Raw genomic sequence first — 67,912 nt, 5'->3', positions numbered from 1 at the left:
GAAGACAGTGGGGATGAATATGACCTTCATCATGAGCCGCTACAGGTTCCCACATCTCCTACAGTACCTGAGGAGAGGAATGCTGAACCAGCGAGAGAGTGGGAACACAGGCCCCCAACAGTGAAACAGACAGTTGCAGTGCCAGTCCCTGATACGCTACCAGCACAGCCTTAGTTGATAACCATGGCAATGAATGCAAAGAAGACAACCTTACTGAAGTAGAAATTCATATCACTCCATATTCGCCAAGGCCATATTACTCATCCTTGACCCATCATCCTCTACTCTTTTCACTGCCTCACCATATGACACATTCTGTTCCACTCTGGCAACCTCAACCGGTCTCTCTTGCACCGGACACTTCTGATCCCCAAAAACATGGCACCCCCACAATTGCCACAGTTTTGTCATGACTATTCTGTGAGGATCCAAATAGGTCAGATCAGCTTGGCAATGGATTTTATTTTATTTTACCTTTATTTAACTAGGCAAGTCAGTGAAGAACAAATTTAGTGGGTTAACTGCCTTGTTCAGGGGCAGAACAGCAGATTTGTACCTTGTCAGCTTGGGGATTTGAACTTGCAACCTTTCGGTTACTAGTCTAACACTCTAACCACTAGTCTACCCTGCGATGACTTCGTGTAGTACATCTTTTGATTAGCGATGCACGGTTGATGCACGGAATGTGCCTTTGTTTCACATACGTTTTCTGCTGAAACTCTAACAAGTTCTAAAGCGAATACTGGAACAATATTTCTAACATAGAACATGTGAAATGGTCAGCGGCGATCTAAAGATTAATAATGTCATTTTGGTTGTTATTTTGTGATGCCATTAAACATGTTAAAGGAAATACTGTAACTTGAAAAGTATATACACTTCATGTACGAAGTATCCATCCTCTACGTTGTGTACAAAATGTGACAAATGATGTTTTTGTTACAAGAGGGATGTGATCTTAGAAACTAAGAGGTAATTGTTTCTATAACTTTGTACAAGTGAGTAGTCACTGCTCCTTGAGTGAGGTCAGAGAGCCTGTCTGCCTCACAAACCGTCCATTTTGAATGAACTGTATAAAATGGTGTGTTAAGAATTAACATATCAGACCAGAGAGGCGTTGAGCTGCAGCTCACGTTCAATGTGGTTTGAACAATGAAATCTCAACACGAGTTAGAGACGATACTCATCTCCCGTAAAATGACTGCCGATATTCACATCTCCAAAAATCATAGCTGTCCTAAGTAAAGTATCTAGAAAAGTGAACTTAAGTGGGACCATTCTACAACTCTTCTCAAAATCACAGGAGTACGCTACTCTCATCACTCAATCCTGTGTGGCTCAGTCGGTAGAGCATGGCACTTGCAACGCCAAGCGTCGTGGGTTCGATTCCCGCTAGGGCCACCCATATGTAAAAAGTAGTGGCCCCAGCCAACTTGTAAGTCGCTTTGGACAAAAGCGTCTGCTAAATGGGATATATATATATATAACAATCGACATGGCTGGCAAGCCTATCTTCAAAGAGGCAACTTTAGGAGCGAATGGAAGGGAAATCAACTCTGCAGTTCTGTTTAGGACTACACGAAAAACCAAGGCATTTACACGTAAATACATTCATGATTATTTACTCCAAAACAGGTGAGTAGTTTCTAAATGTACCAAAGTATTATGTCTCTGTCCTTCTCTCCCTGTCCCTCCCCATCCCTTTTGTAACAAGCCGCCATATTGTGTCAGTCAGCTAGGGACCTGTTTCTAATGTATTCAGTGTGTATGTTTATCTGGTGCTACCATTTAGTTAGCTGGTACATAAATAATTAAACCAATTTGTGCAGTACTGAATCATAAGTACGGCTGGGGTTTTAGCATATGCAGGAGGTTATGATTGTTCAGAATGATGATATGATATACAAGGTTATGATTATACGTTGATTTATGAATGTAATAGGTTAAGACCTTTAGTTTAATCCAGGAGATTTAAGGAACCACTCTCGTGGTGCCTCAATTCCTAATGAGTTAATTGTTACATGATTAATTTAATTGGTAACAATTAAACAGTTTGTTGATTAGATAAATAACAGTCATCAGATTAATGAAAGTAAAGTCACAACAGTTCTACATTGCGCAACTAGTCACACCTCATCTTTTTGAAAAAAAGGAACATTGGCTATCTAACTGGGAGTCTCGTGAGTGAAAACATCCGAAGCTCATCAAAGGTAAAAGATTTAATTTGATCGCTTTTCTGATTTCGGTGACCAAGTTACCTGCTGCTAGCTGGACAAAATGCTATGCTAGGCTATCGATAAACTTACACAAATGCTTGTCTAGCTTTGGCTGTAAAGCATATTTTCAAAATCTGAGATGACAGGGTGATTAACAAAAGGCTAAGCTGTGTCTCAATATATTTCATTTGTGATTTTCATGAATAGGAATATTTCTAGGAATATTTATGTCCGTTGCGTTATGCTAATTAGTGTCAGTCGATGATTACGCTCCCTCATGCGGGATGGGGAGTCAGAGGTTTTTAAAATGTGGGTCTCTGCACCACTTTCCCTGAATGACGGGTCGCCACAGAGCGTGATCATAATTATTTTAGTGATCCATGGTAGACGTCCTTCCAAACAACAATGCCCCCAACCAGCTGAACCGTATTTGCACTTGACTGTTTATGGATGTGAAAGTGAAATTGACATTTCCAAAAAAGTTTAGCGGGATGCTGCTTTGCGATCTATTGCCTAGGCCAGGGCTTTCCAACCCAGTTCTTGTCGTAGAGCTACCATGCTGTAGGTTCACTCCAACCCTGATCTAGAGCATTTAATTCAATTATTAGCTGGTTGATAAACAATCGGATTAGTTACAACTGGGGTTGGAGCGAAAAACCACAGGAAGGCAGGTCAACAGGAACAAGGTTGGAGAGCCCTGACATCAACAGCCAGCCAGGGTTTCATTAAATAAACTATAGGCACAATACTTTTATTGCACACTGAGGGCTAATTAAACTGATGCATTTGGCGATGTTAAACTTAAATTTACTGGCACTATGAAGAATAGAGTAGCCATACTAACTTATGAGGCTTTGCTAAACAAGACATTGCTAGATACACCAATATAAACCCTATGCGCACGGTTCTGTTTGTCTGCCCCGATCCTCTATCTTAGCTATAAAAAAAATGTAAAAACCCTAGTGTGTGTTTGGTTTAAGGTCTGTTGCATGAAGAATAGCTCAGCCTATTAATCAAAAAACCCAACTTTAGTGAACTTGCGCGAGACACTGCATACAACACCCATTCTGCCAACACACACATCCCTGGGTCGCTCACATATTCAGTTCGCTACAGCTAGCAACTTGAACGAGCTGCAACAAACACTCAAACTGGACAGTTTTAGTTCAATCTCTTCATTCAAAGACTCAATCATGGACACTCTTACAGACATTTTTAGCTGCTTTGTGTGGTGTATTGTTATCTTTACCTTCTTGACCTTTGTGCTGTTGACTGTGCCCAATCATGTTTGTACCATGTTTTGTGCTGCTACCATGTTGTCATGTGTTGCTGCCTTGCGTCTCTCTTTATGTAGTGTTGCCTCTCTTGTTGTGATGCGTGTTTTGTCCTATATTTATATTGTATTTATTTTTATCCCAGGTCCCGTCCCCGCAGGAGGCCTTTTGCCAGGCCGTCAGTGTACATAAGAATTTGTTCTTACCTGACTTGCCTAGTTAAATAAAGGTTACATTTTTTTTGTCAAGAAATTGCTAAATACTGCATTGGGATACATCTTTTGATTAGCGATGCACAGTTGTGACTTTCTACCTGTTGGCCGACACACCTACCTATGCCTGGCTGTGCCCCCCTCCCATCGTTCTCTCTCCCTCGCTAGCTCGCTCTTGAAGTAGACTATAGCAAATAGTTTCCTCCTTTGGAAAAATAATGAATCTTAAGAGTCGATTAACCTTGACACCCAGAAATGGGAGTCGATGGGCAAGGAGAGGTGCCCAAAAGTCGTGATAGAAAGAGGCTAACAACTGTTTCGTCGAAGTTACACTATAGTGGCATGAACATATAATGAAATTGCCATCATTATCATGTCGTCGCTAACCATAGCTAGCTACCATAGTGATCCCTCGAGAGTAGCTAATTTCTGAGCATCATTCAAGTTTGCTAGCTAGCAAGGCGGCTGTGCAAGAAATTATATAATTATGCTAGCTAATTGTTTCAATGCACCATCCCAGTGTGAAATTACAAGACAAAATGTGTTTGTAGATCGACTGTGGTGAATGAAACTACAGCAACCAATGTGATAACGGCTGAGGTAATTTGCTGTTCTCCAAATAGCATTTTAGAGTTAAAAAAATTGGTGTCAGGGAAAATTACACCCATTCATATAACTGACTTGTCTAGTTAAATAAAGGTTAAGAACAAATTCTTATTTACAATGACCGCCTACCCCGGCCAAACCCAAACCAAAATTTTGCGCCGCCCTATGGGACTCCCGATCACGGCCAGTTGTGATACAGCCCGGGATTGAACCAGGGTTTGTAGTGACACCTCAAGCACCGAAATGCAGTGCCTTAGACCTCTGCGCCACTTGGGAGCCCAGAGTGTTGTTGTTGTCCCAAAAAAAAAAAATGTGAGCCATTCCACAAATGGCGTGCCTTCTGGTTAGTGTAATTTTGTAAAAAAATAATAACTATACACTTCAGCTAATTGTAGCATTGCCATAAAGAGCACATGTTCAACTTCGTAACAAACACGTTTTCCTCATCTCAAGCTGTTAAATTAAGAAAAATGATTACAAAAGTGACTAAAAGTGACAAAGTGCCTGTAACAGGGTTAATGATGTATTCTTAAAATCAACAATAACTCACCCTTGTGACAGTTGAACTGTAACTGATCGATAAACACATATTTCCATATTGTTTGTAGCTAACTCATGTACAGCACTTGTGATAGCCACACATTCAGGGTCTGTTCTACAGCCTACTTGAAATGTAGATCAGTAAAGTAGAGTCTGTAGTGAAGATCACTTGGGGGCAGGCTCTCTACTGGCCCATTCTCTTCAGCCATCATCTTTCACTTTGACATCATTGTCTTCGTCATCATCATCATCATCGTCGTCGTCTTCCCCCTCAGGCAGTGGGATATTCCTGTCACGGCAGATATTATGCAGGATGGCACAGATGATAATAAATCCTGCTCACCCTCTCCGGCTTCAACTGGATGTCTGCTTGCAGAATGGGAAATCTCCTCATTTGGCTGATGCCCCTCCTCATTACATCTCACGTTTTCTTAAGTTCCCTGAAAATAACCACCACAACATCTGTATCACTAAGATAGGCCAAATTGATCATAGATACAAGACAGAGAAGGGGATACTGACAATTGGAAAACCGCACTGTTTTATTTCTCCTCGGTTGGTTATGTCCTAAGTAATCCTATTCACAAATTTGCTATGACAACCAACTTACTTAATTTAAAGTTAAACTCAATGAAGAGGTTGATTTTAAACATGTATAATACAATATCTTACCTGTTGTAGTTCAACTGTGGGCCAGGCAGTGGATGGAAGTAAGATGTGAGCAGCCATTGTCTGCAGGGGTATCCACTGTCCCCCAACAAGTTATATCCAGCAAGCGCAAGAAGCCCCTCAATCTGTTTGAGGCCACCCTCACTCAGTATCTCCTGAGCAACACTCTCCGGCACAACATAGAGAACCTTGCAGTGTGCATCGAACACCACGTGGGTGTCGATTAAAATAATTGGGTCTCCAGGGAAATTCTTGAACTCCTTGTTGTATGTTGTACTTAATACTGAGCTGCTTCTAAAAGTTGTGCCAATGACTCCAGCAACACTGGGGAAGCCAGCTATTGCCTTAAACGTAGCTTGGTTGTGTTGGAGCTGGCTGGCATCTTGCGGGAAGGCAACGAATTGGCCTACTAGTTGAGGATCAGAGAGGGCATTGATAGTTTGTGTTATCACCATTCTGACATGAGCTACAGAACAGCTTGACAGTCCCAAAGCATCTTGCCTGTGGCCAAGTAACCCAGGCTTATTAGTAATTTAACTTCAGGAGAAATGGCTTGACATTGATGTTTTGACGACGTGAGAGAGTCTCTGACTAACTCCAATACAAACGTAATTCTTGCCTGATCAAGCATGTATCTTCCCAGCAACTCCTTGTCATCACACATTAATAAAGCATCTTTGTTTGTCACAGTATGATGGGTTTCCTGATTAAAATGTCCTCCTAGAACATGCCCTGGCCAATAATGACGATTCCTCATATGCCTTACCAGGTCTGCCTTTGCACTGTAGCATTTGTCACAGTCTTTGCATTTATATGGCTTTTCCCCGTGTGAACAGTCATATGGATTCTCAGATTAGTATTGTGTGCGAAGCATTTGCCACAGACATGGCAACAATATTTTTTTTGCCTCCACAACTCCGCTTTAACCCTGACGATGTTTCTCCCTTCTCAACCCAAGCATTTTCTCTTGTTCTCGTCTCATCAGCAGAGCACTCTGAATTTACTGCAGAGAAGGGCTGAGAGACACTGTAGTTCTCTTCATTCACTTCTGTTTCCATCTGCTCAGTTGTGTTGGTAGGTAGAGTCACTCAGTCTGTTCTTTACATTTTGACTTTGGTAAAGGTGTGAGGGTTGAGTTGAGATGGGTCCTGATCAGTCACTTTTAATATAGGGAGGGTTGAATATGAACTCTTTTATATCAGACTCCAGCCCTTGAAGTTCGTCTCCGCCCTGACTGACCCAGAACTCCTCTTTAATCTGTGTGTGATCTTTCGGACTGGTCCGGAGGTCTTCTTCCTCTTTAATCTGTGTTGGCTCAGGGTCCTGTTCATTTTTAATCTGTGTGGGATCTGGGTCTTGGCCTAAACTGGGGCTCCCCTCTTGCTGACTCTGCACAGGAGAAACCACTTCTTGTAGAAAGAATAGAAGAAAACATTCAATGTGTTTTCAAATTCAATCATAGTTTTGTTCAGATAATTTTGCTAAGATTTCTATTCCTCAAAAAAGCTAATAATTAACAGCCAACTAACAACATAACTGTTTGTTTAGCAGTGGCTTTGGCTGGCTAAATTTGACATATTTACAACAAGCGTTGGGCAAACATTCTAGCCAATCTAGATGGCTAGATGGAGATGTAAGTAAATTAGTTTCCTGCCTAGTTACAAACCTGTTCCAAGTAACTTTATCTCGGGTTCCAAAACCAGATCTTGCAGCCTTTGTAGACGTTCAAACTCCTCCTTTGAACCGGATAGTTCTTCCTGGTACACTGCTAACGATTTTTTTAATGCCCCAGATATTTCCACAGCGGCCGCTGATAATCGGTCGGTAAGAAACGTGTTAAATAGTTGTAATTTTAACATTGTGAAGGGAATCCTAGTCCAGTCAATATTCCACCATCCTTTGCAAATTGGGAAGAGGGGTTCTTCTTCAGTGGTTTTAAAATGGCGGTTGACAACCAACTTTAGTGTTGCATTACCGCCACCAGCTGGACTGGAGTGTGGACCAAAGACGTAAATTCCTCAAAACTGTCTTGCTTTTTTAAATGTATAAAAAAAAAAATTATATTACCAATGTAGAAAGGTCTGTATACATACAATAAGTAAACAAATAAAATTATAATACAAAGACCTGAAAAAAAACACATTGATTGTTTTAACAGCTTTCTTATTAGAAGAATTTAGAATGGTCTTTTTTTTAACCTTTATTTAACTAGGCAAGTCAGTTAAGAACAAATTCTTATTTTCAATAACAGTGGGTTAACTGCCTGTTCAGGGGCAGAACGACAGATTTGTACCTTGTCAGCTCTGTGATTTGAACTTGCAACCAACGCTCTAACCACTAGGCTACCCTGCCGCCCCGTATTAATGTACTGCTCGAATTCCTTATAGAAAACACAGAAGAGTGTTTGTTTATTCGTGAATTTACATTTATGAAATTAAATTTTGCAATTAGCACAATTAGATTTGAGGTAAAATTGTTTTTCTTTATCTTTATTATGGTTAAGGAAACCGAGCTTCACATTCTCCCATAAGAAAAAAAAGTAATCAAGAATATTAACAACTGTGAATATCTTTCCATAATTGTTTTACATGTAGACAATGCCAAAATAAATGTGAAACCGTTTCTGGATGCTCAACACAAAGTAGAATCAATGTTAATGTATATTTTTTAGTTTCTTCAGGTAATGATTCGCAGAGTAATACGTATGGATCACTCTGAAAGAGACCTCTTTGACCTTGTCAACAACCAAGTATTTGTGTGGTAATAACCAGATGTATTTCCAACAGATATTAGTGACCAATGTATTCCAGTAACTTGTGACATAAGGAATGGATACAATATCCCTTTGAAATAAAGCACATATAGATCTGTTGTTTTGAGGGAGCAAGGAGAAACATATTTTCCCTATTGGAGAGTCAACTGTATTAATAAGTGAGGGTAGGTCAAGAAGGTGAGGTCTGGTTACACCTCTAAATAACATGAGAGAATACCATCATGGTTGCCATTTTTACGTCTCTGCTTTCACTACGAAGGAAGTTTGCGGTAGTTTCACGAGCCAATGCTAACTAGCATTAATGCAATGACTGGAAGTCTACAGGAACAGTTAGTACGCTAGCTGTTCCTGTTCATCTGACTCTGGGGAAGTATATAAATGGCTACATTGCCAAAATCTCAAATTATAATTAGAAAATTGAGGAAATTACAGTAATTGGAGCTAATTGCAGGGTTTTTTTCTGTATAGAAAATTCATAGGCGGGCCATCTAAGTAGAGCTCTGCTACCCGACCCGAGCTCGGCATTTTACATTAGGTTAGAGCCGGGTAGGGCCTGTTCTTCCATCAATAGATAGGGTACAGGCAGGGCTCGGGTATCTCTAAATTGAGGGTACAGGCAGGGCTCGGGTATCTCTAAATTGGTATCTCTACTGCTGCGCAGTAGTCATATCTGACTGAGATCATAACATTGTGTTTGAACATTGTGCTTCAACATAATCAAATATAAAACAGGAAGGATTATTTCACAGAATATAATACTGTACCTTAAGTTTAGAGCGATGAAAAGTAGCTAACAGCTATATGCTCGCTCATGTCCCTTCATTGAGCAGAGCAGCCCAGCTGAGCCGTTGCTATTGATGCATGCAGAGGAGCATGCATCAATAGTGCTAATGTAACGGATGTGAAATAGCTAGCTAGTTAGCGGTGGTGCACGATAAATAGCGTTTCAATCGGTGACGTCACTTGCTCTGAGACCTTGAAGTAGTGGTTCCCCTTGCTCTGCAAGGGTATGGGCGAGGGGACGGTCTAAAGTTATACTGTTACACTAATTTCAGTGTAATTTCAGTTCACTAATTTTCAGTTTCAGTTCAACCGGAAGCATGGAGAAAAAATATTGAACTACTGTATATACAGTGCCAGTCAAAGGTTTGGACACACCTACTCATTCCAGGGTTTTTATGAAAATAATATATATATTCTACATTGTAGAATAATAGTGAAGACATAAAAACTATGAAATAAAACATATATTTGAGATTCTTCAAAGTAGCCATCCTTTGCCTCTGCACTCTCTTGGTATTCTCTCAATCAACTTCATGAAGTAGTCACCTGGAATGGATTTAAATTAACAGGTGTGCGTTGTAAAACGTTAGTTTGTGGGATTTCTTTTCTTCTTAATGCAATCAGTTGTGTTGTGAAAGGGTAGGGGGGTATACAGACGATAGCCCTATTTGGTAAAAGACCAAGTCCATATTATGGCAAGAACAGCTCAAATAAGCAAAGAGAAACAACAGTCCATCATTACTTTAAAACATGAAGGACAGGCAATCTGGAAAATTTCAAGAACATTGAAAGTTTCTTCAAATGCAGTTGCAAAAACCATCAAGCGCTATGATGAAACTGGCTCTCATGAGGACCACCACAGGAAAGGAAGACCAAGAGTTTGCTCTACAGCAGAAAATAAGTTTATTAGAGTTAACTGCACCTCAGATTGCAGCCCAAAATAAATGCTTCACAGAGTTCAAGTAAGAGACATATCTCAACATCAACTGTTCAGAGGAGACTGTGTGAATCAGGGCTTCATGGTTGAATTGCTGCAAAGAAACCACTACTAAAGGACACCAATAATAAAAAGAGACTTCCTTGGGCCAAGAAACACGAGCAATGGACATTAGACCAGTGGAAATCTGTCCTTTGGTCTGATGAATCCAAAGTTTAGATTTTTAATTCCAACCGCCGTGTCTTTGTGAGAAACAGAGTAGGTGAACGGAAGATCTCTGCATGTGTGGTTCCCACCATGAAGCATGGAGGAGGATGTGTGATGGTGGGGAGGTGCTTTGCTGGTGACACTGTCAGTGAATTATTTAGAATTCAAGGCACACTTAACCAGCATGGCTACCACAGCATTCTGCAGCGATACCCCATCCCATCTGGTTTGTGCTTAGTGGGATTATCATTTGTTTTTCAACAGGACAATGACCCAAAACACACATCCACATGTAACATGGCTGAAATAGGCATTCTTAGTTGTATGAGTTTTGTCATAATTAAGCAGTCATGTTATGTATGTATAGTTGTGAAGCCATCTTCTGTATTATTTGAGTAACTGCATCCTGTGTGTATCTATATATGTGTGCATGATCACGCCACATCCAGCTATAGAGTTGTTAACCTTTGATGGTTGTATGTATCGTGATCCATGCTGCACCCAGAGTTTTCACTTTTAAAGTTATATCTAATGTATGTTAGGCTGAAAACCATATTGTTTTATAATCATTATCGATTGGTGATAGTGTTAGAGTTGTGCCATGTATTTATAATTTCAATTCAATTCCTCAATCAATTCCTCCTTTGGCTGCCTCTCCTTCCAGTTCTCTGCTGCCAATGACTGGAACGAACTTCAAAAATCTCTGAAACTGGTGGCAGTGCGCGCTAACCAAGGTAGCCAGGTGCACGGTGTTTCCTCCGACATATTGGTGCGGCTGGCTTCCGGGTTGGATGCGCGCTGTGTTAAGAAGCAGTGCGGCTTGGTTGGTTTGTGTATCGGAGGACGCATGACTTTCAACCTTCGTCTCTCCCGAGCCCGTACGGGAGTTGTAGCAATGAGACAAGATAGTAGCTACTACAACAATTGGATACCACGAAAAAGGGGTAAAAAAAAATCTCTGAAACTGGAAACACTTATCTCCCTCACTAGCTTTAAGCACCAGCTGCCAGAGCAGCTCACAGATTACTGCACCAGATTATAGCCCATCTATGCACAGTCTTCCACTGCAAATCTACCATTCCAGTGTTGTACTTGCTATATTGTATTTACTTCGCCACCTGCCTTTACCTCCCTTATCTCACCTCATTTGCTCACATTGTATATAGACTTATTTTTCTATTGTATTATTTATTGACTGTATGTTTGTTTTACTCCATGTGTAACTCTGTGTTGTTGTATGTGTCGAGCTGCTTTGCTTTATCTTGGCCAGGTTGCAATTGTAAATGAGAACTTGTTCTCAACTTTCCTACATGGTTAAATAAAGGTGAAATAAAAATTAAATTAAAAAAATGTATAATTTTATGGACATTTACTAAATTTGTACGTTGCGTTATGCTAAAGGGTAGCTAACATTCGCATTTTACTTTCTCTGCTAATGAGGCTAGTCACCGCCTGAAGTCACCTCCTTTCTGTTTCACGTCACTCAGATTGCATGGTGGGTTTGCAGTTGTTCTGAAGTGTATGTGGTGTTGTGTATGTATTTGCAGAATAAACAGCATTGTGTCCTTTGTCGATGAGCCAAATAAAAGCATTTACACAGGCTGGGTAAGAGCTATTTGACCAAGAAGGAGAGTGCTGCATCAGATGATCTGGCCTCAACAATGACCCAATCTCAACCCCATTGAGAAAGTGTGGGATGAGTTAGACCACAGAGGGAAAGAAAAGCAGCCAACAAGTGCTCAGCATATGTGGGAACTCCTTCAAGACTGTTGGATTCCTCGTGAAGCTGGTTGAGAGAATGCCAAAAGTGTGCAAAGCTGTCATCAAGGCAAATGGTGGCTACTTTGAAGAATCTCAAATATAAAATATATTTTGATTTGTTTAACACTTTGTTGGTTACAACATGATTCCATGTGTGTTATTGTCACGTTCTGACCTTTATTCCTTTGTTTTGTCTTTATTTAGTATGGTCAGGGCGTGAGTTGGGGTGGGCAGTCTATGTTAGTTTTTCTATATTTTCTATTTCTGTGTTTGGCCTGATATGGTTCTCAATCAGAGGCAGCTGTCTATTGTTGTCCCTGTTTGAGAACCATATTTAGGTAGCCTGTTTTCCTTTGTGTTTTGTGGGTGGTTATTTTCAGTCTTTGTGTGTCTGCACCAGATAGAACTGTTTCGGTTGTCACTTTGTTGTTTTGTATTTTTGAAGTGTTCAGTTTCTTATGAAAAAAATAAACACTAACCACGCTGGGCTTTGGTCCTCTCCTTCTTCCACCCAAGACAACCGTTACAGTTATTTCATAGTTTTGATGACTTCACTATTATTCTACAATGTATAAAATAGTTCAAATGAAAAATCCTTGAATGAGTAGGTGTGCCCAAACTTTTGACTGGTACTGTATATTTTTTAATTGTACCATCTTTGAGAACTAACAAAAGCTCGACAAATTCCCAAAACCAGGCATTCGGGGCACATTTACATATATTTTGTTATAACGTTTGAGCAGAGGAACACAATTATTGGTAATGAGATTAAAAACAGCTAATTCTCAGCTCAATGGAAAAATGTGTAGAATTGCAGAAAATGTGCTATTCAACAGCAACATTTTCTATACTCCGCCAAAATACCTTTCTAGCTAATAGACTATGTTAAGAGTTTTACACTTCCTCTTCCAATGTACTGTGGGAAGGTCAAAATTATGAAACTGTCTACCAAATCGATTATTTTTCAAATGCTAATTACTTCCACTTGCCATTATCATTCACCTGACAAGACAATACGTGATTTTTTTTCTGCTAACATATGATGGGGGTCTCTGGGTCGCCGGCTTGCCTGGGTGGGGGTCCCTGGGCAAGAGAAATTTAAAAAGCCCTTTTCTAGTCTGCTTAGAGGCTTTGCCTTTTCCTCTGTGGTGAAAGTAAGGAAATGTCTCTGCTGCCAATGAGAGAGTTAGCTAGCTACAACAGAGTTATATAATTACCAGTTTAACCTAAGATTTGTATTCCCCTTTCATCTGTACGGGTTAGCTAGCATATGAACTGAACTGCTCGACATTTACTCAATGAAAATGTCAAATATAGTTATTTTTACTGAGAAATTAACAGTGGCGTTGAGATACGCTATACCGTATTTGGGGCAGTGGAAAAAAATATAACGGAGGTAGAGGAAGACATTTTCTGAACAGAGAGTAAATGTCAACAAAGGCGGCTGGACTTGTATTTCAAACCCGTGATAAAATTACATAAAACAGGTTTGTTGCAATCTCTCATGCGTGGTGTGTGTGTTTGCGAGAGAGTGTGTGAGAGAGAGAGACTTTATTGGGTATAGCTCTCTCCCTAATGGCTATGATTGTTATTGAGCATAAGTCTTAGCCTCGGACCACAAGATCAACCCAGTATCTAAATATTTTATCATTTGAGTACATCGTATGTCAGCCTATTTCCCTGATATTGTTCTCTACATCACCCCAGACCCACATAAATTAACTCTCCACATCCCTGAAGCAGTTTCCCCCTGAGCAGACACACTGTGCACACCACATCATTTCAACATGGATAATTGGGTCATATTTAGTTGAGACGTTGATCAATGAGATTACAACCTATGTTCACCCACTCAAAAAGACAGCCAAAAGTTAGTTGAATTTCCAACGTGTTATCACTATGCTTTCAACCATCTAAAAGCACAACATTTAACATTTAAGTCATTTAGCAGACGCTCTTATCCAGAGCGACTTACAAGTTAATTTTTACCTTTTTATTTAACCAGGCAAGTCAGTTAAGAACACATTCTTATTTTCAATGACGGCCTGGGAACAGTGGGTTAACTGCCTGTTCAGGGGCAGAACGACAGATTTGTACCTTGTCGGCTCGGGGGTTTGAACTCACAACCTTCCGGTTACTAGTCCAACGCTCTAACCACTAGGCTACCCTGCCGCCCCAACCAAATTCCAATGGAAAAACAATGACAGATTTTTGGGTTTAGTGTCACCCAAATATCTATCACTGAGCTTTCAACCATTTAAAAGCATAACAAAGTTCAAATGGGAATACAATGTCAGAAATGTTGTTTATTTATACAACAGATTAATGTGTTATCATTGTGCTTCATCTAATAGCAGAACCAAATGACTTGGATTGCAGTTGAGATTACAGTAAAGTACATGGTGCAAGTGATCAACGTCACTTCTGCTCAGATTATGGGGAAAGGGGAAGAAATTCTATGTGTAACGCATTTAACTTTAGACTATTTACTGTATTACAAAAGTAAAATTGAATTGTGTTTGGTTGACAATGCAACCAAATATCAACATTAAAAGGAAATGTATCTACTGATTGGATAGCTCCATCTGAGCCACTGACTTTAATTCCAGTTTGTCTTCAAATTAACAATTGATATTCACATCTCCATCTCAACCAAAAATGCACATTAAATAAAGTTTGATTTAGTCCTATACTTTAACTTTGATTTATGGTTGAAATGGACACATGAATCCAACATAATATGTTGACTTTATATGATGACTTTATATAATGACTTTATATGAGGACTTTTCAAATGCATTCGGAAAGTATTCAGACCCCTTGACTTTTTCCACATTTTGTTACGTTACAACTTTATTCTAAAATAGATGAAATATGTTTTTTCCTCATCAATCTACACCAAAAAATTATGTAACAAAAATATCTTATTTACATTAACAGTATTCAGACCCTTTGCTATGAGTCTGAAAATTGTGCTCAGGTGAATCTTGTTTCCATTTAACCTTTATTTAACTAGGTATGTCAGTTAAGAACAAATTCTTATTTTATAATGACAGCCTACCGCGGCCAAACCCTCCCCTAATAACCTAAATGACACTGGGCCAATTATGCACCGCCCCATAGTACTCCCGATCACAGCCGGTTGTGATACAGCCTAGGATCAAACCAGGGTCTGTAGTGACTCTAGTACTGAGATGCAGTGCCTTAGACCGGTGCGCCACTCGGGAGACTTGAGATGCTTCTACAACTTGATTGGAGTCCAACTGAGGTAAATTCAATTGATTGGACATGATTTGGAAAGGCACACACCTGTCTATGTAAGGTCCCACAGTTGACAGCACATGTCAGAGCAAAAACCAAGCCATGAGGAGCTCAAAGACAGGATTGTGTTGAGGCACAGATCTGGGGAATGGTACCGCATGGCAAGCGATACCAGGGCGCCAAGTCTAGGTCGAAGAGGCTTCTAAACAGCTTCTACCCCAAAGCCATAAGACTCCTGAACATTTAATCACATGGCTACCCAGACTATTTGCTTTGCCCACCACCCCCCACCCCCTCTTTTTTAGGCTGTTGCTACTCCTGTTATTATCTATGCATAGTCACTTTAATAACTCTACCAACATGTACATATTACCTCAATTTCCTCGACTAACTGGTGCCCCCGCACATTAACTCTGTACCGGAACCACCTGTATATAGTCTCGCTATTGATATTTTACTGCTGCTCTTTTATTACCTGGTCCTTTTATTTCTTATTCTTATTTGTATTTTTTTAAACTGCACTGTTGGTTTGTAAGTAAGCATTTCACTGTAAGTTCTGTTGTATTCAAATCAAATCAAATTTTATTTGTCACATACACATGGTTAGCAGATGTTAATGCGAGTGTAGCGAAATGCTTGTGCTTCTAGTTCCGACAATGCAGTAATAACCAACAAGTAATCTAACTAACAATTCCAAAACTAATTTCTTATACACAGTGTAAGGGGATAAAGAATATGTACATACAGATATATGAATGAGTGATGGTACAGAGCAGCATAGGCAAGATACAGTAGATGGTATCGAGTACAGTATATACATATGAGATGAGTATGTAAACAAAGTGGCATAGTTAAAGTGGCTAGTGATACGTGTATTACATAAGGATGCAGTAGATGATATAGAGTACAGTATATACATATACATATGAGATGAATAATGTAGGGTATGTAAACATTATATTAGGTAGCATTGTTTAAAGTTGCTAGTGATATATTTTACATAATTTCCCATCAATTCCCATTATTAAAGTGGCTGGAGTGATGCGTTGTGCAGACCTCACTACCCTCTGGAGAGCCTTACGGTTGTGGGCGGAGCAGTTGCCGTACCAGACGGTGATACAGCCCGCCAGGATGCTCTCGATTGTGCATCTGTAGAAGCTTGTGAGTGCATTTGGTGACAAGCCGAATTTCTTCAGCCTCCTGAGTTTGAAGAGGCGCTGCTGCGCCTTCTTCACGATGCTGTCTGTGTGAGTGGACCAATTCAGTTTGTCTGTGATGTGTATGCCGAGGAACTTAAAACTTACTACCCTCTCCACTACTGTTCCATCGATGTGGATAGGGGGGTGTTCCCTCTGCTGTTTCCTGAAGTCCACAATCATCTCCTTAGTTTTGTTGACGTTGAGTGTGAGGTTATTTTCTTGACACCATACTCCGAGGGCCCTCACCTCCTCCCTGTAGGCCGCCTCGTCGTTGTTGGTAATCAAGCCTACCACTGTTGTGTCGTCCGCAAACTTGATGATTGAGTTGGAGGCGTGCGTGGCCGCGCAGTCGTGGGTGAACAGGGAGTACAGGAGAGGGCTCAGAACGCACCCTTGTGGCCCATGTGAGTAATCAAAGGCACATGACAGCCCGCTTGGAGTTTGCCAGAATGCCAGAGAAACAAGATTCTCTAGTCTGATGAAATCAAGATGGAACTCTTTGGCCTGAATGCCAAGCGTCACATCTGGAGGAAACCTGGCACCATTTATAAGACTTGTTCATAAAGGAACATTTGTTCATAAGGGCCTGAGATCAAAGTCAATATTCAGACCACTAGGGGTCAATGTTTTTAGATAGCCTACAAAGACTCCCTATGGAGTAGTAGGATCTCGATGTTACCTCCTCTCCTTGGTAGAGCAACATGCTCAATGCCTGTGTATTTGAGGGAGGAGATGGGATGGGTAGCTTCAACAGAATGAGCTGCTACTGGATAGTCAATGTTTTTACACCTGATTGAGCTGCGGTGTTCAGCTATGTGTTGTTTTAATTGTCTTTTCGTTTGTCCTATGTAGGCTTTTCCACATGAACAGGTGATGAGATTATTCTCTTGGTCTTGCATGAGATGATACCCCTAACAGGGATCTTTCGATCTGCATGTGGGTGTCTGAAGAAATATGTTTTTATAGTGCTATTGCACTGTGTGCGCATGAGCTACATTTGTAGTTCCCATTTGGGATAGGTGTCAAGAGTGTGAGTGGGCTCAGGGGGCATGTCAGATCTCACCAAACTATCTCCAATATTGCGGCCACGCTTATCAAAGAGAACACGGGCAAAGAAAGGACCGAAGCAGGGAAGTCAGTAAGCTGAAAGTTCCATTGAGTGATCAGGTAAGAACCCACACAGTGTCCTGATTGATGAGGGGGGAAACAATTTGATCAATTTTAGAATAAGGCTGAAACATAAAATGTGGAAAAGGTGAAGGTGTCTGAATAATTTCCGAATGTACTGTAAGTGCCTCATGTGTGAAATGCTTCTGGACAGCAAGTCTTCTAAAGCAGCACCAGGGAAATCACAGAGGAGAACCACATTGTTGACTTTTTGGTGGAAAATGCTTCACTTGTAAGAACTACTGGTTGGGGCAAAATCGAACTCTCATTCAGTGGTGGAACAAGTACCCAATTGTCATAAAAAAAGTAAAGATACCTTCATAGAAAATACTATTTGAGTAACTGTAAAAATATTTGGTTTTAAATATCCTTAAGTGTCAAAAGTAAAAGAATAATTTAAAATTCTTTAAGCAAACCAGACGGCACGATTTTCTTCTTTTTATTTTTGGATAGCCAAGGGCACACTAAATAATCATTTACAAACTAAGCATTTGAGATTAGTAAGTCCGCCAGATCAGAGGTAGGGATGACCAGGGACGTTCTCTTGATAAGGGTGTGAATTGGACACTTTCAAAATGTAACAAGTACTTTTGAGTGTCAGGGAAAATGTACTGAGTAAAAAATGCATTATTTTCTTAAGAAATGTAGTGGAGTAAAAGTTATCAAAAATATAAATAGTAAAGTACAGATGCCCCCAAATACTTTAAAGTATTTTTACAAGTACTTTACCCCATTGCGCTTACTTGTAGGACATTTTCCCACATTAAAACGCTAACCTTTCTGCACATAGCACACAAATGGATATGACCTATAATTTAAATGTTATTGACAATTGCATCTCAAAATGTTACTTTTTTGCCAAAATATTTTTTTTTGTCCATGTCTAAACAGGCCAATGGCTTTTAGAATATGTTCTCTAATTACTGCAGTTTATTCATACAAAATAGACAGAACAACACATCCTGGACACACATTGTAGAGCAGTGGTATCCAAAGTCCCGGTCGTGACTCCTAGTTGGGTCGTAAAATGTATTAATAAGAGTACAGATTCTTGTATTGGACAATATACAAACGGTTTTAAGAAAGATAATTGAAAAACACTTTTGAGTTCATGTATTTTTTGGTTTTATTGTTATTTTGAAAATGGTACGACTTGAAGGCTATTTATTGATGTAAAATAGAAATGTACCGATTTGAACGTTGTGTCATTTGATTTGGTGTGGGGTCGTGAGAAAAATCAGTGGAAAAAAATGGGGTCCCCGAAAAGTTGAATACCACTGTTGTAGTGTGTTGGGCTAGACAAACAAAGGACACAAGTGTTCAATGATATGACAGTTCCAATGAGATATACATTAGGACGACACTTCACACACATTTTTAGATCAGGTTAGTAAGAACACAAGATGCATGTCAATGGTGCTTACTGCGGGGTTTAAGACAGTTTTTTTTTTTTTACAGGACAGACTATTAAATATCTCCACAACATCAAGGGGAAATCTGAAATGTCTGGCACCATACTCATTTTAAAGCTACAACAGCTCAATAAAATATATGAGAGAAAGTTAGTCATATATGGAGTTCTTACTGCTATGGTTTAGGTTAGAATAATAATTACAAGCATTAGCCTAACTGAAAGTTAAAAAATTTAAATAATTGTACATTAGGTATAACTTCAAAAGAACACAAAGAGCTCATTGGGCATTGGCCAAAATTGACAATGGTTGCATTAAGCATTTCTGAAATGCAATTTATGTTGGTTGTGCAGAATAACATATTCACATGATTGCTCAAAAGATTCTGTCATATTAATGCATTTGAAATTCTTCCTGTAGTCATTGAGGGCCATTTAAGGTTATGGTTTCAGCTATGCTTGGTATCTGTAAAACCACTAATATTTTACTAAAAGTACATGCACATTTTCCATTTCACAAAATAGAAAAATAAAACTCTACACCAAACAAAAATATTTGCAATTGCGTTTAACTTTACTTTTCAATATTATTTTATTAAAGGGAATTTAAAAAAACTTTACAGGCTGATTTGTTTGTTGTGTTCGCATGACAGAAGAGAAAAGCGTCATCTCTTCATTGTCCCCCCATATCCGATGGCTGAGTTACTGGAATTGCGCAGGCTCATCAAGCGCATCATTGGGGTCAATTCGGTTTTGAATTCAAATTCACTTCACAAACGAAATAAATCCTCAGAAATAAAAAAAGCTCTGTTCTATTCAAGCATTACATTTCAATTTGCTTCCTGAATTAAACTGAATTGAGCCTAACCCTGTTCAGGAGGATCATACTAATCCAGGGTTAGACTCTAGTCTCCTCCTCCCTCCCTTCCCCAAGCTGATCTCTGATCCATGTAGACAAGACAGGTATGGAAACCGCACCCAGGGGTTTCTCCACCGTATTGCTTTTACCTGTCCAGCCCTCTCTGCTCAGTGATCCCTCGAAAGGATAAAGGATGAGGTTGAGTACTCTTCAATGGCCCAGACGAAAAATACTCTAGGTATAGTCCAAATAAGAACTAAATCACACCCAAATAAGGTTACTGGGTGTGATTTTCTTTACATATATTAGGCTGTGCAACAATTCCAGCCAGTCACTGCACCACTGGGATTACATGTGAGCAGACCAAAGACTTTGCTTGGCCACTCCAGCATTAAAACCTGCCTGAGGGGCCAACAAACCACCTTTCCTGAGGTTCTAAGGCGGGCCAATTGACAGAAATTAGAGAAAGGGAGGTTACAGGGAGATTTCTTTTTTTTAAGGAGGGGGGGTGTTAAATCTCAGCATCCAAGAGCATTAACCTGAGGTGCCTCAGTTACTGTGGGGTCCAATATGAAAGCAAAGATAATTTAAGGCGTTTGAGTCAACACATTTACTATGGTTTAAAACAGCCAAGATGTAGTTTGTCATTTCATTTACAAAACTACATAGATTGGATAGACAGAGCTATGACATGTTCCTCCGCTGGGGATAAAAGGGCTTCCTTTCAACTTTGGCACTCTTTAACAATAACATTGCCTTCTAACCAAGCAAAAATTGAAACTTTATGTCAATCTCCATCTAACTCAGTTTGTTATTCTGTCATTCTCCTTGATCCAGCATGTCTTCACCGTAAAATAACAAGTGCTCCTCTCTCCAAGTAAGGCAACCCTGGAGAGACAGAATGAAAGACAGGACAGAACAGAGGTGCTGCTTAAAACACTCCCAGCCAATGGCTTCCTCTTCAAACAACCCTGAATCAAAAGAAAGCGATGGCCTTCTTCATGCTCCTTGTCATCGGTGGCCCCTCTCTTCGCAAATGAAGCAACAAGGCCACGCAGTGTGGACATTTTTACAGGATTACTTTTTTGGCCATCCATAAACTATTTTCTCCTAATCTCAACATATACTTACAGTATCGTTTCAAAAATGGCTACTACTTTCAATGACTACCTGTATAAGATGCTATAAAACATTCAGCTTCACTAACATTTTCTGTCATTTGTTTTGTTTTTTTCTTCTATATCATTCCCACTTTGAAAACAGACATGAATTTAAAAAACTAGATGCAATAACAGAAGAGACACCATTAATCTAACAACCTTCCCAAATTCGCCATTCAGTTACTGCCCAGATGTTAAACAAAAAAATGAAGAAAAATAAAATTACAGTAAAATGTTTTTTGTTGGTTGTTGAAATAACTTAAAAACAAAACAGACGAATATTAACAGATACAGCACAGGCAGTCTAACTAAAGAAGGCGGGGCTTACATGTTGATTTCGGAATTATTGCTTGAACATGCTAACACGAAGTGGCACCTTGTCACTCCCCTGCTCTATCCATGGCCCTACACTCACACCCGGAGCAAGGTTCCTTCCTCACTTCCCCCTGGCCACCTTTCAGTCACACAGAACCAGCCTGTCATTTCCCTGGAGGGCAGGTATGCCCGGGACCTAGGAGGACCCTGGTCCTTAGCAGGAGAGGGACAGTGGAGAGTGGCATGGGGCAGCTCAGGGTGCATCATGGGAGATATCACAGTGTGTGGAATCCTGAGGGACTGCCCTTGTCACAGTGTGGGACAGAGAGGAGATCTGACTTGACACTCAGCTCCTCTCTGCCATCTCCCTGCAACCCTCTGCGCAGGCTGGAGACAGGGCAGAGGGCGAAAGGCAATGAGCGTACCAACAGTCAGCAGAAAGGGGTGGGAGGGATACTTCATCTCATTCTGTGGGCCAATATATTTTGTTTGTCCTAATCTAAATTTTTCAATTTCATCCCACCACTCTGCTCTTCATGCACTATGCTACCTCCCCCTTTATCCCCAGCACACCATGCCCCAATGGAGACGATGGATCCCCCTCTCCCTTCTGCACTCTATCTGCAGTGACGGAAGCCTGTGGTGCCGTCTGGGCCAGTGGGTTGGCGGATCAGGTGATTGTTTGGACGAACCGGTTCTGGCTGTGGCTGGGCACTCACTCGCACTGGTCTAATGGGGAAAGACAACGAAATGTAAATGGATGAGAAACAGCACAATAAGATTGTTTACATAACCCATACCATTGAGTGTAGGTGTCTAACCTGTCTTGGCTGGGTTTGTCCTGAGGTGTTTCTTCAGAACTAGCACTACCCAAAATCCTCCTGCGGGCCTCAGCATACTCTGCCTCCCGCTGGGCCAATGACTTCGGCTGCTGGGTGGGGCGGTTTGATGAACTAGTTGACCCTAGGGAACCGTTACTCGAGGGGCGCTTCAGAATTCGGATTTGAGGTGGGGGGGCTGCAGGTTGAGATTCATCCTGGATAACCATGGCAGTTCGTATAGGGGAGCTACCTGGGCCGATGGAGGATTTCCTGAGGGAGGGGGCAGAGTTTGTATTAAACAAGAAATACGTTGTGCTGTATAGCTATATCTTTACTTGGATATTTTCAGTTGGATTTTATTTCGCTCACTTTGTTTTCTGGCTTATCTTCAACTTTGCTTCGAGTCTTCTCTCAATTTCCTTGGAAACAAGCAAATAAACAAAAATATTTAAATTCTTAATTCAATTATTCAACGTAGGAATACGTTACATCTATAGATAATCAGAATTAATACATTTTCGTTAGAAGTCACTGGTGAGAAAATGTGTCAAAAGAAAGGAGACTCGGCATAACATGATTCGACTTAGCACACTAGCTAGCCGATCTACTAACGTTTGGTAGTTATCTATATTTAATTCCAGTGCTGAAATTTGAGTTGAGTGTTAAGCATTTTCCCAACAGCTGCAAAATGGTGTAGTTATTAAGTTAACTACCTAACTGGCTTAAACATAGCCAATCCAGTTTGTCGAAATTTTTCGTTCATTATTTCGTTGCCTAGCTAACGTTAGCTGCTAGCCGAATGACAACTGCTAGCTAACTAGCGACACTTCCCACAACCCGGCTAGCCAACTAACGTTAGTTACATAACAATAACTTGCCGCTAGTTAACGACGTTACCAGATCGTTGTTGACTCTCTTTTTACACTTCCGCCTGATACAAAAAATAAACCATATCGTTATCTGTAGTCCTGGCCAGGCCTTTGCAACTTACGATACCCTGGAATGGCTCAACTTGGGCCTGTATCTTAACCTAAGCTAGCGGAGGCTCCGACATGACGACAGGCTGTTCGCTTCAGTTCCCTCATAAGGCATTGAATGTTTGACAGGCAAACCACACACACTGACTATTGAACACAGTTCATGTCCTAAAAACAAAAGTTCCATCGCATTTCTTCCTCACCCCGCTGTCTGCAGCTTCCTCCCAGCTTTCGCAAACCTCTTCATCTTCCATATTACAGCGTCCAAGACCCACACACGAGCTCAGTGTTCACGATACAAACACACGCTGTAGCTAGCTGGATGTCTGCGCCGATGCGAAATCGAAAACCAAGCAGTCAAAAACAAAAAAAAAGACAGAATCAACAGCGACCTCTACTGTATCGACATTACACATGTTCATCGGGAACGCGCATTGATTCCTGACCTGGAAGTGTGGTCTACTTCAATGTTGAATTATTTGAGTATTGGATGACCTATATGTTGTACAGGTTATTGTAGCGATACGTTTACAGGTCGTATCTCTCCATATGACTTAGTCCCAACTTTGTTATTGTAAGTGACCTTTAGTTTAGGTATGCCAACTTGGTCTAAACTTCATCCAGGTGCAGAAATAGACATAGCCCGTGTCCGTTCTCTTCTGTGTTCAGCTACATCAAATCAAATAAAAGTTGATTTTTCACTTGAACTGGGTGGACCAGTACAGCGAAATGCTTACTTACAAGCTATTCTTCCTCAACAATGCAGTGTTCCATATTAAAGGTAAAGAAATAGAAACATCCATAATATAATCTTCAAACGAGCACGTAATCAATACAAGGTCAGATAAAATAAAAACGCAATAAGTAAAACAAGATTTTACACTATATACAAGGTCAGTACTTAGGTACCATAGCAATGTGCCAGGGATATGGTGGTAGTTGAGATAGCTATTTAAATATAGGCAGGGGTAAATGTGACTGGGCAGCAGGATAAAAGTGACTTGGCAGCAGGAAAGTAATAAGTAGTGGCAGCAGTGTATATGGTAAATTCGTGTGTGCATGTGTGATAGTGTTTGTGTGTGTGGGGGAGGGGGGGGGTGTCAATATGTGTGTATGTGTAGGAGAGTGTCAATGTAAGTGTGTGTGAGTATGTGGATAGAGACCTGTGAGTGTGCATAGAGTTAGTGTAGATAGTCCATTGGTGAGGGTGGGCAGCCATGGAAATAGCTGTTCAGCAGTCTTACTGCTTGGAGATAGAAACTGTCTCGGAGCCTGTTGGTCTGAGACCTGATGTTCTGGTACCGCTTGTCAGACGGTAGTGGAGAGAACAGTCCCATGTCTGGGGTGGCATGGTCTTTGGCAATTTTCCGGGCCTTCCTCAGACACCACTCTCAATGGTGCATCTGTAGAAGTTCTTGAGGATCTGAGGGGCTATGTCAAATCTCTTCAGCCTCCTGAGGGAGAAAAGGCGCTGTTGAGCCCTTTTCACAAACTGTGCTGGTGTGTTGTTAAGTCCTTAGTGATGTGGACACAGAGGAACTTGAAGATCTCGACCCTCTCCACTGCATCCCTGTCGATGGGATACCGGCTACCCCCGTTTCCTGTAGTCCACAATCAGATTGTTGTATAATAGCTTGGTGTATATCAATACATTGGTATCAATACAATAAAGGCATTTGAATTCATATGTTTTGTTTGGTTGTCATGGTATTTTAGTACCATGGGCCTATACCTATTATTTAACAATTCTCTTCACCACCGCTTTTGTTTCTACTTCCTCCGTTCACGATTTACGTGCGCGCTCCCGCGTTGCGAAGGACGCTGCCACTGAGGAAGATGGCGAATGCTTGGAGTATGGCGATTTACTGCAGAAGCTGATAAAGGGAATGAGAAGAGAGACGTCAAAAGATAGAAAACCAGCAAAATCATTCGTGCAGAATTACGGTGAATATAGCTGTTGGGGTTATGGTTGGAAGGGAAATATTGCCCCTGAAAACCTGACCGAAATAGGGCACTAGTTTCTGACTGCAAACATTAGCTAGCTATATAGCTAGCTAGTAACGTAACCCACTAGCAAGCCAACTATCTCGAGATTCAGGAAATGTGTAACTATCATAGTTTCCCACGGATTGGTAGCAAAATGTCCATTATTTGCCACATAGTTTTTAACAGATGTGATGACCTACCATAGACTGGAATTCTAATTATCAAGGGCGGGCCAGGATGGATGCGCACATCGGTGAACGCTAACATAATGCAGCTAACTGTATTGTGCCACCTACCTTACCACTTTGGTGAACTAGTTATCAGGCAAACAAGTTACATGAATTTAGCATAGCACTATCTGGCAATAAAATGTGTTTAATTTTCTACGACCAGCTCAACTCCTAGCTAGAAATTAGCTATCAATTATGCAAGAACGTTTGTTAGCTACCGTTAGCTATCTAGACCAGTTACCGTTACGTTCGCTGCTCAAAACATAATATAGTTAGTTAACTTACTCTGTTTTGCCTTGTATAGTGGCTAGCTAAATTAGCCATGTGTATTTCCACCTTGTTGTCATTGATGAATGCTACCCTGAACACGTGACGTGTTGGAATTGATGGAAGTTACAAATCTTGTTTGAGTCTTTGGGCTCACCTTTTTAGTGACTTCTCCCTTTGTCGACAGAAAGAAAGAATGTCCCGCTCCTCAGACAGTGAGGATGGATACTTTGTTGCCATGGATACAGAGGAAGATGGAGCAGGGCCTATTGGATTGGCACAGGAGGAAGAAGAGAAGATGGGGACCAACAGAGGAGAGAGGGACCTAGAGAGCTTAGTTGAGGACGAGAGGACAATGGTGGAGCTACCAGAGGAAGTCCTAGAATACATCCTGTCCTTCCTTTCACCTTACCAGGAGCACAAGACCGCGGCACTGGTGTGTAAACAGTGGTACCGCCTCATCAAAGGTATATCTCTCTTCTGACGACACCACAACCACACTAAACCAAAGTAGGCAATATCATGCCATGATGCTACATTTTGAGACACCCTAGTGGTTATTGCCTTACAAAAGGGCAAGTAACCTTTATCCCATTTTCAGTAACCTTTGACCCCATTTTCAGTTGGGAGTCAACCCAAAACAAGAAGTTACAAGATACTAACGTGTTACCTATTATGTCACTCACTTCATCTCCAATCCCCCCCCCCCCCCCAGGTGTTGCATATCAGTGTTACCATGGTTTTCTGCGGGCCGTCCAGGATGGCTACATCCAATGGGAGAGTCGTACATATCCGTATCCTGGAACACCCATCACTCAACGCTTCTCACACAGTCAGTATACACCACGGCTTTGTGGAATTTAGTTGATTGGCCATGGTATAAGCTGGATAATCAACTCTAGGCTGTGCTTTTTCAAAAAGAAGTGTCAGGGACATGGTGTTGAAGGTGTAACTAGTTCTTACTCAAACCATGTATGTGTGTGTTGCAGGTGCATGCTACTATGACTCCAACCAGTCCATGTATGTGTTTGGGGGCTGCACTCAGAGTAGCTGCAATGCTGCCTTCAATGACCTGTGGAGACTTGACCTCAACAGTAAGGAGTGGATCCGCCCTTTAGCCTCAGGTACACACTCAACGTCCTTTTCAGCTCACTTTAACTGTTGCTGTATTTGTTGGTATTTATGCTTTATGTCTGACCCAGTCTGTAATACCTACACATTTTTTTTAACCTTTATTTAACTAGGCAAGTCAGTTAAGAACAAATTCTTATTTTCAATGACAGCCTAGGAACAGTCGGTTAACTGCATGTTCAGGGGCAGAACAACAGATTTGTACAGCTGGGGGGTTTGAACTTGCAACCTTCCGGTTACTGGTCCAACACTCTAACCACTAGGCTACCCTGCTGCCCCAAGTGGAGAACCTTCCAGAAGGACAACCGTTTCTGCAGCACTCCACCAATCAGGCCTTTATGGTAGCATAGCCAGACGGAAGCCACTCCTCAGTAAAAGGCACATGACAGCCCGCTTGGAGTTTGCCAAAAGGCACCTAAAGGACTCTGACAATGAGAAACACGATTCTCTGGTCTGATGAAAGCACGATTGAACTCTTTGGCCTGAATGCCAAGTGTCACGTCTGTGGGAAACCTGGCACCATCCCTACGGTGAAGCATGGTGGTGGCAGCGTCATGCTGTGGGGATGTTTTTCAGCAACAGGGACTGGGAGACTAGTCAGAATTGAGGGAAAGATGAATGGAGAAAAGTACAGATATTCTTGATGAAAACCTGCTCAGGACCTCAGACAGGGACGGAGGTTCACCTTCCAATAGGACAACAACCCTCAGCACACAGCCAAGGCTTCGGGACAAGTCTCGGAATGTCTTTAAGTGGCCCAGCCAGAGCCCAGACTTGAACCCGATCTAACATCTCTGGAGAGACCTGAAAATAGCTGTGCAGCAATGCTCCCCATCCAACCTGACAGAGCTTGAGAGGATCTGCAGAGAAGAATTGTAGAAGTTCCCCAAATACATGTGCCAAGCTTGTAGCATCATACCTAAGACTCAAGGCTGTAATCACTGCCAAAGGTGCTTGAACAAAGTACTGAGTAAAGGGTCTGAATACTTAAGTAAATGTGATATTTGAGGGGGGGGGGGGTGAAATGTTTTTGCTTTGTCATTATGGGGTATTGTGTTTAGATTGATTTAATACATTTTAGAATAAGGCTGTAACTTAACAAAATGTTGAAAAAGTCAAGGGGTCTGAATACTTTCCAAATACCCTATTTATACAGTGGGGCAAAAAGTATTTAGTCAGCCACCAATTGTGCAATTTCTCCCACTTAAAAAGATGAGAGGCCTGTACTTTTCATTATAGGTACACTTCAACTATGACAGACAAAATGAGGAAAAAAATCCAGAAAATCACATTGTAGGATTTTTTATGAATTTATTTGCAAATTATGGTGGACAATAACAAAAGTTTCTCAATACTTTATTATATATCCTTTGTTGGCAATGACAGAGGTGAAGACTTACAGAAAACGTTTGACAAGGTTTTCACACACTGTTGCTGGTATTTTGGCCCATTCCTCCATGCAGATCTCCTCTAGAGCAGTGATGTTTTGGGGCTGTTGCTGGGCAACGCAGACTTTCAACTCCCTCCAAAGATTTTCTATGGGGTTGAGATCTGGAGACTGGCTCGGCCACTCCAGGACCTTGAAATGCTTCATACGAAGCCACTACTTCGTTGCCCGGGCAGTGTGTTTGGGATCATTGTCATGCTGAAAGACCCAGCCACGTTTCTTCTTCAATGCCCTTGCTGATGGAAGGAGGTTTTCACTCAAAATCTCACGATACATGGCCCCATTCATTCTTTCCTTTACACGGATCAGTCGTCCTGGTCACTTTGCAGAAAAACAGCCCCAAAGCATGATGTTTCCACCCCCATGATTCACAGTAGGTATGGTGTTCTTTGGATGCAACTCAGCATTCTTTGTCCTGCAAACACGACGAGTTGAGTTTTTACCAAAAAGTTAGATTTTGGTTTCCATCTGACCATATGACATTCTCCCAATCTTCTTCTGGATCATCCAAATGCTCTCTAGCAAACTTCAGACGGGCCTGGACATGTACTGGCTTAAGCAGGGGGACACGTCTGGCACTGCAGGATTTGAGCCCCTGCGGTGTAGTGTCTTACTGATGGTAGGCTTTGTTACTTTGGTCCCATCTCTCTGCAGGTCATTCACTAGGTCCCCCCGTGTGGTTCTGGGATTTTTGCTCGCCGTTCTTGTGATCATTTTGACCCCACGGGGTGAGATCTTGCGTGGAGCCCCAGATCGAGGGACATTATCAGTGGTCTTGTATGTCTTCCATTCCCAAATAATTGCTCCCACAGTTGATTTCTTCAAACCAAACTGCTTACCTATTGCAGATTCAGTCTTCCCCGCCTGGTGCAGGTCTACAATTTTGTTTCTGGTGTCCTTTGACAGATCTTTGGTCTTGGCCATAGTGGAGTTTGGAGTGTGACTGTTTGAGGTTGTGGACAGGTGTCTTTTATACTGACAACAAGTTCAAACAGGTGCCATTAATACAGGTAACGAATGGAAGACAGAGGTGTCTCTTAAAGAAGTTACAGGTCTGTGAGAGCCAGAAATCTTGCTTGCTTGTAGGTGACCAAATACTTATTTTCCACCATAATTTGCAAATAAATTCATAAAAAAATCCTACAATGTGGTTTTCTGGATTTTTTCCCCTCAGTTTGTCTGTCATTGTTGAAGTGAACCTATGATGAACATTACAGGCCTCTCATCTTTTTAAGTGGGAGAGCTTGCACAATTGGTGGCTGACTAAATACTTTTTTGCCCCACTGTACATATCAACCTCAATTACCTCTTTCCCCTGCACATCGACTCGGTACGGACAAACTGTGTATATAGCCAAGTTAACGTGACTCATTGTGTATTTATTCCTCGTGTTATTATTTGTCAGTATTTTCCTCTCTTAATTGTTGGGGTGAGGACCCGTAAGTAAGCATTTCACTGTTAGTCTATACCTGTTTTTTATGTCAAATAAAATGTGGTTTGATTTGACCTCAGGTAAGCACTCCTAAGCCCCTGGGGTGGATGCTGCATGTTGTATCTATTTATTACAAGGGAAGTGAAGGAGGGGAAAAAATGTTTTTTGATATCAGTGTGCTTTACACTTGATCGAACAAACTAATCTAAAAAAAAAAAAAAAAAAAAATTTTCTCCTCCCCTAATTTTTAACTACTTCTAACCCATGTATGTATGACATAGAAAATGTATGGCTCTTTCATTTCTCCTTTTGCCCACACAGGCTCCTATCCGTCTCCTAAAGCGGGGGCTACCCTGGTGATGTACAAAGACCTGCTGGTGCTGTTTGGTGGATGGACTCGCCCCAGCCCCTACCCACTGCATCAGCCAGAGAGATTCTTTGACGAGATCCACACATACTCCCCTTCCAAAAACTGGTGAGAGGAAGAGGCGAACCTAGACTCGGTAGATGAATTAGCCCCTTTGAAGCCAATGAGTGGCTTTATCACGTTTTCTACAATTCACTCTTTCAATACAGGTGGATAGTCAGTGTGTTATTACGCATGAGAAGTCTGTCTGTGTAGAAGCTCTTAAGGCCCATTATCCCCATATCTGTATCTGTAGCCTTATCTAGCCATCAGTGCTTGGTGTTTTACCACTTTCCCATTCCTATCTAACTAACCCCGTACTCTTCTATACCCTCTCAGGTGGAACTGCATCGTGACGACCCACGGTCCCCCGCCCATGGCCGGTCACTCTTCCTCTGTCATAGGGAGCACCATGGTGGTGTTTGGAGGGTCACTAGGGGCACGCCAAATGTATGTCACTACTTTGAGGAGCTTTTACCTTGAGTTTTCTGCTAATTTTTACCATACTGTGCCAAACCGGACGCTACAATTGCACATCCTGACACACATCAGTTCAAACACTTGGAATTAAAACCGTTGTGGTGTTAGGAAACAATGTAGGAAGGTTGTAGTGTGAATGTCTTGAAAGGAAATCATTTCATTTCAAAAACCGTCTGGTTTAGTTGTTTTGCAGTGTTGAAAGTTGTGTGTGTGAATCTGTCATTGTGTGTTTTTTGTCTCACCGTGTCCCCCTGCTCTCCACTGGTCCCTGATCAGGAGTAATGAGGTGTGGGTTCTGGATCTGGAGCAGTGGTCCTGGTCCAAGCCAACCATCTCTGGCCCGTCCCCCCACCCACGAGGAGGCCAGTCTCAGGTCAGGATGACACTTTCACCGCCCACCTTCTCCCTTCTGTACCTCCATCATGCAGTATTTCGGATTCTTTTGTAAATGTCTGTATCTGTATTTTTCTGTATCTGTAATACCAGTCACATTTTTTTGTGGCTTGTGTCAGTGGTTCTCTGTTTTAAATGTATATTCTCCTCTCTCACAGATTGTGGTTGGCAACGAGACTCTACTTATTCTGGGAGGCTGTGGAGGCCCTAATGCGGTGAGTGCCTGTGTTCTCGAATGGGAGTCTGCACTGTTTTCTGTGGACAGACAACTCTGCCTGCCGGTGTTATGCTAGTTGAACTGTTTCTGCGGATGTTTAGCTGGTTGTGACTCTGCTCCCCCCCCCCCCCCTCTCATGTCCCTGCTAGCTGCTGAAGGATGCCTGGCTCCTCCGTATGGGTGCCCCACCCTGGACGTGGCAGCAGTTGAGGGTTGAGAACGATGACCATGGAGCCCCAGAGCTGTGGTGCCACCCCGCCTGCAGGGTATGTGTGGCTCTTAATACGTTCCCTACCCCTTTTTATACATACATTTATGGAGTGCCAAATGCTTGTCGCTGTCAAGATTGATGAGGGTAAACCTTATCCCAGATCCTTGCCTGTACCTGTTGAATGACGACACTTAAGGCAAATGCTTCGTTTTTTGCAGTTATGTTGGAGTCAGGGCTGGCTCTTGAATTTTACTGGATGAATGTTTTCCAGAATATTGTTACTTTGGAATCCACAACAGTAAAAAGTAATAGGGCGAGGCCATCCACAGTGCAGGCTTTGGCAGGGAATCTTAAGCCGTAAGGGACCAACTGGTGGGTTGACCTTACTTCTCTCTTTCCTTCACCCTTTGGTGTTTCTTTTTGACTGCCTCTGCTATTTGAGAAGTTGGCTACGGACTGTTGGTGAGAGATGGGTGGGAGGCTTGACCAAATCTTAACATTACCTGTATTTTTATTTGGGAATTTAGTTTTTATGGGCTGGAGCTGCATGTATAACATTGTATGGTGTTTTCTGTTTTGTTTGTTGATGTTCTTTAAAAAAAAAAAAAATGTTGGTGGCCCGAATAGAGATTTATACTGTCCCAGATATGGGGTAGTTTATAAATATATTATGGTACTGCAGGGCCTAGGTTGACATGCTTTCTTTCTATATTTTCAGCTAATAAAATGCTACATTATGGTATATATTAAAAAGCTGTGTAATATAATTTAGCAATGTAGGACATTATTCTCTTCTTTGAAATCCCAAAATGTTTTGCATGCCAGCAATCAAGTTTTCAAGATATAAAACATTCAAAATACAGTTCTTCAAAACTTGATTGCTGACATGCAAAACATTTTGGGATTATATCAACAGTGGACAAATGAAACAAATACCAAAAGATAGGTTTTGAGTGGTATTTTCCTTTTAAATCTGCAATTTGTAACTTTATGGGCTATCAACTAAATTCACATAGAAATGTGTGGTTATAGGTCTGTCGTTGCAAGCAAGTCTAAGTTTCATTTTGCGTCTTTTACTTTCGGGTTTTGTACACCAGCTTCTAACAGCTGAAAATACAATATTTTTGGTTATGGTAAATATATTTTACAGCGGTTTTGATGGTACAATGATTTTCTACACCAGTGGTCACCAACCTTTAATTTTTGAGTCAAAATGTAAGCTGAGATCAACCGTAAAAATATATTGGGACATAACTTAAAAAACATAAGCTTATGCAACAGTCACCTATTAAAAACAGTACTGTAGTAATGAGATTTGTGTGTAGGTTATAAGCCCAAAACATTATCACCCCTCCAATACATTGTTGTTCTTCTCAGACTATTTAATTTTTATTTATTTTTATATTTCAACATTTGAGCTAGGCTATATGATCACACCAGTAATAGATCAGTTGTAGTATTACTTGTGAGGTACAGCTGAGTGAGCATACATTTAAATCATTTGCTTAGTTTTTTTTCACCAGGCTGAGGAAGCCTGCATCTGATGGTCAGTCTCAGTGGACGGAGAGGGCAGCAGACTGGGTCCGCCTCTCAACGTCCCCCAGCTCTCCCTTTCCTCCACTGACACTGACCAAAAAGGGACACCGGCTGATGGTGAAACTCGCATTGCATTATTTCTGCCTCGTGCACAAATCCATGTTGTTACACCTATGACCAGAGAAAGTGAAATATTCCTCGATATTAAAACAAAAAGATCCAAGCCGCTAATAATAACAATGCAAGCCTATCAATACACTTTCCTACTAATTCATTGCAGCTGCAGTGCTGGTTGTAGCGCGGGTGGACGTCGGGAGAACATGCATTTTATGGCTTATAAAAGGGTTGAATAGAAAGTGTTGACAGTGCTGAGTAAAAACTTAAACATGAACTCACTCATAAAAACAGCAGCTCTTTGCTGTATTTGTTGACACTAGTCATGGTTTTAAAAGATCTGAAATCTCACAGTATCAACTTTCTTTTACGCCTGCTACGTTACTACAGCACTAATCTGAGCCATCCGATTGGCCAGTGGTAGGCTTATAGTGCACTTGATTAGCTTCCCCCGGGCTCGTCTGGAAGACAGAGGTTGTACTTATTAGAAATATGCTATGGTTCTAAATGGGAACACGTCGACTACCCGGCGCGCAGGGCAGTTAAATCAGGTGCACCTACCGCCAACAGCGCGAGCCAAATAAATAAAATGAGGAACCCAAAGCTTTATCGTTGTTTTTTTACAGAAATATTTGGCGATCGACTAGGAATGCCAAGGAGATCGACCAGTCGGTCATGATCAACTGGTTGGTGACCACTGCTTTCCACTGTACTTGCTCGTTTTGTCACATAAACTGAAATTAAGCAAACTATTCTAATTTTTACAACCAGGAAATGGCGGTGCGACTTATGCATCATGCATTTTCTTCCTAAAGTATTAAGAAGAGTTTTGCATCTGAAAATGGAAGGTTACCCATTAGACAACTGCTTTTCAATAGAGACATTGCTCTCGGCTAGCCAAGAGGAATTAAACTTGTATTTTTGTAGCATTCTTCTTGCAGACTGTCAACAGTAGCCACTAGCCAGCCTGTTGCTGGTTTATAAATCACTTTCCCTAAAAGAAATAAGCTCAGCGAGCGGATTGACGAGTGCTTCTTTTCACTCTGGACTGCTCAACTCTGTGCAGTGTGAATGCATCAACTCTTGTACTGCACAAGAAGTTGTGGCTCACGAGGAGTGTGGTTGAATGAACGGGCTATCATATTGCCCATACAAATAGATGTACTTTTTCACATGTGGTCTTCAATGGAAGACTGCGACGTAGCAGGTAAATGTCGAAATGGAACACCAAAATGCGCCGAGAAATTACTGACCCGGTCCAGCCAATGACTGATGAGATCCACTGGCCTGACACCTACTGGCCCCGGGCCATCGTAAATGTTGGATCCTGCCTTGGTCTCACAGCAGTGTACACTGTTGGGATGTTGTGTATGGGATTTCTTCTTTCAACTCAACCTCCTCTCATTGTTTTCTATCTCTCTCCAGGTTGGGCAGTGTGTGGTGGTGTTCTCTCAGGCTCCGTCTGGCCGTGCGCCCCTCAGTCCCAGTCTGAACTCTCGGCCCTCACCCATCAGTGCCTCTCCCGCTCCCTTGGGCACGGAGCCCCCTTCCCTGCGCTCCTATTCCCCTGTGAGGAGCGGAGCCGCCGGGGTCGTACTGGGGGCCGCTGAGGAAGCCCCCTGTGTGAACGGCCGCTGGGGCACACTGAGACCCCGTCCCTCGGCCAGAGGGGGTGCCAGAGAGGGTAGCCCCGGCTCCTCCTCTCAGCAGCCATCCCCCTCCCAGGGTCCTGACAGCCCGCCTCTTCCATCCCTCCATCCACTACTCGACGGCTCGTCCCCCTCTCCCAGGACCAGCCCTGCCCAGGCTGCCTCCCCGCCCTCTCACCCCCCTGTCTCGTCGGACTACGGCTGGGAATCTACCCTTTCTGCCACCCACCCCCTTTCTGCTGAGGTACTCAGCACTAATGGAGTGCACACACCTCCCCCTGCTCCTGGCTCCCCACTCACTCCACCGGGGGCGGTGTCCCCTGCTGCCCTGAGACGGGGCCTGGAGGCTGTCAAAAACCCGTCCTCTTCATCCATGCCATCCTCCTCAAATCTATTGTCTCAAGGGGCTGCTACAGGAGTAAGTGGAAGCGGGGGAGGCGGGGCTTCAGCGGGAACCTCCCCCTCATCCTCCAGCCCACCACAGGTTGCCGCTGACGGACACACCATCCCGCCCATCGCACGGCGGCTTGGCCATCACCCGCCCCAAAGCCTGAACGTGGGCAAGCCCCTGTACCAGTCGCTCAACTGCAAGCCCATGCAGATGTATGTACTGGATGTGTCCCGAGCCAAAGGGGACGGTCTTGTCTCCTGGAGGGTTTACGGTAACGGAACCCCCGCCGCCGTCACGGGTCCCCCCGAGACGAGCCTCCACACAGTGGTCCAAGGGAGGGGTGAGCTCATCATTTTCGGGGGCTTGATGGACAAGAAGCAGAATGTGAAGTACTACCCTAAAACCAACGCCTTGTACTTTGTACGCGCTAAGAGGTAATGTAACGACGGACAGGGGTCGTGAATGATGCCAGAAAGTGTTGCTCAGTAACGGACGATCAATTTTCCATCCTGACCCATACAAGGGAAGTGAAACAAGGTCTTATTCCTCTACCGCAGAGGATAATGGGAAAATAACATGTCACACTAATTCTTGGCGTTTCTTTCTTCCCTCACACTAACTTCTCTCCCTCTACTTCTCTCTCTACCCCCTCTTCCTATCGCATAACTTCAAAGAATATAACATTTCAGACAGTACATTTTAAGGACATTGAGGGTGTTGTTGCTATGACAAGTGAGAATTGGATGAATGGGTACCCTGACCTCCCAACACCTGCAGTGTGTGTGAGATGGTTGGTCAAATGGCCCGACAGGACAGCAGTTTTTCCATTGATCCCTAAAGATGTACAGTTTCTGTTCCTCTTCGGTCTCCCCGCTGTGCACTGAGAGGGAGAGAAAAGAAAATGGTTGACCGAGTCCTGTGTTGAAGAGGGAGGAACAGTGGATGGCTGACTACTTTGCTTTTTTAATCACTCTCAGCCTGCATTGTTTACATTGAAGAGTGTAAGTGTGTGTGAAAGTGTGTATGTTGATGTTGGGTGCGAGTGCGTGTGGGTGTAAATGCTATTGTATGTTGATTTGTTTTGGGTTTTTTTTTGGGGGGGGGGGGGTGTTGCAGTGTACTGTAAGCATAGTAAAACAATAAAAGCCTAATTGTCAAAACTCATGTTTCATTAGGTGTTAATACATTCACTTTTAAGTTGTTGATTCATTGTGTCCTGGAAGTATTTTGTTATTGGGCCATCACCAGGCTATGCTGCATCTTACAAAATAACGGTTATAAATAAACACATCCAGTAAAGACCTGCTTGGCATAACCTTGATGCAGTAGTAAACATCACACAACTGACGGGAACGTCGAGACTCCGGAGTAAATTTCCTGATATGCGGGCCCAAGACAACGGGTGGAATGTTCTGATGGTAGGTTATTGACACGCTAAGCATGTGGTTGTGAGCTGCTAGATAAGGACACCGATGGAGTTCACCTACTGCAAATATTGTGGGCCGTAAAATGTTTGGGGGAACCTAAAGTTGAGTTCCTAACGCCTTCATTATAGTACGTTCCCAAAGGGGATGCCAAGTATGGCCTTGACTACATAGGACAGCTAGGTTTAAAAAAAATGACAAAATAAAGTATAGTAACACCAAAATGTGGAAAATATATTTTGCACACAATGAAAATAAATTACGAGTCACCATCGAAATATTGCTCCCAGCGTTGATCAAAGCTCAGAACGCGTGTATTCTTGATCTGCCTCTACGAACGTGTGGAATCTTGAAACGGGGGTACTGTAGCTGCAGCTCAATATTGAGACCGGAGTAACACAACATAATGAGGAAAATGTCTAAGGGTGTGAATACTTTCTGAAGGCACTATCCGTCAAGTTGCTATCTGCCGGCAGAGACTTCTATTGCAGTAACTTTGAAGGACTCTGGCAAGTATTAGCCAGTTAGAAGGATGAAGTAAGAAGCTAAGGTTAAACGGAGCCGACTTCAGCAGGTGCAAAAATACGCTCTAACTTTGCTTTACTGAGAGAGACAGTAGTGACGCAGGCTGCAATGCACGCAGAGGAGACAGAGAAGTTCGCACAGTGGTTCCCAAACTTGGGGCAGGGGCCCATTTGAGGTCCCCTGACAAAATTTGTACTAATCATATCAAACAAGTTAGGAACTTAAAACTCAATATGAACATCTCCACATGGCCTGTCTTATCTATTGGCCTGCATAAAAATGCTACCAATACAGTTCTAAAAATATAATATGTTTTCATTTCAACGCTGATGCTAAATGTCAGTGTGAATCATTTTTCATATTTTCATTTTTGTTTGTAGATCTACTGAGGTGAATGAACCTGCAGCAGCCAAGGTGATAATAGCTATTTTTTTATGTAATCCAAATGGCATTTAAACATTTTTTTTATTGTATAGAAATGCATTAAATGAGCTTAAACTTTCAAAACAATGTTCCTTTTTTTACGTACATTTTATTTTACGTAAAAAAATAGAAAAATAAAAGTTGTCTTCTGATGAAGGGAAGCTGTGGCAGGATTATCTTTTTCTCATTTACAAATCATTTGTAATATAGAGATAAAGATTACATTCTGTCACGCAGATCTTAACACACTTTTGATAAAATCCTATTTCATATAAAGGACTCCAAGGTTAAATCATGAATAAGATTAGCAACTGAACATTTCATTATGTACCTCAAATTTGGAGATGGCAAAAATAGTGAAAAGAAATTCAAGAGATTTAGTAGTGAGTCAGTGCGGTAGTGGCAACTTTCTCAAATTGGACAATGTGGGCCTCGCGTGGCCCCTGTGGTTATAGAATCAAATGAATGGGGGATTGGAAACAAGAAAAACTGAAAAAATTAATTGCTCTTGGCGAAGGCAGTAATTTTGAAACAAAACGCTATGTTCTAAAAAAGACCGTTTGAGTACATTAATTAACTTCCTCCATCACAATCGCTACTTAACCATCCATCAAAGAAAAACAAATGTAAAAGATTTTCCACACCCACTGAAGCTGTCCCCAATTTTCAAGGCCAGTGTTGTGATTTGTTCATGAAGAAGTAATTGTCTTATCCGATTTTTACCTACCATAATAACCTTCCACTGTGAATATGATGATAATACCAGCCTTTTTTAAATAGGGACAGACAGAAAGAAAGTTTGTGACTTTCATTGTTGTGGATCCCAGACGAACCTCTTTTTCCTTAGCACATGATTAGTACTTCTATTTGAAAGCAGTGCTTTTCCCCTATGTTACACCCTTACACACTCCACCTCTGTTCTCAAAACTATAACCTTTTACCCAGAGACAATCCATAGGACCAAGGCAGGGGGCAGAACTTTCCGTTGGAACAGAGTAGGGGATGTGTTGAGGTGGCGGACAGGCCCCGGTCTTGATTGGCTCTGGCCTAAGGCAGTAGGAGGAGACTTCCACAATGGATGGGACTGCTGGGGACAAATGTTTACTAATGCTGTCTGGCTGTGCAGGGAGGGGAAGCAAAGAGGAAAAGACCACAACACACAACAAGAGTAAGTTTAGTTTAATTTGTTATCAGACATTCAGACCATTGTGGGAGTTTGCAGATTATGCTGAGTCACTCTGGGATTCAGACTTCAGTCTGATTACAGCGGTGCAAAGTTCTTGATTTGTATCTTGTGATCCCTGCTTATGCCTGTCGTTGTAGAGTAAGTATGTGTATCTGTGTGCTCTTATTAGTAGTTGATACATATTTGTCTATGTATAAGTTGTAAAGTGATCAAACTGCATGGGTGGTTGTCTTATGAGTGTTATGGCTATTTCCATGTAAAAGGACCCATGAGCACCAACATGTGACATTCATAAAAGCATGTCAAATTGGGTGTCAATTGAAAGCTAAGTCTCTCTATATATATATATATATATATATATATATATTTTTTTTTTTTATATATATATGAAGGAGTATGTAAAGTGCATTCGGAAAGTATTCAGACCCCTTGACTTTTTCCACATTTTGTTACTTTGTTTTTTTTCCCCTCATCATACACACAATTCCCCATAATGACAAAGCAAAAACGTATTTTATAAATTTTTGCAAATTAATTTTAAAAAATCTACAACTGAAATATCACATTTACATAAGTATTCAGACCCTTTACTCAGTACTCTGTTTAAGCACTTTTGGCAGTGATTACAGCCTTGAGTCTTCTTGGGTATGACGCTACAAGCTTGGCACACCTGTATTTGGTGAGTTTCACCCATTCTTCTCTGCAGATCCTCTCAAACTCTGTCAGGTTGGATGGGGAGCGTCAGTGCACAGCTATTTTAAGGTCTCTCCAGAGATGTTCGATCGGGTTCAAGTCTGGGCTCTGGCTGGGCCACTCAACGACATTCAGGAACTTGTCCCGAAGCCACTCCTGTGTTGTCTTGGCGTCTTTCCCTCAATCCTGAGTAGTCTCCCAGTCCCTGTTGCTGAAAACATCCCCACAGCATGATGCTACCACCACCATGCTTCACCGAAGGGCTTGTGCCAGGTTTCCTCCAGACGTGACGCTTGGCATTCAGGCCAGAGGTCAATCTTGGTTTCATCAAACCAGAGAATCATGTTTCTCATGGTCTGAGAGATCCTTTGGGTGCCTTTTGGCAAACTCCAAACGGGCTGTCATGTGCCTTTTACTGAGGAGTGGCTTCCGTCTGCCTACTCTATCAATCAATCAATCAATCAATCAATCAATCAAATGTATTTATAAAGCCCTTTTTACATAAGCCGATGTCACAAAGTGCAATACAGAAACCCAACCTAAAACCCCAAACAGCAAGCAATGCAGATGTAGAAGCACGGTGGCTTGGAAAAACTCCCTAGAAAGGCAGGAACCTAGGAACCTATAGAGGAACCAGGCTCTGAGGTGTGGTCAGTCCTCTTCTGGCTGTGCCAGGTGGAGATTATAACAGTACATGGCCAAGATGTTCAAAAGTTCATAGATGACCAGCAGGGTCAAATAAACTAAATAATCACAGTGGTTGTAGAGGGTGCAACAGGTCAGCACCTCAGGAGTAAATGTCAGTTGATTTTTCATAGCCGAGCATTCAGAGTTAGAGACTGCAGGTGCGGTAGAGAGAGCGTAGAAAACAGCAGGTCCGGGACAAGGTAGGGTTCCATAGCCGCAGGCAGAACAGTTGAAACTGGAGCAGCAGCACGAACAAGTGGACCGGGGACAGAAAGGAGTCATCAGGCCAGGTAGTCCTGAGGCATGGTCCTAGGGCTCAGGTTCTGAGAGAGAGAGAGAGCATATTTAAATTCACACAGGACACTGGATAAGACAGGAGAAATACTCCAGACATAACAGACTGACCCTAGCCCCCCGACACATAAACTACTGCAGCACAAATACTGGAGGCTGAGACAGGAGGGGTCGGAAGACACTGTGGCCCCGTCCTACAATACCACCGGACAGGGCCAACCAGGCAGGATATAACCCCACCCACTTTGCCAAAGCACAGCCCCCACACCACTAGAGGTATATCTTCAAATCACCAACTTACTACCATAAGACAAGGCTACTCTACCATAAAGGCCCGATTGGTGGAGTGCTGCAGAGGTGGTTGTCCTTCTGGAAGGTCTTCCCATCTCCATAGAGGAAATCTGGAGCTCTGTCAGAGTGACCATTGTGTTCTTGGTCACCTCCATGACCAAGGCCCTTCTCACCCGATTGCTCAGTTTGGTCGGGTGGCCAGCTCAAGGAAGAGTCTCGGTGATTCCAAACTTATTCCATTTAGGTATGATGGAGGCCACTGTGTTCTTGAGGACCTTCAATGCTGCAGAAATGTTTTGGTTTATATAGACAGGTGTGTGCCTTTCCAAATCATGTCCAATCAATTGAATTTACCACAGGTGGACTCCAATCAAGTTGTAGAAACATCTTAAGGATGATCAATGGAAACAGGATGTACCTGAGCTCAATTTTGAGTCTCATAACAAAGGGTCTGAATACTAACTGTATGTAAATAAGGTATTTCTGTATTTATTTTTAACACATTTGGAAAAAAAATATCTAAAAACTGTTTTTGCTTGGGTATTGTGTGTAGATTGATGAGGAACATTTTTATTTAATCAATTTTAGAATAAGGCTGTAATGTAACAAAATGTGGAAAAGGGGAAGGGGTCTGAATACTTTCCAAATGCATGTTATATCCTAAATATTAGGAATAAGCAACGGGTTTGATTTAAATTCAAACAGATGGAAAAGGAGTCTTAAAAAACATCTACCAGAAAGTCTTTAAAAGTTATTAGAAATACATCAAAACACAATCATGTTGAAGTAAAGATCCCTGCCAATTAATATCAACACTTATATTTTGATAAATGATTTGCCTTGTGTGAGTTTTGGAAACATTGCCCTGTGCCCTCATATTCCGTTACCAGAAAAACACATATCTTTCAAATATTTTCACATTTCTCTCCCTCGTAAGGAGGGAGGATAATGAAAGTTCAATTATTAATTGATTAAAACTCAAAATTCTGTTACCAAATAATCTGCCATAGAATTACTGCAATTAATGACACAGAATTACTGCAATTGATGACCCAGAGGGTTAACAATAGGAAATCATAGTAGTCACAAACCACAGTTGGGTCACCTGCTACTGTCATAACTGTTTTCTTTCTGTTCCTGTCGTCTGGTGGTCAATGCTAGTGTGAAAATAGTCTGGACAAACTCTCCCTATCTCTCTCCCTCTTTGTTTCACTGCCTCTCTCTCCTTCTCTTCTCTCTCCAGTTAATATCAACTCTCCAGGATCCTACTGACACCTACCCATGAGCCCCCTCTTTTTCCTTTTACTCTAACCAACATCCTTACCCACTGAGCACCGACCAACACAGGACGTCCATGGATGTTGACAAGTTGTTGAAATTTGGTCAGTCCGCCCTGGCCTTGATTTCAACATCTACAAACTTAGATTTTTGGTACGGTCTTTGATTTGGCTTAAACATAGACGTCCATGATTGATTCAAATTTGGACCAGACCAAATCTGAACCAATCATAGATGTCTGTTTCACAATTTTGGGGAGCACAATACAGCACAGCACAGTATATTAAAGTTAAAACACATTTGAGTTTAGTTTAGTACAGTTCTCTATTGTACCGTACAGTAGAGTTCAGTGCAGTACACAGTAGAGCATACTAGAATTGAGTACTCAAATGTATTGTACTGTACTCAACTGTACTGAACTATACTTTACTATACTCTACTGAGCTCTACTGTACGGTGATTTTACCAAAGTTCTTCCAGTAAATGTGTTTTGTAAATTTTGCTGTGCAAATTGTTAAAATTAGTCATTGTGCATATAGTTGGATGGTTTGTTAAACTTTGAAATCAATGTTTTTATTTTGGCATACATCTTTAAGTGAAAAATCTGAGTCAGCGCAATTCTGCTACTGTGGAATTGCCCTTATGTGACTGAGTTCTGTTGGGAAGAAATGTAGTGTCAGCTGTCCTCCTTAATCTCCGGTTACATATTCTCTAATGAAATGGAACCAAAAGAAGCAACCAAAGCAGGACATGTAGTCCCTCCTCATAACATGTTTTCTTTTTCATAGGAATTACAACAGAAATCTAGAATCTAAGATTTCCTTATTCGTTTACAGAATCCTACAGGTACTTGGCTCTCGGATTGGGCTAGATCTCTTGGCTGGACTTCCTCAGTGATAATTTCACATTTCGACACGTTAGCTCAGTGAACAAAATACAACTCTTTAACTCAACTCATGATTTGCTTTCAAGGACATTTCAAGGACATTTCAAGGACATTTCAAGGACATTGAGGCATAAGACATCCCAGGACAACATCCCAGAAACACTGAGCACCAATGTCAGAGGAGCACTGTGACAGGAGCACAGGTCACGTGACATCATAGCAGTATAGCAGGAAGTAATCACTGAATTCTTATCGTACCACTCTGTACAGTCAGCTGTACAGGTTTATATTTCAGTCATTCAGCAGACACTCTTAGGGTTAAGAGCCTTGCCCAGGGGCACATTGACCGATTTTTCAACTATTCGACAAACCCAACACTCTTAACCGCAAGGCTACCTGCCACACAGTTCTGACCTCACCGTTTCCTACCACGCTTTCGTGATCACATGCACCATACCCACACTCTGTCACACTCCATACCCTCTCACCCACCTGGGAGCTCTTCCTTAGCCTGGGTCGACTCATCACCAAGGGCACCATTGGACACTGCACCCTTCAGAAATGACCGGTACCCAGCTAATGAACTATCCCACCACAAACTCTCCATTCAGCTCTCCCAGCTCCAACTCCATTCTGCTCCAATCAGCTGCCATGACATCCCCAGTCCCCCCTTTTTCCCGGGCCACCTCAATCCCCTCGCCTCAACTGCCTCCGGCCCTGTGGCCCCCGCTGGACTTTGCCTTAGGAGCGTTGTCGTGCTGCGGGGCCTGTGTGTTCACTAACCCCCTGGAGGTGGTAAAGACACGGTTGCAGCTGCAGGGAGAGCTGCGGGCGCAGGGGTCCTACCGGCAGCACTACCGCGGGGTGCTGCAGGCCCTGTGGGTGGTGGGGAGGACGGATGGGCTCCGCGGGCTGCAGAAGGGGCTCTCGGCTGGGCTGATGTACCAGGGTCTGATGAACGGCGTGAGGCTGGGCTTCTACTCCTACTGTGACACCGTGGGCTTCACTGCAGTCCCTGGAGGGAGTCTGATGTCAGGGGCTGTGGCCGGGGCTCTGGGGGCCTTCATTGCCTCTCCTGCCTATCTGGTGAGTGGTATAAATCTTTGTTGTATTGTTGTCGCTCTCATAGTGCATAGCTTTGGATGAGGTAAGGAGATATGGAGGGTACTTAGGGTGTCATATTGCCATGCACAGACCTTACAATATTAACAGTGTTCACCCTGGAGTATGTGCCCCAATTTTTACAGTATGCACCCCCCTCCCCAACATGAAAAATATTAACCCCTCTTATAGAATTAAGAGCTTTGCACACTCTTGGGGCGGCAGGGTAGCCTAGTGGTTAGAGCGTTGGACTAGTAACCGGAAGGTTGCGAGTTCAAACCCCCGAGCTGACAAGGTACAAATCTGTCGTTCTGCCCCTGAACAGGCAGTTAACCCACTGTTCCCAGGCCGTCATTGAAAATAAGAATGTGTTCTTAACTGACTTGCCTGGTTAAATAAAGGTAAAAATAAAAAAAATAGGGGTTAACTGCCTTGTTCAGGGGCAGATGTGGGAACTCTAGATCTTCATTGTAAATAAGAATTTGTTCTTAACTGACTTGCCTAGTGAAATAAAGGTTGGTTTTTAAGCGACTTTCGTGAAATAATAATTGTCCACCTCATGGTTCAGTTCTCAGATATTTTAGTACTAAATGTATCAGGGCATTAGGTGTCCACTGTACTGTACTTTTTGTACTATTTTCTACATTGTAGAATAATAGTGAAGACATCAAAACTATGAAATAGCACAAATGGAATCATGTAGTAATCGAAAAGTGTTAAACAAAAATATATATATTTTAGATTCTTCAAAGTAGCCACCCTTTGCCTTGATGACAGCTTTGCACACTCTTGGCATTCTCTCAACCAGTTTCACCTGGAAAGCTTTTCCAACAGTCTTGAAAGAGTTCCCACATATGCTGAGCACTTGTTGGCTGCTTTTCCTTCACTCTGCGGTCCAACTCATCCAAAACCATCTCAACTGGGTTGAGGTCGGGTGATTGATGTCCTCACTATTCTTGGTCGAATAGCCCTTACACAGCCTGGAGGTGTGTTGGGTAATTGTCCTCTTGAAAAACAAATGATAATCCCACTAAGCCCAAAACAGATGGGATGGCGTATCTCTGCAGAATGCTGTGGTTGCCATGCTGGTTAAGTGCGCCTTGAATTCTAAATAAATCACTGACAGTGTCAACAGCAAGGCACCCCCATACCATTATACATCCTCCTCCATGCTTCACGGTGGGAACCACACATGCGGAGATCATCCGTTCACCTACTCTGCATCTCACAAAGACACAGCGATTGGAACCAAAAATCTCAAATTTGGACTCGTCAGACCAAATGACGGTCTAATGTCCATTGCTCGTGTTTCTTGGTCCAAACAAGTCTCTTCTTATTATTGGTGTCCCTTAGTAGTGATTTCTTTGCAGAAATTCAACCACAAAGGCCTGATTCACGCAGTCTCTTCTGAACAGTTGATGTTGATATGTGTCTGTTACTTGAACTCGCTGAAGCATTTATTTGGGCTGCAATTTCGGAGGCTGGTAACTATAATGAACTTATCCTCTGCAGCAGAGGTAACTCTGGGTCTTCCTTTCCTGTGCCGGTCCTCATGAGAGCCAGTTTCATAATAGTGCTCGATGGTTTTTGCAACTGCACTTGAAGCAACTTTCAAAGTTCTTGAAATTTCAGATTGACTGACCTAAAGTAATGATGGACTGTCGTGTCTCTTTGATTATTTGAGCTGTTATTGCCATAATATGGACTTGGTCTTTTACCAAATAGGGCTATGTTCTGTATACCACCCCTACTGTGGTTCTTCCTTTAAAAGATATGAGCTTATTCCACAACCGTTTGTGGTAGATGGTGGCAGATTGTGGTAAATTGCGTCATTCTGGCAACAATGGCTGACACTTAAATAATAATGCCATAGAATTCTGCGGCACCCCGCAGGCTGCGCTGCAGTACGCTGCAACTTTTAAAGGAAGAACCTTGTCACAACACAACTGATTGGCTCAAACGCATTAAGGAAAGAAATTCCACAAATGAACTTTTAACAAGACACACCTGTTAATTGATATGCATTCCAGGTGACTACCCCATGAAGCTGGTTGAGAGAATGCCAAGTGTGTGCAAAGCTTTCATCAAGGCAAAGGGTGGCTACTTTGAATAATTTGTTTAACACTTTTATGGTTGCTACATGATTCCATATGTGTTACAGTATTTCATAGTTTTGATGTCCTCACTATTATTCTACAATGTAGAAAATAGTACAAATAAAGAGGAAGCCTGGAATGAGTAGGTGTGTCCAAACGTTTGACTGGTACTGTATATATATAAATAAAGGAAGATAAGCTTAGTCCTTTCCCCAGAAAGAGAGCGAAATGCCGGTGGCATGCTATGACAGTGACATGCATTTCTTTATGTCAGGTGGCTACATCTATATCTGCTATACAGATATAGATGTACAGAAGGAGGGTAATTGGTACATTTTCAATCTGAATATTTTGTATAAAGATAAGTGTTATGTTGTTATATTATAGGCGTAACTCTGGCAGGCCTGAAACATTCTTCCTCACCTCAAGTTCAACTGTCAGAGTCAGTTAGAGCGCCGGGGTGCACTGCCTTCATATAATAAGCCCGCAGTAGCTAATGCTTAATAATAGCCACACCATACCAAACCTTCACAGACGTTTCTTAACTTTATTACAGTTAACATCAAAAGCAAGTCAAGCCATTGGGGACAATATGAACAGAAGAGCAAATGTAAACCATAGAAAAACTCACTTCCCTCCCCTGTGCCCAATAGAAAAAACACACAACCCTCCCCAAAGAAAATAAAATACCTTTGACAATGTTGGACCACCCCTCCCCCCCAGTAAATGTAGATCTGTCCCTAAGTGTGACGGTGTTTATTTGTATCATTCATTTATTGTGTGTGCGGGTAGTAATATTACCCCAGCCATTTTCCCTGTTATGAGAACTTGACGTGTTTGTGTTGGTACTATAAATACAAATCTGTTGTGTTTCTACTGTGCGAAGGGCAGTGACTTCTACAGTGGCTGTGTATTTCCCCATGAGTTAAGGCAGTTGTATAACTTGTGACCCCAAGGTGGCTCTCATATACTCCGGCTGCTGTTGTTGTCTAGGCTGCATCTGTTGCTCAATGTACCTCAGTGTAGCCATCTGACCTCTGCAGCATCGTGGAAACACTATATAATCTGCATGGTGATATGTTTGTGAGAATCTGGGTCACTAAATATACCCGGCACGTACCTACTTCCAACCACTACCCAAAATACTCCCCAGCACTCCCTCCTATGTTTTTTTGGCAGAATATGAAGTAAAGGGAGAGCGAGAGAGATTAAAAGAGAAAGAGATGGGAGGCTATTTTTGGTTGCACCCGGTGTGTGAGAAGAAGCAGGGAGGGGTCCGACTCGGGTGTCTGTGCATGTGTACTGTGAGAGCCCAACTCAGGTTTCTAGACCCACTCAGTGTGCAGTGTCATCTCAGTAAGCTGAATAATGGTCGTTCAGAGAGAAGGAGAGATGTGAAATGGAGGTCATGAGCATCCTGAAGGGATGTGTGTGCCCGTGAGTGTTCAAAAAATATGCACATGTTACATAACTCATACCAGGTGTACCCACTGAACAGTGTGTCTCTATTTAGTGATGGGGTTGTGCCTCTGTTATTATGGGGAGGCGTAATGCAAAGTTTCTCTTTGCAATGCTGTGTATGTCAAATGGGCATACAACTGCGGAGGCTGGTGGGAGGAGCTATTGGAGGACGGGCTCACTGTTATGGCTGGAATGGAATGAATGGAACGGAGTCAAACATGTGGTTTCCATATGTTTTATGTGTTTGATACCGTTCCATGTATTCCATTCCAGCTCTCTTCCAATGACTATGTCCTCCTATAGCTCCTCCCATCGGCCGCCTCTGGTATAAAATACATTGAAGCAAGTGTCTTATGTTTCCTCCACAGGTGAAGACACATCTGCAGGCCCAGACAGTCGAAGCCATCGCAGTGGGTCACCAGCACAACCATCAGGTGAGGAGTGTGTGCGCTGTCCGTGAAACAGTTGGACCCAGTGTTCTCTAGTTGTTCGGGCTCTACACCAGTCCTTAATGTTGTGTAAGTATGTCACTTTGTTTCCAATCCCACTCCTCTATCATTTTGGCTCACATTCCTCTCTCTCTCCCCCCTACTTCCTCAGCCCACCCCCAGCATAACTAACCATATCCGTGTGAACCCTAGTGACACGTTTCACAACCACCAGCCAATCAGTAACATGCAAACAGAGGTGTGGAGTGGTGTCAACGAAACAAAAACACACAACCTTTGTGACTGATACTGTAATCATCAAGATAAAGACAAGCACAGTGATTTATTTTTAAAACCCTGTTAAGGGATGTAGTGTGGCCCTTTTGATCTAAGAGATACATTTTTTCAATTTGTCATGGCACTATTCACTTTTTTCATGGCACTGTTCATTTGCCTGGCTACCCAAACGCCTTGCTTCCGGCCAAACGCTACGCCACGCCCATGGACGTTAGTTTCTTCGCCACTATGAGTCTGGATCTGAGCACCTCCCCGATGATTTCTAGAACGCAAATGCATTCTAACTGTACTGATTTGTCCCAGAAACCGATGGGTTGGGCCAGAGCCAGAATCCTTGTGGATAAAGTGTCTTCTTAAAAATTCTTCATTCTCTTTGATACTTGGTTAGAGATGATCCAAGCTGACTTTGTTTTGTACAACACCCCTCATTTTGATGTCGCCACAAACGACTTCAACGATGGCAGTCTCAGACTGAAGTATAGTACATAGTGAACAAAGACCAGCGGAATAATTCAGTTTTGGTCATCAGGCAAACTGTTCACCCCCTTACAATAAAGATCAAAGTCAATGTGTAGACCTAAGGTACAGTTGAAGTCGGAAGTTTACATACACCTTAGCCAAATACATTTAAACTCAGTTTTTCACAATTCCTGACATTTTATCCTCGTAAAAATTCCATGTCTTAGGTCAGTTAGGATCACCACTTTATTTTAAGAATGTGAAATGTCAGAATAATAGTAGAGATAATGATTTATTTCAGCTTTTATTTCTTTCATCACATTCCCAGTGGGTCAGAAGGTTACATACACTCAGTTAGTATTTGGTAGCATTGCCTTTAAATTGTTTAACTTAGGTCAAACGTTTCGAGTAGCCATCCACAAGCTTCCCAAAGTAAGTTGGGGGATTTTTAGCCCATTCCTCCTGACAGAGCTGGAGTAACTGAGTCAGGTTTATAGGCCTCCTTGCTCGCACACACTTTTTCAGTTCTGCCACAAATCTTCTATAGGATTGAGGTCAGGGCTTTGTGATGGCCACTCCAATACCTTAACTTTGTTATCCTTAAACCAAGTATGCTTGGGGTCATTGTCCATTTGGAAGATCCATTTGCGACCAAGCTTTAACTTCCTGACTGACGTCTTGAGATGTTGCTTCAATATATCCACAAAATTTTCCCTCCCTCATGATGCCATCTATTTTGTGAAGTGCACCAGCCCCTCCTGCAGCAAAGCACCCCCACGACATGATGCTGCCAACCCATGCTTCATGGTTGGGAAGGTGTTCTTTGGCTTGCAAGCCTCCCCCTTTTTTCTCCAAACATAACGATGGTCATTATGGTCAAACAGTTCTATTTTTTGTTTCATCAGACCAGAGAACATTTCTCCAAAAAGTACGATCTTTGTCCCCATGTGCAGTTGCAAACCATAGTCTGGCTTTTTTTATGGCAGTTTTGGAGCAGTGGCTTCCTCCTTGTTGAGAGGCCTTTCAGGTTATGTCGATATAGGACTTGTTTTACTGTGGATATAGATTATTTTGTACCTGTTTCCTCCTGCATCTTCACAAGGTCCTTTGCTGTTGTTCTGGGATTGATTGGCACTTTTTGCACCATCTCTAGGAGACAGAACACGTCTCCTTCCTGAGCGGTATGACGGCTGCGTGGTCCCATGGTGTTTATACTTGTGTACTATTATTTGTACAGATGAACGTGGTACCTTCAGGCGCTTGGAAATTGCTCCCAAGGATGAACCAGACTTGTGGAGGTGTACAGTGTGTTTTCTGAGGTCTTGGCTGATTTCTTTTGATTTTCCCATGATGTCAAGCAAAGAGTCACTGAGTTTGAAGGTAGGCCTTGAAATACATCCACAGGTACACCTCCAATTGACTCAAATTATGTCAGTTAGCCTATCAGAAGCTTCTAAAGCCATGACATAATTTTCTGGAATTTTCCAAGCAGTTTAAAAGGCACAGTCAACTTAGTGTGTGTAAACTTCTGACCCACTGGAATTGTGATACAGTGAATTATAAATGAAATAATCTGTCTGTAAACAATTGTTGGAAAAATTACTTGTGTCATGCACAAAGTAGATGTCCTAACTGACTTGCCAAAACTATAGTTTGTTAACAAGACATTTGTGGAGTGGTTGAAAAACGAGTTTTAATGACGCCAACCTAAGTATATGTAAACTTCCGACTTCAACTGTATGTAGGTTTGCTATTGTAAAGCTGTCACAATATCCCTTTGTGTTCCATAGGCTGATGCTGTCCAATACCCTGACACACTGCCATTTGTGGGCAAAGTATCCACAAGTGATGTCAGCGCAGAGTTGATAACTTAATAGTAGAAAAATGTCCATACTTCAGGGAGGGATTTCGATAAGAAAACATTTTCACATTCAACAGCGAGAAGCACTATATATGGTAGAAGTAGTAGTTTATTTTAAAGGAACCATGTGCAATTAAATATTTCAGACAGTGAAATATGATGTTCACACCAGAGTTAGCTAAGCACAGATCATTTCCATCTGCAGTCCCTAACCAAACATAACTGAATACATAAACATAGCTAAATGCACATCAGTCATACAGTAGTATAGTAGGATAACAGATTAAAAGAAATACAGGAAACATAAAATACAACAAATTATACAACAAATTCAGCAGACTTGAGTGCATTAAGAACTAGTCAATGTGTGCAGGATTGATACGTCTTGATCCATGATTTGACCTGCACGGAGAAGGATTTAGGCTCTCGTGTTTCTTAAAGTAGAGGGGATGGAATTCCGTTTACTGATGCCTGAGGTGGAGAACGCTGACTGCCCAAAGGTGTTTTCTTTTAGGAATGACACAGACTCCTCTTGTGGATGTCTGGGTGATTCTGCTGTTTTGTTCAGAGCTTAATATGCCAAAATCTTTCAGAGGTGGGGGTGCAACATTGTTGATAATCTTACAAACTAGACAAACAACTGAGAAATGGAACCGATTGTACTTGGGGAGAATATTGCAGTGATGGTAATGACGCAATTTCCTGTCCAGGATCTTCAGTGCTTGTTTATTTAGAGATCGAAGAGGTTTCAGTCATGTTTCATTGGCATTAGACCAGCTGATGATACAATAGGACAGGTGGGAGAAGATCATTGCATGTAAATAGATTTTGGTTCCTGATGTATCGGAAATTTGAAAGACTATCTGATTTTGCTGGACATCTTAATGTTTTTTCAAGTTCAAAGTATAATGCCCAGATATTTAAACTAGGTGACTGTTTACATTTTTTGTCCTTGAATAAGTATGTCCGAGTAAGCCTGTTTGTTTAGTTTTGTGAAGAAGTACATGGCTACCGTTTTTAAAACATTGAGCGTGAGACAGGAGAGGTTGAGCCATTCAGCTACTTTTTACAATGATACTGCTTGCCACTTCATCAGCATAGAAATACGTATAAAGAACTGTATCATCCACGTACATATCCACACCCTGGCATACAGACGGAAGGTCATTAATATAGAGGCTGAGTAACAAAGGGCCCAGGATTGACCCCTGTGGGACTCCCACAGTGCAATCCCTTGGTGAGGATAGTTCACCGTTAATCCAAACACATTGCATCTGGTCTGCCAGATAAGACACAATCCATAAGAAAGCACTTGACAAAATGTTGAAGTTGGATAGCTTGGAAAGGAAGACATTGTGGTAAACAGTGTCAAAGGCTTTTCTGAGGTTGAGGAAAACTGCACCTATAACACCCCCTTTGTCCAGCTTTGCCTTGATCTGTAGGATATGGCAACATGCTGTTTCTGTAGAGTGGTTGACCCTAAACTAAAACTGCATGGAGTGAAGAGGAAAGCTACATTTATCCAGGTGGACTGGCTCGACACGTTCAACCTTTCTCCCTCGTAAAATGTTTTGTTTTTTGTCTGAATTTCCCTTCGTCAGGGTGTGTCGAGTGCCTTCGCCAATATCTACCGGCGGGAGGGCGTGGTGGGGCTGTGGAGGGGTGTGAACGGGGCTGTGCCTCGAGTGATGGTGGGATCAGCCGCTCAACTGGCCACCTTCAGCTCCGCTAAGGAATGGGTGGCACGCCTACAGGTAACTATAGAAACCATCTATCACACTCGCAGGCTGTCGTGTGTATTGCGTTAAGCCAGGTGTCACACATGCAGAATGACCTGTACATACGGTATCAGCAAATAAGGATGGTGTGTATATAGAACTATTGAAAGTTTTTGAGTGTGTTTAAAACAATTTTCGAAGGTACATTTCATACAAGTATCCATCAAGCGGTACCGGAGTGCCAAGTCTATGACCAAAAGGCCCCTTAACAGCTTCTGCCCCCAAGCCAGAAGACTGCTGAACAATTAATCAAATGGTCACCTGGACCTTTTATATTGACCCCACTCTTCATTTGTTTTTACACTGCTGCTACTTATTGTTTATCTGTGCATAGTCACTTTACCCATACCTACATACCCCTACCAAATTACCTAGACTAACCTGTACCCCCGCACATTGTACCGGTACCCCCGGAATATAGCCTCGTTATTGTTATTTTATTGTGTTAGTTTTTACTTTAGTTTATTTGGTAAATAGTTTCTTAACTCTTTCTTGAACTGCATTGTTGGTTAAGGGCTTGTAAGTAAGTATTTCACGGTAAGGTCTACACCTGTTGTATTTGGCGCAAGTGACAAATAAAGTTTGATTTGATCAAGATATGAATAATCTTTCACCTCTACAGTTGGTTGATTTCTCTCTCTGTGTCCTTGTAGTGGTACAGTCCAAACAGCTGGCTGGTTGCCTTGACAGCTGCCTGTATCAGTGGAGTCGCCGTGACGATCACCATGACGCCGTTTGACGTCATCAGCACACGCCTCTACAACCAGCCAGTGGATGAGCGTCATAGGGTGAGGCTCTTTTCAATATCTCATTTTTCTTTGTCCACCATCATTGGAATTGCCTATTTCACCCTGATATTCCCTGGTCTTGGTTTCTAAGTAGAACTTTGGCTTCTCCATATACTGTATACTTCTGGCTCTTAGATGTTGAACACACAAATTTATAAAGATCTATACTGTAACTGTCTTTAGACGTTGAACTCACAGTTTCATTTTCTGCCTCTCTTGCCTGTCTGTTAGGGTCGTCTGTACCTGGGCTTCTCAGACTGTCTAGTGAAGGTGTGCCGGACAGAGGGTTTTCTGGGGCTGTATAAAGGTATGGGCCCTGTGTTCTTCCGCCTGTGCCCTCACACCGTTCTTAGCATGCTCTTCTGGGACCTGATGAGACAACGGGCCTTTCAGGACGTTCAGAACGAGAGCTGAAGAGAAGAGGATATTCAGCCAATCTTGGAGGACAATGGAAGTTGATTTAAAAAATAAAACATGTTTTGGCCTGCTGTCTTCATCAGAGCCGGAGCTAAGAAAGAAGGCCTCATATGGTGGACAGAGTTGAATGAATGACTGGTCCGTTGGTAGAGACGAGCAGTATACACTCTTTGTGATGCCAGTGTGGAAAGTTGGTTGAGAGAAGGAGAGACGAGGAGGAGGAGATGCTCTCAATTCCACAGAATAGACTTGCACTCCCTCACTGGTTAACTGGAAGGATACATAATGGCTTGATATACACTGAGTGTACAAAACATTATTGAGTTGCACCCCCTTTTGCCCTCAAAACAGCTTCAATTCATCTGGGCATGGACTCCACAAGGCGTTGAAAATGTTCCACCGGGATGCTGGTCCATGTTGACACCAATGCTTCCCACAGTTGTGTCAAGTTGGCTGGATGCCCTTTAGGTGGTGGACCATTCTTCATACACATTGGAAACTGTTGAGCGTGAAAAACCCAGCAGCGATGGAGTTCTTGACACACTCTCAAAACGGTGCGCCTGGCACCTACTACCAATCCCCAGTCAAAGGCATTTAAATGTTTTATCTTGTCCAATCACCCTCTGAATGGCATACAGTGCTTTGTAAAATAATTCAACCCCTTGGAGTTTTTCCTATTTTGTTGCATTACAACCTGTAATTTAAATAGATTTTTATTTGGATTTCATGTAATGGACACACACAAAATAGTTCAAATTGGTGAAGTGAAAAAATAACTTGTTTCAATAAATAAAAATAAGATCTGGTGCAACCAATTACATTCAGAAGTCACAAAATTGGTTAAATAATGCCCACCTGTGTGTAATCTAAGTGTCACATGATCTGTTACATGCGCTCAGTATATATACACCTGTTCTGACAGGCCCCAGAGTCTGCAACACCACTAAGCAAGGGGCACCACCAAGCAAGTGGCACTATGAAGACCAAGGAGACCAGGGACAAAGTTGTGGAGAAGTACAGATCAGGGTTGGGTTATAAAAAAATATCAGAAACTTTGAACATCCCACAGAGCACCATTAAATCCATTATTAAAATATGGAAAGAATATGGCACCACATCTCTGCCAAGAGAGGACCGCCCACCAAAACTCATGGACCAGGCAAGGAGGGCATTAATCAGAGAGGCAACAAAGAGACCAAAGATAAACCTGAAGGATCTACAAAGCTCCACAGCAGAGATTGGATTATCTGTCCATAGGACCACTTTAAGCCGTGCACTCCACAGAGCTGGACTAGAAAAAAAATAAGCAAAAACGTTTGGTGTTTGCCAAAAGGCATGTGGGAGACTCCCCAAACGTATGGAATAAGGTACTCTGGTCAGATGAAACTCAAATTGAGCTTTTTGGCCATCAAGGAAAACGCTATGTCTGGCACAAACTCAAAACATCTCATCACACCGAGAACACCATCCCAAGCACGGTGGTGGCAGCATCATGCTGTGGGAATGTTTTTCATTGGCAGGGACTGGGAAACTGGTCAGAATTGAAGGAATGATGGATGGCGCTAAATACAGGGAAATTCTTGAGGGAAACCTGTTTGTCTTCCAGAGATTTGAGACTAGGACGGAGGTTCACCTTCCAGCAGGACAATGACCATAAGCATACTGTTAAAGCAACACTCGAGTGGTTTAAGGGGAAACATTTAAATGTCTTGTAATGGCCTAGTCAAAGCCCAGGCCTCAATCCAATTCAGAATCTGTGGTATGACTTAAAGATTGCTGTACACCAGCGGAACCCATCCAACTATAAGGGCACAAGGCGAGACCCAAATGCAGACACAGGAGGCAGATGGTTAGATTCCAAGCTGTTTATTAACAATCCAAAAGGGCTAAGTAAGAGAATGGTCATGGATAGGCAAAAGGTCAAAACCAGTTCAGAGTTCCTGAGGTACAGAATGGCAGGCAGGCTCGAGGGCAGGCAGGCAGACTGGTCAGGCAGGCAGCAATGGAGTCCAGAAAAACAGGCAAAGGTCAAAACCGGGAGGACGAGTAAAAGATAATAGAAAAGCAGGCGCAAGGGAAAAACATGCTGTTTGACTTGAACATACAAGACAAACTGGCACAGAGAAACAGGAAACACACGGATAAATGCACCAGGGAAAATAAGCGACACCTGGAGGGGGTGGAGACAATCACAACTTGTGACACCAACTTGAAGAAGCTGGAGCAGTTTTGTCTTGAAGAATGGACAAAAATCCCAGTGGCTAGATGTGCAAAGCTTATAGAGACATACCCCAAGAGACTTGCAGCTGTAATTGCTGCAAAAGGTGGCTCTACAAAGTATTGACTTTGAGGGGGTGAATAGTTATGCACACTCAAGTTTTCAATTTTCTTTGTCTTATTTCTTGATTGTTCACAATAAAAAAAATATTTTGCATCTTCAAAGTGGTAGGCATGTTGTGTAAATGAAATGATACAAACCCCACAAAAATCTATTTTAATTCCAGGTTGTAAGGCAACAAAATAGGAAAAATGCCAAGGGGGGTGAATACTTTCGCAAGCCACTGTACATGCACAATCCATGTCTCACTTGTCTCAAGGCTTAAAAATCCTTCTTTATTAACCTGTCTCCTCCCCTTCATCTCAACTGATTGAAATTGATTTATCAAGTAACATCAAAAGGGATCATAGCTTTCCCCTGGATTCACCTGGTCAGTCTATGCCATGGACAAAGCATGACATGTTCCTAATGTTTTGTACATTCAGTGTATTTTACTTGACTTGAAAAACTTGATCTATCGCAGCTTGATTTTATAGACATTGTTGGACAATGATGTTGAAGGTTGATATGTAAGATGAGGCTCACTCCATGACTAAGCCTTAAGGTCAAAAGTCAAACTGTGCACAAGAAGGCCCATTCTTGATGAAACAAGATTAAGTTTGGTCAGATCACCAAGTCCATGTAATATGTGTTTTTTTGTCTGGGTTAGTGACCTGGATAACATTGAGCCTACAGTTTTACTGATATGTTTGTCTTTTCCATGCAATGTGTGAAAATAAAAATGCCTTGACTTATGTGTGTCTTAAGATTCGATGAGAGAAATGAAAAATAACTTGAACTAACTAAAGTATATATGTATAATTATTGTATTAAGCATTTTGAATTGCTATTCTAGATTGTTCTAATTTTTAACATTGTTACAGACCCCATTGAAGGCACAGGTGAGTAGCCCAGCCTAATTTCTGATCATTCATTTCTGAAAAGCATTACACTCCAATGTAATCAGTCAGAATCTCTTGATGCAATTTCAAGCAATCATCTCTATATTTAGGTACAGTGATTTTGATAATTGTTGAATAGTTAAGCCTATCTATAACAGTTATTTATTTGCAACCCTTTTTGATCATTTAACGCATAGGCCAACTCAGACAGACCGGGACACACATTGTCAGACCACTATCATACGACCATTGAATCGCCAACATGGAGAGGACACACAAGTGATCAATGCGGTGAAAATTAAGGCAACATGACAATTATCAGAAGGGTGTCGTGTTGAATAGGAAAGGATATTAATTCACCCTTGGTCTTCTCACTGCCTATCTAATCAATGACAATATCACTCTACATTTTGGGATAGAAATTTCTAGCATGAGATAATAAACAAATACTTGTGGTGATAGTCAGAAAAAAACAGGAAAAAGTCTCCCTCAAACTGGATACTGCACAAGCTGTGCATGTCAGTTTGTGGTAGACTGGCAAATAGAATGCCATTCTTTACCATGAAATGCTTACTTATGAGCCCTTTCCCAACAATGCAGAGTTAAAAAGTAAGAACGTTTAAACAAAAAAAGGACTCTGGGATTAAACACCTCCCTCTGCAACTGGATCCTGGACATCCTGTCGGGCCGCCCCAGGTGTTGAGGGAAGGCAACAACACATCCATTACGCTGACCCTCCACATGGGGGCCCCTCAGCGGTGCATGCTTAGTCCCCTCCTGTACTCCCTGTTCACCCACGATTGCATGGGCACACATGACTCCAACACCAGAAGGTCAGAGACCTGGCAGTGTCGTGTCAGGACAACAACCTCTCTCTCAACGTCAGTAAGACAAAGGAGCTGATCGTGGATTACAGGAAAAGGAGGGCAGAGCACGCCCCCATTCACATCGACGGGGCTATCATGTCCAAGAACCTATCACATTAGTGTTAGCCACCTAGCTAACGTTAGCCACAAAGAAAATATTGCTTGAATTGCTTGATATCAAAGTCATTAAATTATGGTGGTATTGATACAATAATGGTGAGGAACTTTATTGATTATGGTGAAGAGGACAGTAACTTGTGAGCATGTGTGTTCCTCAGGTCTAGTTGGTACATGTGTAATCTCAGCGCTCCATAATCTTATGAGAGTTCAGTTACTCAATCAAGCATCCAGGTGAGATACTATTATTTTTACTTGTCCTGTTATGTACTTGAGTGAAGACCCAAAAGCGGTTTTAACAGAAAACAGAGTTCTTTAATGAAAAACAGGAATGGCATAAATCCTCTTCCAACGTAGTCAATGGAACAAAAGAACGTTAGAATAATGCAGGATGCACCTGCCAGGCAGACTACAGGATAGGACAAGGTGGAAGCAAACGGGACGACAGCTTGCTTCTGGCATCAAAAACACAAACAAGAATCAGACACTGAAAGTAGCAGGAACAGAGAGAGAAATAGAGACCTAATCAGAGGGGGAAGAGAGAACAGGTGGGAAGGAGTGAATGAGCTAGTTAGGGGAGATGTAGAACAGCTGAAGAATGAGAGACAGAGAAGGTAACCTAAAAAGACCAGCAGAGAGAGACAGAGTGAAGAGAAAGGACAGGAACAGACATAACAAGACATGACAGTACCCCCTCACTCACCGAGCGCCTCCTGGCGCACTCGAGGAGGAAACCTGGCGGCAACGGAGGAAATCATCGATCAGCGAACGGTCCAGCACGTCCCGAGAGGGAACCCAACAGGACCGCACCCTCCCAATCCACTAGGTACTGATGACCACGGCCCCGAGGGCGCATGTCCAAAATCTTACGAACCCTGTAGATGGGTGCGCCTCGACAAGGATGGGGGGGGGGGAGGGACGAGCGGGGGCGCGAAGAACGGGCTTAACACAGGAGACATGGAAGACCGGGTGAACGCGACGAAGATAGCGCTGGAGAAGAAGTCGCACTGCGACAGGATTAATGACCTGAGAAATACGGAACGGACCAATGAACCGCGGGGCCAACTTGCAGAAGCTGTCTTAAGGGGAAGGTTCTGAGTGGAGAGCCATACTCTCTGACCGCAACAATATCTAGGACTCTTGGTCCTACGCTTAACAGTCTGCGCCCTGTTACGGCAAAGTGCCGACCTGACCCCTTCCAGGTGCGCTCGCAACGCTGGACAAAAGCCTGAGCGGAGGGGACGCAGGACTCGGCGAGCTGAGATGAGAACAGCGGAGGCTGGTACCCGAGGCTACTCTGAAAAGGGGATAGACCGGTAGCAGACGAGGGAAGCGAGTTGTGGGCGTACTCTGCCCAGGGGAGCTGTTCTGACCAAGACGCAGGGTTACGAAAAGAAAGACTGCGTAAAATGCGACCAACAGTCTGATTGGCCCGTTCGGCTTGACCGTTAGACTGGGGATGAATGCCGGACGAGAGACTGACGGAAGCCCCAATCAAACGGCAAAACTCCCTCCAAAATTGAGACGTGAACTGCGGGCCTCTGTCGGAAACGACGTCAGACGGAAGGCCATGAATTCGGGAAAACATTCTCGATAATGATCTGAGCCGTCTCCTTAGCAGAAGGGAGCTTATCGAGAGGAATGAAATGAGCCGCCTTAGAGAATCTATCGACAACCGTAAGAATAACTGTCTTCCCGCTGATGAAGGCAGTCCGGTGATAAAATCTAAAGCGATGTGAGACCACGGTCGAGAGGGAATGGGAAGCGGTCTGAGACGGCCGGCAGGAGGAGAGTTCCCAGATTTAGTCTGCGCGCAGACCGAACAAGCGGCGACAAATCGACGCGCGTCACGTTCCCGAGTGGGCCACCAGAAACGCTGGCGAATGGAAGCAAGTACCCCGAACGCCGGGGTGGCCGGCTAACTTGGCAGAGTGGGCCCAAAGAACGGCCGGACGAGTAGGAACGGGAACGAACAGAAGGTTCCTAGGACAAGCTCGCGGCGACGGAGTGTGAGCGAGTGCTTGCTTTACCTGCCTCTCAATTCCCCAGACAGTCAACCCGACAACACGCCCGTCAGGGAGAATCCCCTCGGGGTCGGTGGAGACCTCAGAAGAACTGAAGAGACGAGATAAAGCATCAGGCTTGGTGTTTTTGAGCCCGGACGATAAGAAATAACAAACTCGAAACGAGCGAAAAACAGAGCCCAACGAGCCTGACGCGCATTAAGAACGGATGTACTCAAGGTTCCTATGGTCAGTCCAAACGACAAAAGGAACAATTCGCCTAGGGCTAAGCGGATGGCGAGCAGTTCAATTACCAACATCATAGTTACGTTCTGACGGCGATAAGCGATGAGAGAAAAACGCGCAAGGATGGACCTTGCCGTCAGAGAGAGCGCTGAGAAAGAATGGCTCCCACGCCCACCTCTGACGCGTCAACCTCAACAACAAACTGTCTAGAGATGTCAGGTGTAACAAGAATAGGAGCGGATGTAAAACGATTCTTAAGAAGTCAAAAGCTCCCTGGGCGGAAACGGACCACTTAAAGCACGTCTTAACAGAAGTAAGGGCTGTGAGGGGAGCTGCCACCTGACCGAAATTACGGATGAAACGACGATAGAAATTAGCGAAGCCCAGAAAGCGCTGCAGCTCGACGCGTGACTTAGGAACGGGCCAATCAATGACAGCCTGGACCTTAGCGGGATCCATCTTAATGCCCTCAGCGGAAATAACGGAACCGAGAAAAGGGACAGAGGCGGCATGAAAAATGCACTTCTCAGCCTTCACATAAAGACAGTTCTCCAAAAGGCGCTGGAGGACGCGTCGCACGTGCTGAACATGAATCGAGAGAGACGGAGAAAAAATCAGGATATCGTCCATGTAAACGAAAACAAAAATGTTCAGCATGTCTCTCAGGACGTCGTTAACTAGTGCCTGAAAGACAGCTGGAGCGTTAACGAGGCCGAAAGGAAGAACCCGGTATTCAAAGTGCCCTAACGGAGTGTTAAACGCCGTCTTCCACTCGTCCCCTCCCTGATGCGCACGAGATGGTAGGCGTTACGAAGGTCCAATTTGGTGAAAAACCTGGCTCCCTGCAGGATCTCGAAGGCTGAAGACATAAGAGGAAGCGGATAACGATTCTTAACTGTTATGTCATTCAGCCCTCGATAATCCACGCATGGGCGCAGGGACCCGTCCTTCTTCTGAACAAAAAAACCCCGCTCCCGGCGGGAGAGGAGGAGGAGACTATGGTACCGGCGTGAAACCGACAAATAATCCTCGAGAGCCTTACGTGAGAGTATAATCTACCCCGGGGGAGTACAATACTACAGTCATACGACCGGTTGGAGGGAGAGAAGTGGCCTTGGAACAACACTGAACACCGTGCGCAGATCGTGATACTCCTCCGGCACCCCTGTCAAATCGCCAGGCTCCTCCTGTGAAGTAGAGACAGAGGAAACAGGAGGGATAGCAGACATTAAACAGGTCACATGACAAGAAACATTCCAGGATAGGATAGTATTACTAGACCAATTAATAGAAGGGTTATGGCGCACCAGCCAGGGATGACCCAAAACAACAGGTGTAAAAGGTGAACGAAAAATTAAAAAAGAAATGGTTTCGCTATGATTACCAGAGACAGTGAGGGTTAAAGGCAGCGTCTCACGCTGAATCTTGGGGAGAGAACTACCATCTAAAGCGAACAAGGCCGTGGGCTCCCTAACTGTCTGAGAGGAATGTCATGTTCCCGAGCCCAGGTCTCGTCCATAAAACAGCCCTCCGCCCCAGAGTCTATCAAGGCACTGCAGGAAGCAGATGAACCGGGCCAGCGGAGATGGACCGGAAAGGTAGTGCGTGATCCAGAAGGAGAGGCCTGAGTAGTTGCGCACCAGTAGCCCTCCTTTTACTGATGAGCTCTGGCTTTTACTGGACATGAGGTGACAAAATGACCAGCGGAGCCGCAGTAGAGACAGAGGCGATTGGTGATTCTCCGTTCCTTCTCCTTGGCCGAGATGCGGATACCCCCCAGCTGCATAGGCTCAGCATCCGAGCCGGCGGAGGAGGGTGGCAGTGATGCGGCAGGTGGCAGTGATGTGGAGAGGGGAGCAACGGAGAACGCGAGCTCCTTTCCACGAGCTCGGCGACGAAGATCAAACCGTCGCTCTATGCGAATAGCGAGAGCTATTAAGGAGTCCAGACAGGAAGGAACCTCCCGGGAGAGGATCTCATCCTTAACCTCGACGAGGAGACCCTCCAGAAAATGAGCGAGCAAAGCCGGCTCGCTCCAGTCACTAGAGGCAGCGAGAGTGCGAAACTCAATAGAATAATCCGTTATGGATCTATTCCCCTGACATAGGGAAGACAGGGCCCTGGAAGCCTCCTCGCCAAAAACAGAACGGTCAAAAACCCGTATCATCTCCTCCTTAAAGTCCTGATACTGGTTAATACACTCAGCCCTCGCCTCCCAGATTGCCGTGCCCCACTCACGCGCCCCGTCCGGTAAGGAGAGAAATGACGTAGGCGATGCGGGCTGCGCTCCTGGAGTAAGTGTTGGGCTGGAGAGAGAACACCACATCACACTGAGTGAGGAATGAGCGGCACTCAGTGGGCTCCCCAGAGTAACACGGCGGGTTGTTGATCCTGGGCTCCGGAGACTCGGAAACCCTGGAAGTGGGCGGTGGATCGAGGTGGAGTTGGTGAACCTGTCTTGTGAGGTCGGAGACTTGGACGGCCAGGGTCTCAACGGCATGTCGAGCAGCAGACAATTCCTCCTCGTGTCTGCCTAGCATCGCTCCCTGGATCTCGACGGCGGAGTGAAAAGGGTCCGGAGCCGCTGGGTCCATTCTTGGTCTGATTCTTCTGTTATGTACTTGAGTGAAGACCCAAAAGCGGTTTTAACAGAAAACAGAGTTCTTTAATGAAAAACAGGAATGGCATAAATCCTCTTCCAACGTAGTCAATGGAACAAAAAGAACGTTAGAATAATGCAGGATGCACCTGCCAGGCAGACTCCGACAGGATAGGACAAGGTGGAAGCAAACGGGACGACAGCTTGCTTCTGGCATCAAAAACACAAACAAGAATCAGACACTGAAAGTAGCAGGAACAGAGAGAGAAATAGAGACCTAATCAGAGGGGGAAGAGAGAACAGGTGGGAAGGAGTGAATGAGCTAGTTAGGGAGATGTAGAACAGCTGAAGAATGAGAGACATAGAAGGTAACCTAAAAAGACCAGCAGAGAGAGACAGAGTGAAGAGAAAGGACAGGAACAGACATAACAAGACATGACATGTCCAAATTCTTGTAAAAAAAGCTTACTATATGTCTACATTAGAGCAAATATTAAATGGCAAGTCAGTTAAGAACAAATTCTTATTTACAATGATGGCCTACCGGGGAACAGTGGGTTAAGTGCCTTGTTCAGGGGTAGAACAACAGATTTGTACCTTGTGGCATTGAGGAGTACACCACATCAGTCACTGGCTTTATCAATAAGTGCATCGAGGATGTCGTCCCAACAGTGACTGTACGTACATACCCCAACAAGAAGCCATGGATTACAGGCAACATTCGCACTGAGCTAAAGGGTAGAGCTGCAGCTTTCAAGGTGTGGGACTCTAACCCGGAGCTTACAAGAAATCCTGCTATGCCCTGTGACGAACCATCAAACAGGCAAAGCGTCAATACAGGGCTAAGATTGAATCATACTACACCGGCACCGATGCTTGTCTTATGTGGCAGGGCTTGCAAACTATTACAGACTACAAAGGGAAGCACGGCCGCGAGCTGCCCAGTGACAAGAGCCTACCATACGAGCTAAATCACTTCTACGCTCACTTTGAGGCAAGCAACACTGAGGCATGCATGAGAGCATCAGCTGTTCTGGATGACTGTGTGATCATGCTCTCCGTAGCCGATATGAGTAAGACCTTTAAACAGGTCAACATACACACGGCTGCTGGGCCAGGCGGATGACCAGGACATGTGCTTCGGGCATGTGCTGACCATCTGGCAGGTGTCTTCACTGACATTTTCAACATGTCCCTGATTGAGTCTGTAATACCAACATGTTTCAAGCAGACCACCATAGTCCCTGTGCCCAAGAACACAAAGGCAACCTGCCTAAATGACTACAGACCCGTAGCACTCACGTCCGTAGCCATGAAGGGCTTTGAAAGGTTGGTCATGGCTTACATCAACACCATTATCCCAGAAACCCTAGACCCACCTCCCTCTGCAACTGGATCCTGGACTTCCTGACGGGCTGCCCCCAGGTGGTGAGGGTAGGTAGCAACACATCTGCCACGCTGATCCTCAACACTGGAGCTCCCCAGGGGTGCGTGCTCAGTCCCCTCCTGTACTCTCTGTTCACCCACGACTGCATGGCCAGGCATGACTCCAACACCATCATTAAGTTTGCAGAAGACACAACAGTGGTAGGCCAGATCACCGACAACGACGAGACAGAGACCTGGCCGGGTGGTGCCAGAATAACAACCTCTCCCTCAACGTAATCAAGACAAATGAGATGATTGTGGACTACAGGAAAAGGAAGACTGAGCACTCCCCCATTCTCATCAACAGGGTTGCAGTGGAGCAGGTTGAGAGCTTCAAGTTCCTTGAAGTTCCTTGGTGTCGACATCAGAAACAAACTAGAATGGTCCAAACACACCAAGACAGTTGTGAAGAGGGCACGACAAAACCTATTCCCCTTCAGGATACTAAAAAGATTTGGCATGGGTCCTGAGATCCTCAAAATGTTCTACAGCTGGCCTCCCGGGTGGCGCAGTGGTCTAGGGCACTCCCACACATTGGCTAACCGGGCTATCTACATTGTGTCCCACCCACCACCCGCTAACCCCTCTTTTACGCTACTGCTACTCATCATATATGCATAGTCACTTTAACCATAATAATTTTAATTTTAAATAATAATTTTGCACGCCCAATTTTTCAGTTTTTGATTTGTTAAAAAAGTTTGAAATATCCAATAAATGTCGTCCCACTTCATGATTGTGTCCCACTTGTTGTTGATTCTTCACAAAAAATACAGTTTTATATTTTTATGTTTGAAGCCTGAAATGTGGCAAAAGGTCGCAAAGTTCAAGTGGGCCGAATACTTTCGCAAGGCACTGTATATACACGCAACATGCAACAATTTAAAAGATTTTACTGAGTTACAGTTTATATAAGGAAATCAGTGAATTGAAAGAAATAATTTAGGCCCTGATGTATGGATTTCACATGACTGGGAATACAGATATGCATCTGTTGACACATCTCCTTCGCATAGAGTTGATCAGGCTGTTGATTGTGGCCTGTGGAATGTTGTTCCGTTTTCAGCTCTTCCATGGCCTGCATACTCACCAACATGAGGTGATGAATACACATTATCTCTGTGCATTCAAATTGCCATAAATAAAACACAATTGTGTTCGTTGTCTGTAGCTTATGTTTGCCCATAACATAACCCCACTGCCACCATGGGGCACTGTTCACACTGTTTCTCCGTTTTACAGCGGAGAAATGGTGTAATTTGTCCATACTGAATTTTCATACATTGCCATCCAAATGAGCAATTGTCCAAGAAATGTACTTCAATGAGGATTTCTTACATTGTGACAGTGATGCATCATGAGAAAGCCGCACATGTTCAGATAAGCACGAGATTCCCTTTCATCCTATTTATTGAATATCGGAGAAATTATCTTCCAATATATTGCTCTAGTTATCCCCTGCACACGCAGCGGGAGTTTTGTCATCAACACAGCATGTTTTTTTTTGGTTCCTAGTGTTATTTTAGTGTTGTGTTGGGTGTCCTTCATTCGTCCATTTATTCCTTAATCCATTCGTTACTGTATCCTTCTGTCTCCAGGATGTCCTCCCAGGCAGCACCCGGCTGATGCTGGTCCAGTGTTGGTTCTCCCTGGGCTGTGCTCTGGGCTGCAGTCTCCACTTTCTCCAAGAGGGGGCTCTACACTGCTGTCTCAGCCTCCTGGCCTCCGTTGGCTGCTGGCGGGTCACTGCCAACTTCTCTGGAGCCATATCTCTAGGCTCTACACCCGTCACAGCTTTGAATGCTACTTTTCATTCTGCGTCACCCTCCTGACCTCCGTCCGCTCTCCTTGCTGTGGAGAGCCGTGGTCCTGGCCTTCGGCCCGGTCTCACCACAGTGCACCACCACGTCCAGTCAGAGGGGAGTCTCTGAAGTTCTGGATGCCGCTTAACATGTGCTACACCCTGTTGGTGGTCTGTGTCCAAGGGGATAGATCAATCAGAACTTGATTACCATTCAATCAAAGAATGAGTTAAATCAGTCAGCTGAGAGCAGTAGCACCACAAATAGAATCGCCTCTTAGAAACGTAAAGATCAGGGTCTTGTTCAGTCAGGAGAAAACATTTAAAAACTGAGTGAAATGACGGGAGGTATGACCTCAATTTGGCCAATAAGAGCACAGATTTTCATTTTCAGTCAATGTTTTGCTCCAGTGTACACTACTGAACATGACCCGAGTAGAATCACGTTTGTTAATTGAACTTCTCTATTGTCCTCCACAGAGGAGCAGTATGGCTGCCCAGGTAGTGAGGCCCTACTGCACACGGTGGCCCTGTGTATGGGGACTCTGCTGGTGCTCATGCTGACAGTAGGCCGCTGGACTGACATGCTCCTCATCCTCGTCACCTTCCTGGGGGGAGGCTGTCTGCCTGTTGCCCTCCCTGGTACTCCCCAAGTTCTGCCCCTGGTCAGTGTGACCCACAGCTTGAACACATCTAGCTCTCTCTGTTGCTCTGTTGGTCTTTCAGGGTTTTTTTCACCCTCTCTCTACAGGGACGGCAAACACATTTCTTCATAGGGTTGTGTGAAAACTATAGTTTTAAGCTTAGATATTTTTATGCTTATAATTTCTGACATTGGGTCGGCTATTTGTTAGTCAACTTGTCTAATTATACTGACCAAAAATATAAACACAACATGCAACTATTTCATTGATTTTACTTAGCTACAGTTCATGAGGAAATCAGTTAATTTAAATTAATAAATTAGGCCCGAATCTATGGATTTCACATGACTGGGAATACAGATATGGATCTATTGGTCACAGATACCTTAGGATCATGTCACAGTATTTTTGTGCATTCAAATTGCCATTGAAAAAATGCAATTGTGTTTGTTGTCCGTATCTTATGCCTGCCAATACCATAAGCCCCCCGCCACCATGGGGAACTGTTCACAACATTGATATCAGCAAACCGCTCGCCCACACGATGCCATACACATGGTCTGCGATTGAGGCCGGTTGGACGTAATGACAAATTCTCTAAAACAACATTGGAGGCAGCTTATGGTAGAGAAATTACCAAATGTTTTTTGGCAACAGTTCTGGTGGACATTCCTGCAGTCAGCATGCCAACTGCACGCTCCCTCAACTTGAGACATCTGTGGCATTGTTGACAACATTATTGAGTGGACTTTTATTGTCCCCAGCACCTGTGTAAAGACCATGCTGTTTTATCAGCTTATTGATATGTCACACGTGTCACGTGGATGGATTATCTTGGGAAAGGAGAAATGCTCACGAACAGGGATGTAAACAAATTTGTGCACAACATTTTTGAGAAATATTTTTGTGCGTATGGAAAATGTCTGGCGTCGTTTATTTCAGAGCATGAAACATGGGACCAACACTTTACATGTTGTATTTTATATTTTCGTTCAGTGTTTGTCTATACATGCAGCTTCTCGTCTCTCAACTTTGTCCCAGAAGACTAAATACAGAGGTGCTCACAAGAAAAATGTCAGAAATCAAAAGAATGAATGCATCAATAATCTAGTATAGTTGGCATCAGTTAAGTTCTCTTTAATTTCTGCTTCTCTCCCAGAGCGAGGATGTTTAGGGACTAAGGAGAACATGTAATACTTCTAAAACAGGGGAAAGGTTCTTCCTGTACAACATCAAATGATGTCAGTTTAACATATTTTATGGCACTGACTGTTGTGATTGCACGATAATAGTGTTCACTTCCCTCATGACAGCTTCTATTGTTCTTTAGGAAGGAGCAGAAGACATTCACAAGCAGATCTGTCCGGCATTCCAGAAGCCTGTCATCAGACAGCGACACACAGAAAGACTACCAGGCTGCAGAATACCACAACACAGACCAGTCACTGTTTAACTCTACCTCAGACAAAAAACTTTTACCTCAAATACAGCCATCTACTGGCCTGTCTCACTCAGTGATACTGTTGAAATCCAATACTGTCCCCATTTACATAGACATGTTAAGCTTTGATGTGGCGC

At 43.1% G+C, this 67,912-nt stretch overlaps 3 protein-coding genes and 1 long non-coding RNA gene across 7 annotated transcripts; 2 read left to right on the top strand and 2 right to left on the bottom strand.

Annotated features, from left to right (window-relative positions):
* Positions 1-2,401: 2,401 nt before the first annotated feature.
* On the bottom strand, positions 2,402-7,481 carry LOC135539700 (uncharacterized). Its single transcript, XR_010455660.1, has 3 exons — positions 7,184-7,481; positions 5,521-6,926; positions 2,402-5,288 (listed from the first exon to the last, which is right to left on the bottom strand). It is a non-coding gene; the product is annotated as an uncharacterized LOC135539700 (long non-coding RNA).
* Positions 7,482-18,517: 11,036 nt separating this feature from the next.
* On the bottom strand, positions 18,518-23,482 carry LOC135539699 (SUZ domain-containing protein 1-like). Its single transcript, XM_064965751.1, has 4 exons — positions 23,352-23,482; positions 22,541-22,590; positions 22,172-22,441; positions 18,518-22,079 (listed from the first exon to the last, which is right to left on the bottom strand). The coding sequence occupies exons 1-4, from the start codon at positions 23,400-23,402 to the stop codon at positions 21,968-21,970; spliced, it is 483 nt and encodes a 160-aa protein (XP_064821823.1). The 5' UTR covers positions 23,403-23,482; the 3' UTR covers positions 18,518-21,967.
* A 1,477-nt stretch (positions 23,483-24,959) lies between these two features.
* On the top strand, positions 24,960-35,971 carry fbxo42 (F-box protein 42). 2 transcript variants are annotated; one of them, XM_064965749.1, is made up of 10 exons: positions 24,960-25,092; positions 25,823-26,098; positions 26,347-26,463; positions 26,621-26,755; positions 29,963-30,116; positions 30,387-30,497; positions 30,804-30,900; positions 31,079-31,135; positions 31,287-31,403; positions 34,424-35,971. In XM_064965749.1, the coding sequence occupies exons 1-10, from the start codon at positions 25,035-25,037 to the stop codon at positions 35,474-35,476; spliced, it is 2,175 nt and encodes a 724-aa protein (XP_064821821.1). In that variant the 5' UTR covers positions 24,960-25,034; the 3' UTR covers positions 35,477-35,971. The 2 variants fall into 2 exon arrangements, with proteins under 2 accessions (XP_064821821.1, XP_064821822.1); XM_064965750.1 differs by having other exon boundaries at positions 25,819-26,098.
* A 2,485-nt stretch (positions 35,972-38,456) lies between these two features.
* slc25a34 (solute carrier family 25 member 34) lies at positions 38,457-56,483 on the top strand. 3 transcript variants are annotated; one of them, XM_064965747.1, is made up of 7 exons: positions 38,457-38,578; positions 41,805-41,943; positions 42,676-43,811; positions 47,752-47,817; positions 52,030-52,182; positions 52,860-52,994; positions 53,226-56,483. In XM_064965747.1, exons 3-7 carry the CDS (start codon positions 43,287-43,289, stop codon positions 53,406-53,408), a joined length of 1,062 nt encoding a protein of 353 aa, XP_064821819.1. In that variant the 5' UTR covers positions 38,457-38,578; positions 41,805-41,943; positions 42,676-43,286; the 3' UTR covers positions 53,409-56,483. The 3 variants fall into 3 exon arrangements, with proteins under 3 accessions (XP_064821819.1, XP_064821817.1, XP_064821820.1); XM_064965745.1 differs by having other exon boundaries at positions 41,805-41,992; XM_064965748.1 differs by lacking the exon at positions 41,805-41,943.
* Positions 56,484-67,912: the final 11,429 nt, after the last annotated feature.

Source organism: Oncorhynchus masou, chromosome 5 (assembly GCF_036934945.1).
Source record: "Oncorhynchus masou masou isolate Uvic2021 chromosome 5, UVic_Omas_1.1, whole genome shotgun sequence".
NCBI classification, from domain to species: domain Eukaryota; kingdom Metazoa; phylum Chordata; class Actinopteri; order Salmoniformes; family Salmonidae; genus Oncorhynchus; species Oncorhynchus masou.
The sequence above is the reverse complement of the archived record's forward strand: the minus strand, read 5'-3'. Positions and strand labels throughout refer to the sequence as shown.

Coding starts and splice junctions, on each gene's coding strand:
- LOC135539699 (XM_064965751.1), bottom strand. CDS start 23,402: ATGGAAGATGAAGAGGTTTGCGAAAGCTGGGAGGAAGCTGCAGACAGC. Junction 22,591..23,351: donor AGGAAGCTGCAGACAGCGGG/GTGAGGAAGAAA, acceptor CTTGTTTCCAAG/GAAATTGAGAGAAGACTCGA. Junction 22,080..22,171: donor GACAAACCCAGCCAAGACAG/GTTAGACACCTA, acceptor TTTCCCCATTAG/ACCAGTGCGAGTGAGTGCCC.
- fbxo42 (XM_064965749.1), top strand. CDS start 25,035: ATGAGAAGAGAGACGTCAAAAGATAGAAAACCAGCAAAATCATTCGTG. Junction 30,117..30,386: donor TACTCCCCTTCCAAAAACTG/GTGAGAGGAAGA, acceptor ATACCCTCTCAG/GTGGAACTGCATCGTGACGA. Junction 30,498..30,803: donor TCACTAGGGGCACGCCAAAT/GTATGTCACTAC, acceptor GTCCCTGATCAG/GAGTAATGAGGTGTGGGTTC.
- slc25a34 (XM_064965748.1), top strand. CDS start 43,287: ATGACCGGTACCCAGCTAATGAACTATCCCACCACAAACTCTCCATTC. Junction 43,812..47,751: donor TTGCCTCTCCTGCCTATCTG/GTGAGTGGTATA, acceptor TTTCCTCCACAG/GTGAAGACACATCTGCAGGC. Junction 52,183..52,859: donor AATGGGTGGCACGCCTACAG/GTAACTATAGAA, acceptor GTGTCCTTGTAG/TGGTACAGTCCAAACAGCTG.